This window comes from Diabrotica undecimpunctata, chromosome 4 (genome assembly GCF_040954645.1).
Source record: "Diabrotica undecimpunctata isolate CICGRU chromosome 4, icDiaUnde3, whole genome shotgun sequence".
Taxonomy (NCBI): domain Eukaryota; kingdom Metazoa; phylum Arthropoda; class Insecta; order Coleoptera; family Chrysomelidae; genus Diabrotica; species Diabrotica undecimpunctata.
The window spans coordinates 137,878,257-137,950,345 of record NC_092806.1 but is presented as its reverse complement, the minus strand read 5'-3'; the positions used below and the strand labels follow the sequence as shown (position 1 = coordinate 137,950,345).

General features: G+C 33.5%; 3 protein-coding genes across 3 annotated transcripts; 2 read left to right on the top strand and 1 right to left on the bottom strand.

Moving 5' to 3' along the window:
* Positions 1–1,502: 1,502 nt before the first annotated feature.
* LOC140440105 (protein YIPF1) lies at positions 1,503–5,720 on the top strand. Its single transcript, XM_072530385.1, has 2 exons — positions 1,503–1,855; positions 4,922–5,720. The coding sequence occupies exons 1-2, from the start codon at positions 1,660–1,662 to the stop codon at positions 5,665–5,667; spliced, it is 942 nt and encodes a 313-aa protein (XP_072386486.1). The 5' UTR covers positions 1,503–1,659; the 3' UTR covers positions 5,668–5,720.
* Positions 5,721–11,973: 6,253 nt separating this feature from the next.
* Lamtor1 (Late endosomal/lysosomal adaptor, MAPK and MTOR activator 1) lies at positions 11,974–37,803 on the bottom strand. The gene is made up of 5 exons (XM_072530384.1): positions 37,595–37,803; positions 36,755–36,831; positions 36,602–36,691; positions 33,552–33,762; positions 11,974–18,831 (listed from the first exon to the last, which is right to left on the bottom strand). The coding sequence occupies exons 1-5, from the start codon at positions 37,640–37,642 to the stop codon at positions 18,736–18,738; spliced, it is 522 nt and encodes a 173-aa protein (XP_072386485.1). The 5' UTR covers positions 37,643–37,803; the 3' UTR covers positions 11,974–18,735.
* Positions 37,804–44,384: 6,581 nt separating this feature from the next.
* On the top strand, positions 44,385–70,430 carry LOC140438438 (TBC1 domain family member 19). The gene is made up of 9 exons (XM_072528116.1): positions 44,385–44,659; positions 48,713–48,857; positions 53,059–53,153; positions 58,015–58,075; positions 60,555–60,785; positions 60,866–61,003; positions 65,313–65,481; positions 68,252–68,453; positions 69,357–70,430. Exons 1-9 carry the CDS (start codon positions 44,562–44,564, stop codon positions 69,613–69,615), a joined length of 1,398 nt encoding a protein of 465 aa, XP_072384217.1. The 5' UTR covers positions 44,385–44,561; the 3' UTR covers positions 69,616–70,430.
* The last annotated feature ends 1,659 nt before the right edge of the window (positions 70,431–72,089 follow it).

Here is a 72,089-nt window from a genome sequence, read left to right as displayed (position 1 = left end):
ACGAAAGACGTCTTCAACAAGGTGGATGAGCAACAAGGGAAGTAGGGCTGAAGATTAATGAAGAGAAGACGAAATGTATGTGTCTAAATAGAACGACACGAAGAGACAGAATGGGACAAAATGTGACGGTCAACACCTTCAATTTCGAAAGAGTACAACGTATCTGGGGGCCGTAATCACAGCTGACAACGATGTTACTGAAGAAATAAAAGACAGAATCCAATCTGAAAACCGCAAAAGACAGCGGGTAGATACAGCAACTGTATCTACTTGCTGTATCTACAGGAAGTAGATACAGCAGTATCTATTCGCACTGGATAAGCTCATAAAATGAAAAAATCTTACAAGAAGATGCGAAACGTGGACCATGACCAAAGCAAATGAAGAAAAGCTCGGCCGCTTTAAACGAAAAATACTTAAAAATTTTAGGACCTTACCATGACATCACCCCAAACCAGTATAAGATCAGTACCAATATCGAATTAAAAGCACTCTACAATGACGCCGATATTGTCCAAGAAATTAAATCACAGCGACTAAGATGGACAGGCCACGTGCACGCACTGCATAACGAGAGACTTGTAAAACTGGTATAGGAGGAGATTCCCACAGGCAAAAAACCACTCGGACGTCCCAGAATGCGATGGAGAGAGGAGAGATAACATCCAAGCACATCTTCGGAAAAGGAACATTCCATTTGACCCTAGGTTGATGGAAGACCGAACAAATTAGAAAAAGGTTGTACAGTCAGCCAAGACCCACCCAGGGTTGTAGCGCTACGTGATGATGATAAATTAGGGGTTTTGGTAAGTATCTATTTATTTTTTTGTTTTCTCAAATCAGCGCCCCCTGAACAAAAATTATAACCCTTGATTCCATGAAACTTCGATATGCTTCGATCACTACGAAATTGTAGCTTGCTTGTAGCTCTGTCCCTTTTGTGATGTTTTCGAGGGAAGTACTTCTGGAAATTCCAGTCTGATGAATCTATCTTCTTCTTCTTCAAGTGCCCTGTCCGTTGCGAACGTTGGCTATTAACATGGCAATTCTGATCTTGTTTGCGGCGCTTCTGAATAGTTCGACCGATGTGAGCCCGAACCACTTCCTCAGATTTTGGAGCCACGAGTGTCTTCTCCTGCCTGGCACTCGCTTACTGTCTATTTTTCCCTTGACAATCAATTGCAGTAGACGGGAATCTATCTATTTGCTTGAAATAAAGATTATTTTCCTGTAACTTTGGTTTCTATTCTTATATCATTGTTTACTTTTATTGTTTATTTTGGCCCCTTTCGAAAATTCTTAGAACTTAACAAGCTTATTGCCTCTTGAGATGTTTCCTTTTTATGTTTGCATTTAAAAAAAATTAACTTTTATTTATAAAATATTGAAAGATTTTGTTTAATTTTTATTTTAAAATCAAAATTAGATAGGTATTTGGCACCTATAAGTTATGCAATCTAATATACACGCTTAAATTCTGATTTGACAAATGTCAGCTGTCACTTTACACATCTTGAGAACGTCAAAAATAGTAAATGCTGTCGTGTTCTTGTTTACGTTAAAAAATCGATAAAAACTTAACTAGCTATAGCCAACTACAAAAACTAGAAAATCAAGTAAAATAGATATAATATGTGCGTGTAATAGAAAACAAACAAAATGACAAATCTTCAAGAAGTACCAACAGATGAATTATTGTCATTCCAAGATTTTCCTAGTGTTCACATCTCAGGTGAAGACAACAGAACCATACCAATTTCAGAGGCACAAATAAATGTAAATTATGTAGATGGAAATATAAGCCCAAGTCACAATCTTCCAGGAGCAGGAGATGCTCCAGCCGTTGATGCAACAAGTAAGTAGATTTTCTACATTTATTTTGTATGGGGGACATTAATACTACACTGGTATCCTACAAAGTACTAGTGGATCAAGAGGGTACAACCTCCGGACCTGTTATAACGGAAAAGTTGAAAGGAGTCGACATTGTCAGATTTATCAAAGCATCAAGACTCTCTGGATATCACACCTGGGACATCCAGTAGCAATTATGAAAATCGTCAAATGAAAGACAATTATAGGTCTTCTTCTTCTTCCTATGCCGTCCCTATTAATGGAGGTTGGCGACCACATTTTTAAAAGCTTCTCTGTCTTTTGCAACGTGGAATAATTCGTCTACAGTATAGATAATTATAGGTAGAACAAGGTAAAGAACCAAACTGAGATGGGAATAACATATAATGGAAGAAATTGGGAGGCATGGATTTAGAGGCTGAAGATATATATGCAGAGGCAAGAAAGAATAGAGGAAGATTGTAGATCACACAATTAAGACGATGCCATGATGATGATCCTCAAATAAAATCATCTCAGGAGATTTACATCACAAGAATATAGTGACAATATCATGTTTCATATTTTAAAAAGTATAATGAAATGTCTCGATTTTTGAGTAAGAATTAAAAGTTGCAGATGCTAAGATATAATTATTACACAGTTTTATTTCCAGCTTAGCAAGGGTGGTTCACTATGTACACAATATTTTTAAAACTTGGTTCATACTTTGTAAAAGTTTTACTTGGTGTAAAAGTCTTAATTTTAAAATGCATAATAATACCTACAACAGAAAAATGAATGCAAAAAAGTGTTAATTTAACAGGTTAAGTGCCAAGTGCCTTTTCCATAAACTCAAAACATTGTGTATGTCTACCCAAATGGGTGGACAACAAAACACAAATTTTTGCTTTTGTCCGCCCAACTGGCTATACAACAATGATTTAGTAATTAAATTATTGGGAAGACATATGTGGTTCAAATTGAGAAATATGACCTGTATTTATATTACAGATCCCTATACTACATTTTGACCTAATGTGTAGACAAAAGTAAAATGAAATAACAGAAATCTGAGTTACCAAAAAACAATTAATTGTAAATGGAAGTGTACGTCCAAATGGGCAGACAGTACGAAACTTTATTTCACTGTAGCATGTGTGTTACGATTAGTACCATTTAGCTAAATATTAGTGGTTTATTTAATTATTTATTTATAACTAAATTACAATGGAATGTGAAAGCATAAGTTGTCCTTTACAGGAAGTAGCCATTGGAAAAATAAGATGACTACAAAAGAATTGGAAAAAATAATAGCAATGAGAATAAGAGAGAGTATTTTTCAAGCATTTTAAGAATTCAGCGAGTGAGTTTGTAGCCAATGATTCTGACTAATATTACTCATCAGAAAGTGATAAACACATTGAAGGAATAAATGACAACAACCACAGTGACACTGATCTATCTGAAACTGAGGGTGTTATTGGTAATGCCAGCAATGAACAGTGGAGTGAACTTACATATTCCAATCAAAAAAATGTTATTTAATAAGCAAGGAGTAAATAAATGTTTTGCTTGATGGAAAGACTTGATATTTCCAGTTATTTGGTAACTGATGGTAACAGAAACAAACAAAAATGCTCAAGTGTTTACAAAATAATACTGTAAGAGTAGTAGTTATAAAGAATGTAAAAATATGAATGTCCAAAACATGAAAATATGCTTGGGTCTTAGGATATATGGATGGGACTGGTACATATTATTATGCCCTCGATTCAATCATATTGGTTGAATAATAGAATATATATAAAAATTAAATGTGTTCCGTTTTGACTATAAATTGATTCCAGATTTTGTTTTTTTTTGGTAAATTTTGGTAATTTGGGGGAAGATACCAAAGGGACAGATTATGCAAGTTTCTACCACTACTCCTTTTGATACAAGAAAATTTTCAACACACCAAAACACCTGGTGAAAAGTTAGTAACTGATGAGTCAATGGTACCTTTTACTGGCAGACTAAATTTTTAAACTTTGTTATCAAAGTGGTTATACATATGAAATTAAAAGGACTGTAAATACTGCCATGAGAAAATTTCAGTTGCTTCTGGTAGAACAGTAGCCAACACTAAATCCAATAAAGTCAGCAATTTAGTAATACGAGTACATGCCATTTTTATATTTTGAGTGTTTTGAAAATGTTCATAATTCTTATAGATAAATAATATTTTTGAATCAGCTACATTTTTTGACCACCCACTTGGGTGGACGTTGATTTTGTATTTCACTGAATACATATGATGTCTACCCACGAGAAATGAAATGGTACTTTGATAAAATTGTTCTGTGGTAATAAATAAAGAAAATATAGCTCTGACACTCCTGAGCAGTTCACAAAATTTTGTCTTGGCACCAGTTAGGAGTACTCATGTCCACCCAATTGGTTGTATATGGCACTTAACCTGTTAAAGTATCTTAACATTGAGTATACCCATAAAGAAACAAAGAAAACTTAATCAGTAATTGGGTATTAAAGAGCCATTTTTAAATATACCTAGGAAAAGACAAAAAAAAAATAGTTATGGTTTATTATATCAAACTTAAGGGAACCTGCTGTTTTCCCTAAAGTTAATAATTGTAATTAATTTGATGTTTCTTTGTCTATAAAACTATGTAATTACCATATTTTCTGTGTTTCCTTAATAACATGTTTTATATATTTCTGCCATTTTTGTGCATTTGTTGGAGGACATTGAAGTAACATTTGATTTTGGTGACATATGCAGACTTTCCTATGCTCAGTATGCTAGAATCATAGCATTTATAGCTTGTACAGTTGACATATTTCAGATTTTTTTTAACAGTGTTACTGTCATAGCAGGTTAAATGTTTTAGGAAATGTTATAGAATGAATCTAGCTTTATTTTAAGAAGTATTTAGAACTGTTTAATAATCATCAATAGGTCAATGTATTTGGAAACTACTTATGTTAAATGGCAAAAATGCATTGGCACAATTGCAGTAAATTGAATTTATCTTGATTGTGAATTATATCAAAAATTGCTGTTAAATATTTCATTTTATTTTAGATCCCACAACAGAAAAAGCATTTTGGACTTTAGAATATTACCAAAAGTATTTCGATGTAGATACATCTGATGTTGTGGAGAGGATAATGGCATCCATAACTCCTAAATGGGATAATCGTCTAAAGAATCACTTAAGGACCAAACCGGATCTATATGGTCCATTCTGGATATCAGTTACCCTTATCTTTACCATTGCAATTGGTGGAAATATAGCAAACTATTTACAGAGTTCCAATTCCCAATATCACTGGAGATATGATTTCCATTTAGTATCTTATTCTGCTACAACTATATTTTCATATGTAACAATAATTCCCTTGATATTGTGGGGTTTATTAAAATGGAGTGTTCATATACAAGATGTTGAAGGCTTAGATGAGGAATTATCACCTGGCATTTTGGAGTTAATCTGTATTTATGGTTATTCCTTATTCATATACATTCCAGTATCTGCATTATGGTCAATCCAAATAAACATATTGCAGTGGACTTTGTTAGCATTTGGAACATTCATATCTGGCTCAGTATTATTGCTAACATTAATGCCAGCATTGCGATTTTCACAAAGGAAGTTTTTACTGATGTTTTTTATCATAGGTTTTCATTTAATGTTGTCAGCAGGATTTATGTTATATTTTTTCCATGGACCCAGTGGTTCTGTTAATAACACTATTCCTGCAACCACCTTACCTACAGTAGTAACTACAGTACACATTGGAGGTAATGCAACTAATTCAGGTCATTAGCAGTTTTATCTGTTTTATGTACATATATGTGATTAAATGTATAAATAAGCATACACGGTAGTTTTATTTAATTTGCAATACCAACTTAATATTAATACATTTTAGGGTAATTAACACATTAGGTTAGTAAAAACAAGAATAAAAAATGGTCTGAAGAAGATTGTAAAAATAAACTAGAGAATGGGTAAAATGTGACTGAAGATGTTAAGTGCTAAAGATAAATAATCAGAAGAATAATAACACTATAGAAGCCATAGCTAGAATGCAGTGCGGGTAAGATAGACAATGTATTTCTTACTGGAGAACGGCAGGTAGATTTAAGAATCATAGCATTGGAATATACGAGCACACGACAATTGCCTACAGTTTTATAAAGGCTATCCTTATTGTTTCAACTAAAGCATGATTTAATCATCGATGTATAAATAAGAGAGTTACATTGTCGAACTAAACAATGAAGAAAAATACTATAAAAAAAGTTAAAATATATCAAAAACTCATTGTCAATAGCTTATCTATATTTATCAATTTTCAATAACTTTCATTTTAAACACATTCTTTGGGAAATAAAGATCATTATAACGTCATTAGGAGAAGCGAATCAATTTTAATCCCCATTGCCCTCGCAAAGCAAACATGTTGATTTGGATACTGGCCATTAGACCAAAAACTTGGCAAAAACTATGAAAGCTCAGTTCTATTTAATTTTTGCAAGCAGATGAAAATACCTTCATCATGGAGGCGTTGCCAGTATCTGTCGTGAATTTGAAACAGGGTATGACTCTTAGTGTGCAAGTAAAACGTGTGGTGTTACATGTATTAAACTATCATCTGAACTTAAAATATTGTGACAGCTTGACTATTCATCATCATCACTGGCTCGACAACCCTTTTTGGGTCTTGGTCTGTTCCAGGATTCTTCTCCATTCTGATCTGTTTCGTGCTTTTTTTCTCCAGTTTTTTATTTTTAAGGTTGTTATTTCATTTTCTATTTGTTCTAAGTATCTCAGCTTCAGTCTTCCTCTTGTTCTTTTTCCTACTGGCATCTGTTTGAATATTTTGTTTGGTATTTCGCCTTCTTCCATTCTTTCTACATGTCCTATCCAACGCAGCCGTCCTATTTTAATGAATGTTATAATATCCGGATCCTGGAATATTTTGTATAGTTCAGAGTTGTATCTTCTTCGCCATATTCCGTTTTCTTTTGTGTCCTTATATATGTGTCACCAGATTTTTCTTTCGAAGGTGGCTAACAACGTTTCCTCTCTTTTAGCGAGTGTCCAGGTTTCTGAGCCGTATGTGAGTACCGGTCTTATTAGGGTTTTATATATTTGGCATTTTGTTTTTCTTGCGACGTTATCTGATCTTAGTTGCCTAATTAAGCCATGGTAACATTCATTTGCAATAAATATTTGCCTCTTCACTTACTCCGTAACGTTATTATCAGACGTGACTAGGGATCCCAAGTATATAAAGTTTTTTACCCTATGTTGTATTCTCTTATTGTTATATTTTGAGGCTGCCTTATTTGTGCGTTTTTACTTACCTGCATATATTTTGTTTTGGTCTGATTGATTTTAAGGCCACTATTTTGTGCAGCTCGTTCTATTTGGTTGTATGCCTCTATCATTTCTCTTCTTGATCTTGCGATTATGTCAACATCATCTGCAAATGCTAGTATTTGCATGCTTTTATTAATGATTGTTCAGAAAGAAAAAATATCATCCTGGAGACACAAGTACCTCGAACAAATAAAAACATCGAGAAAGAAGGATAATGTAAACCGTGTTTATAGCGATGAATCTTGGAATACCGTCAGTGCTTCAGTCAAAAATGAATGGAGAGACACAACGATCAAGAATCCACGAGATGCCTTCATAAAAGGGCTCTCTACTGGACTGAAAACTCCAACCCAAAGAGTTTGGGTCCTTGGTTTGTTCTTCTTGCTGGAAGCGAAACTGGTTTTGTGGCACGGGCCGAATTAACTTTCTTGGCCAAGAAGGGAACCACTGATTACCACGACAAAATGAACGGGGATCTATATGAAGAATGGTTTGAGAAGACGTTAATTCCAAACTTGCCGAAAGACAAAGAAAACTTCGTTTTGGTAAACGCGCCATACCTCTCCCGAAAATTTGATTTTCCGAAAAAATTGTGGAACAAAATGCAAATCAAGGATTGGCTAATCGAAATAAACATTTTTTTCGAGAAAGATTACCTAAAAAGTGAGTTACTGGATACTGCGGCCGCTGTTAGAGACGAGTACGGCAAGTACAAAATTGAAATAATTGCGGAAAAATATGACGGTAATATTTTGAGACTGCCGCCTTACCATTGCGAGCTGAACCCGATTGAGATGGTGTGGAGTCCAGTGAAAAGGTATGTGGCTTCAAACAACGTCGATTTTAAAGAAAAACGGTAGAACGGTAGAAGTGGCATAATTATGTGAACCACGTCAAGAAAGTAGAAGAAAAAAATGTTTGCGGTGGACAATTTGCAGGAAGATATTGAACCGGTGATAATTAATATAGGAGATGATTCAGAGGATGAGGACGATTTAGATATGGATTGCGATTAGTATTAATTAACAAAAAATATCTCAGATTTAATGCTCATTTGTTTTTTTAGTACTGTACGTAGAATACATTTCTGTTATGATCTTCTTGTGTATTTTATGTATATATTATTTATTGTGTCGTACAGGGTAAACTATTTGCATTTTTTTGTAGGTATATAAGTATTTACGAGGTATTATATATTTTATGTATGGAGGTATTCTTTATAGAATTAATTTGTTTTTTTTTTTTTGTTTATTCTCTTATTTATCTCTATTTTAACGCTTATTTAAGTAACTATTTAAATTAGTGAGTAGAGATGTTTGAAACGAAGCGTGTACGGTCCTGATTTCTCTGCCTATCGCCAAACTACCACACACCTACCACTGTGCCGACATAGGCGGCATCGCTGCGCGCCGTAAGACCAACACTGCATTCTAACTGTGGCTTCTACTAAGTGTAGGAAAGAAAAAGAACCAATGAAGTTAAACAAAGGGAAAAGTACATTAAATAAATTTTAAAGTATATAGAAAATTACTTTAAAAATACCGATCTTGGATACATGTGTGAAGAGTAAAGCAAGAAGAGAAAACATATCAAATAAGCTCAGTCTACTAGAACAGCAAAGAAAAGTATTGATGACAGAGGAAAGGATTTAAATAAGATAGTAGGAATACTTATTCTAAGAAATTCGTAACTTTGACTATCAGATCAGATAAGAAAAGGAAAGAAGAGAGGAAAATAAAGATAGTTCAAAACCAAAATTTAGAGTATGTAGAAGAGATAATAAGACAATTTAAAATAACAAAAGTTGAGTAACTGATGAGATTATCTTAAAAATATTCAAATATATAGAATTGCTCTCTGCTTTCAATGCTCGGGCATTGTAACATCTTTAATCTGGTTTTGTTGTTAGTATCTTGCGCTAGTTGGCATTCCTTGTCATACCCGTGTTTTGTTTTTATATTTTTTGTCCGCCGCCTTTGTTATCGACAACTTAATCTTATTTTAGCACTCTTCAATCCCTATCTTGTATCTGTGGCACGTTTTACCTAATTGTGCTGGTATTTCTGTTTGTGCGTTTCGTTCCTATCCAATAACTCTAATTTCCAACTATTTTATTCTCACGTCCTTTTATATCCTATATATCCTAGACTGTAATCATTTTAAAGTGGTTTGACTCAGCATCTGCTCTTTGCTTTCTTACGTCTGGTATATTCCTTATATATCTTGCGTTTGCTAATAGATGGTCTATCTGATTTCTCGTTGTTCGTCTCCCATGTTCGGATAAATTTCCGCGGTCAGGTAAAAGAAAATTAGTAAGTTCTTGGGAAAAACCGCGTTGAGAGTTTGAAACTCGACGTTTCGGCGCTCATTTTGGAGCCATTATCAAGAGGAATATGGTTCCGTTTGAGTTCAGAGTCTCAATCTGCCTACTCCCCTCACTAGTAACGCACAGATACTGGTACGTCTCTATTTCCAATTCAAAATAAAAAAAAAAATTTGTAATGTTTTATATTTTGAGAACGATTTCCAAAGTGGAAATCGAAACGTCAAAAATAAACTTATTTTCAACTTAATTTGTGGCTTAATTTATTGTTAAATTATTTATAACTACAATACATAAATATTTAGTTTACAATACATAAAAATTAAAGTTGTTTATTATTTCATAACCTTTTCTACATATTTATATTTTATAAGCCAAAAGTACAGTTTTGCAAAATAAAGATTTATTTTAAATTGTTTAAACAAATTACTCGGTTAAATAAACAATTCACAAATTAACTAAATGCATTTTTATGATCTATGCCACGAGGTGCCCCAAATTAAACAAAAATAACATTAATTTTCGTTGATTAGAATCGGATATATTGTAACTTTTAGAAATTTTAATTTATGAATTCAGCTTTAGAAATAGTAAAATCGCTTGGTTTTTAATCCTTTATCTTTCGCGCATCATGGACGGCCCATTTTTAAAGAAATCGTTTTTATTTTTTTGTCTTTTAACTTTTAATCTTTCAAATCGTTATTTTTTAATTGCCTATAAACAAAACCCCAGTGAATTTTAAAAAAAGGACTGACTCGGGTTTTAAGGGTCGTAGGACATTGTTTTTTTTTAAATTTTTTCTAAGCTTAAAATCACAGTACTTTTGCAAATCTTCTTTTTATATAGACGTGACTCTGTCTGTTTTTCAATGTGCCTCCAGTAAGTTGTCGTTCCATCGTTTTCGTGGTCTTCCTACTGATCGTCTTCCTATTGGGGAACCGTCTCTTGCCGTCTTTACTACTCTATTTGTTGACATTCGGCTTATATGATCGTTCCATTCTACTTTTCTATTTCTTACCCAGTTCTTGATGTTCTCCATCTTGCATCTACGTCGTATATCTGTACTTCTAGCTCTGTCCCATAGTGTCTTACCATCAATTTTTCTAAGAGTTTTCATCTCTGCTGTTTCTAACATCCTTTTTGTCCTCTCTATGCCAGGTCTTGTTTCTGCCGCATATTGGTCTGATGACTGTTTTGTAAATTCTGCCTTTCGTTTGGTTCCCGATATTTTTATTTCTCCATATTGTTCCATTTAGACAGCCTGCGGCTCTGTTTGCTCTATTCACTTGATCTTCCACTTCGGTTTAGAGCTTTCCGTAGCTAGATGTGATGCCTAGATATTTAAACTCCATCACTTGTTCTAATATCTGACCTTCCAGCTCCAATTTACATCTTAGTAAATTTCCTGTTGTAACCATGCATTTTGTCTTTTTTGGGGACATTAACATGTTAAATTTTCTGACGGTTATATTAAATTGGTGCAGCATACGTTGTAAATCATCTTCACTTTGAGTAGTATTGCGTCGTCTGCATAGCAGATTATTTTAAGTTGTTTTTCTTCCATTTGGTATCCTTTTTTAGTTCTTACTTTTTTTATTATTTCATCCATAATCAGGTTGAACAATAGAGGACTCAGGGAATCTCCCTGTTTTATCCCATTGCCAGCTTCAATAGGGTTGGTTAGTTCTTCTTCTACTTTTACTGCATTGTTTTGGTAGATATTTTCGGTCGTTTTGATTATTCCTAGAGGTATCTCTCTTGCATGCAGTAAGTGGATAACGTCTTTTAATTTGACCCGGTCAAATGCCTTTGTAAGGTCCACGAAACATAGATATGCCGGTTTTTTGTATTATTATAATTTCTCTTGCACTTGCCTCATTATAAATATAGCGTCGGTGCATGTTCTTCCCGACGTAAAACCTTGTTGTTCTTCTGCTATTGTTATAATTTTTGCAAATCTATTTTACAATATTCAATATAAACATTTTAATAATTAAATGATTTAATTTCATAAAATAAGCCTTTTTCTTCAATTTGGTGCTTTCAGAATTCATAGGCCTAATAGTTACGCATAATAACGTTGTAGTAAAAGTTTTTTGGGATAAACAATTTCAATTTTGCAATTAAGTGAAACTTCTTTAAAGCTGAATATTTGTGATATTGTCCTTATTCTCAAGCTAAATCAAAGTTTTTTTGTGAATTTTTAGAAGACTTATTAATAATTTTCAAAAAAAAAATCAACTTTTGAAGCTATTTTTGCAATGATTAAGCAACACATTACCAGTATCAATGAATGCCATGGGAAAATCCTTAGTTCTCTGGTTTATTTATTGCTTGCCTTGCCCACACATTACATGTGATATAAAAACAAATAAAATTAAAATATTTTCTTGTGAAGGTTTAACAATAAAAGGATATAAATGAAAAACACTGGTTATTTATTGACAATGAAACCTTATATACACAATCATAATAAAATAGTTCATTTCTAAATAGTGTAACATGAAAATACTTTGATAAAAGCATATTAATAATAACTGTTAACTTAAAGTGTAAGAGATTTAGTCATATTTACTTCGATATTTACAAAATATGTTCCAGCGATATAGCACAACATGTCTTATTAAGTCAATGTATTAAACTATTAAAAAAATATTCTAGTCTGTTCCAAATTATTAATGATCAGTGGTAGCGGAAATTAAAAAGATGTCTAAGCAAATTAAGATTTATAAATAAACCCCAACAAACAATAAAAGAACAAATCAACAATCCATTCCAAATCTAAATAAACTGAATTATATACACAAAGGACGGCCAGTGCCAGTGAATACGTACACACACTGGCCCATAGTTTCACCATCGGGAAATTTCGTTGGGAATTTTCTTGTAGGCGCTGATACTAGCTATAGAAAAAGTTGACTTAATGCTGACAATCGAATATATCAATTTACGTAACCATTATATTGTTCATCCTTTCTGTTGAGTTTGTCTTAAATTTCGTGTTTTAGATTATACTGCCGTCCTGACATGAAAGGTCCTATCTGCAAAATTTGGTAAATTGACTTTATTGGCTTACGGCATGCGTGAACAGATTATCTATGTGTGTTCAAAATGAAATTGTCCTCTAAGCATCTTAAGTGCCTTATTATATACCTAAATGGTTTGTCCTAGCTGACTAAAAAGCCATGTTCACTAACATAAATTGTCCTATCTCACATATACTAAGAAAAATTGTCCGTTTTAACTTTAAAAATGCAGTTAGGACTATTTAAGCGAGCTTTTTATACTGAGCGGCATCAGTTAGGACAATTTTGTGTAGTAGAAGCATGTATGTAACATAACTTCAAATAACTAATTATAAAAGATATTTGTTATTGTCAGACATTGGGTGCATTCTAATGTTTTTTTGTATTTTAAGTAAATATAAATATATTGTGGGAAATGGATGAAGGGTAAGTTAAATAATGTTACCTTAGGTATAAGCCATAAAGCAATAACTGACTGTAATTATTGTTTGTAGTAGTAGCAAAAAATATAGACGCATATGCGTCTATATTCTTTGGTAGTAGCAATGCAGTTAGCCGGACAGCGATAGATGTAAACTTATTGTATATAGCCAAAATTGAGAATGATCCAGATTATGCACCTGTGCCGTCCAATGCATTCGACAATAATATAAATGGAAGTGAGTCAGATTCTAGTTACGAATCTAACAAAAATATTTTCTCTGGTAAAAACATACAGATATTGTCCAACGTATTGCTAGCCTCTGCAAGTGCTAATCAAGTAAACTTAAGTAATTCAAGATATTCAATTATCGAATTAGAAGAACGCAAGACAACCTATCCGATATAGAACCAGAAGAAAACGAATTTAACTTAGTGGAGGATTTCATTCGAGATAATCATTTTACAGCTCACAATTATAAACAAAGCAGTTGATAAAGCTGAAAGTAAACTGTATACAAAAACTGGGGAAATAAGAAAAGGGAAAAAATTGAAGACCCATTTGTCGAAAGGAAGAAACAAAAAAGAAACAGTTATATAAGAACTCATGAAGTTAAAAAGCCATGTAAATACAAATTCAATTGCGCTGAAAAAATTTCGTATACTAGGCAAAAAGACTTTAATACACAATACTGGGTATTGGAAAAAGAACACCAAAAACAGTTTGATTTGAGCTGCGTAAAATAAAAGTGAGAAAAAAAGAAATTCATCACAAAAACAGACATCACCAAGAGTTTATTCCTACAAATACTATCTAACATCAGAGAAAGCCGAAGAGTAGCGTGTTTGTAAGATATTTCTTTTGGCGACATACAGAAGAGAGCACACTACTTATAGATAATACCTTCCCAGTGATGTAAACATTACACTTATGTACAAAGATTTTAGACTATAATATTCAAATACAGATTTTTTTACGAATTATAGAGAAAAAGTGTATTTAATGATCCATATATATCCCTTGCCAATCTAGGAAATGAAGAATGCTGGGATTGCGAAACATTTGAAATACACAAAAAAGCCACATCTCATGAAGCTGATGTAGAAAATCTTGCTAACTGTGATCTGTGTAAAAATGATTTTATTAATTTAAAAGACATTTTTATAATGAGATACGCTAACGAGGCCCCAGATTAGTAATACATGTCGTGGTGTAACAGATAGAAAAAATAATCTTATATCCAAATTAACAGCGCACATTCCTCAAAATCGTATATAATTTTAAGATTGGCCGGTTAACGAACATGCTTTTAAGGACGAAAATGAATAATATTAGTATTATTTGAATATTGTTATCGATATTATATCATTTATGTTACATATATTACGATGTAAATTGAGTATTAAGTTTTAAAACTTATATCTATAATAAAGTTAAAAGTGTTAATTATAATTTTGCTTGCATTTAGGACAGTTTTAGTATGTAATACAAAAAAAGTACTTCATAATATACAAAGCCAAATTGTCCCAAGTGATAATATAATCAAAAATCAAATAATCTGGAAAGAATAAATCAAAATTATGACTGGCAATTAAATTCTATTCTCCGACATAATATATAAAATAAAACATAAAGAGTTTCTTAAATTACCAAGCGTTATACAATGAAAAGAAACAAAAACTGGATTTTCTCAAAACCTAAATTTTGCAGACAGGACCTTTCATGTTAGGACGGCAGTATATTAGTGATTCGATTAATATTTTCGCCATGATCATATCTTAAATGCAGTCACGCTAAACGCCGAAAGATTTCTATTCCTTAGGAGGCATTCAATATATTTTTTAATTGATTATACGGTTTCCTGTAGAAACAATGCTTTGGTTTTTTAAGTGTTGCTGCGTGCCATGCATATCGTTGCTCTAATTGCGATGGATTTGTAATTGAGTCTAGTTTCAAAACCCGACAAATCCACTTTTTATGAATATTGAGTTATTTATGTCAACAGATTTGTAATCTTACCCTCTACAAGTTTATACTGAATTTCCGATGCAAAACCCTCCAAATCTAATCTTAATTTGCATTTCAAATATTGGGTTCGTTTCAAAATCCAGCAAATCCAAGCACTGTTAAAATCAAATGCCAGCAAATCCGACGCAACCAATCACAGCCAGGTAAGAAAGTGACGTCATTGCATGGCTGCTACAAAGAGGGCGCAAGATGTTTGTCAGTGTTGTTAAAACCGTTAAAACGTTTGGTTGTAATAGAAGTTTGCCTTGAAAGATTTGTGTTGTTTTGAATAAAATCAAAATAGTTTTATAGTGTTGTTAAAACATTTTAAAATCGAAATAGTTATGGAAAATTTCATGGGACAGAGTCCAAAACTAGTAACTCCGGATATGAGTCGAAAACGTGTTTCACGGCCAGCTACTTGAAAAAGAACGGCTAAAAAAAATGAAATGTAAACAAACCACTCTTATTTTTAACAAAAAAAAATGCTGAATAGTAAAATTTTTTAGGTACAAAGCACATGATTTGCCATCGTATCCATCTTGTAAACATGCTACCAAATCATATAGATGTTTTACACTTATAATGCGAGATGTTCAACAGTTTCATCAAAATTTTTATTCACATGCAGATAAAATAGGACAAGATAACTATATAATAAAATTTTGCGATACAAAAAATATAAAACAGTCAGGACAAACTGGAAATGCAAAATACAAAAGAAATTCTCAATACAATACTATGTTAACATTTAACAAACATTTAACAAGTCTAACAAAAAAATACCTTTGTTTGTCAACAAACCTTTCTGAATATTCTAAAAGTAAAAAAGACAGAGTGGAGATATCATGATGGACAACAAATGGCTCGTGAAAACAGAGAAAACATCACCCAGCGAACGTACTCCGAAGAAGTCGAAGACTGTCCTATGGACTACTGACTACCTAGAGAAGACGGTCCCATTTGTTGAAGAAAAAGTGTTCTTCAACCATGACAACGCACGGAGTCACATATCCGCCAAGGCCAAACTGGTCGAATTGGGCTACGGATTGCTGAATCATTCACCGTATTCTCCAGATTTGGCCCCATGCGATTTCTTTATATTTCAGAACTTGAAAAAATTAATCGCCAGGCATAAATTTGAGTCGAATGAAGAGGTCATCGCCACCACGGAGACCTGCTTTGCAGGCTTCGGACGGTTGCAGGACGTGCAAAAAATATTCCAGTTGAGGAATAGGAACGACCCAACTAGGACACCCAACGCTTACCAGCAGTTATTGGTGTAAGAAAATCTTCTCTATTTCGCATAAAAATTATCGATCGATCGATTAAATTTTCCACCCATTAGTAGAATCAGAAATAAAATAACAATTTTATGAAACAAATTTTATTTACTGATGAAGCTACTCAATGGAATTGTGATAAAACAATATAAGGTATGCAGATGATAAGGTTATCCTAGCAGAAAATAAAGAACATCTCCAGATACTAATGAATATACTCACAGATTAGAGCAGCAGCGTGGGTTTGGGAAATTAATAGCATAAAAACAAAAACATTAGTTTTCAGCCAAGACTTACAAGCCCATCACAATCTTAATGTTATTGTCAATTTAATCAATTTGCATATCGTTCAAATATAAATATACCTGGGTAGAGAAATAAATTTCCAACTAGATCACTCAAAGGAAATCCAGAGAAGAACTGAAATCGCCAAATCAGGATTCATGAACACGAGTCAACCACGAGAACAACTAGCGTAGAAGTTTGCAAAGGATAAATACTCGGCCACATCTGTTGAAGATTGTCAAAGTTAGGAAAACCTCATATCTCGGACATATAATGCGCTACAAGGAATACCAAAACTATAAAAAATGAAAAATTGAATGAAAACGTGGCTTAGGAATATCACAACTCAAGGAAACGTCCTCATACACCAAGCCTATAATAGAAACGACTTTGTGTTACTGGTCGCAAACCTTAATAGAAATAATACCTAGGAGGAGGGAGGATGAAGCTACCTATCGTAGAGGAGTTATAAATAACACTGTTGGAATATTGAAAATTCACATTTATTCAGAAACACATATCTTTAACAGATTTTTTAAAACGACAAATATAAGTGATAAAGTAGCCTTGCTGTAAAGTTAACTTCCTGACGAATTAGTGATTATAATTGTTATATGGTTCACGCAAAATGGGGTACCTCCCCGTTGTTCTTGATTCGCACGCAAATTTAAATCGGTCGAAGTTGCCGATGGCCACCTCGAAGTCAGGAACTCAATCCCTTAGATTTATCAGTTAATAATCGCCTCGGATTAAAGTGACAGATAATCAATTCTGCTTTAATTACTTCCTTTGACTGCCAAAGCTATTAAAATTAGTTACTCCGTAGTTTATTGCTGTAGAATTAAATTATAGATATCTAAAGTCAAAAAAAATTGTACGTAAAAAAATTAGAATGTTTTGTTTCTTTTTTTACGCCACCCTTCGAATAATCACGTAGTATCTACTTTCAAGGTCAATTTAACACAATTCGTAGTTAATTTATTCCGGTGGATACGTGTGCTATATGTATGTATATTAAAAAAGAGGAAAATTTGTTTCAGATAGAGATATTTTCAAATAGTATAATGCTTCTGCGTACGAGACAGACCGTGGTCTCTATTTTCTGTCATCGACAATAGATGGCGCATCGTAGCATGGCTACTCATTTAAGTAAAAAGCTTTGTTGAAAACCCTACAACTACTCCATGAAGCCTAACTAGGCAGAAACATGTTGTGGTGTGTACGAAAAAATACTTTAACGGAGAAAAAACAAGCATTCAAGATTTCTGGTGCCTAATACACCGCTCTTTATAATGAAAATTACAGTTTGTTTCTGAAAGATAATCTATAGCATATGCGGATGACAAATAGGTAATACGCAGAAAACAGGTCACCTAAAGTAGACATTTTTTCGAATCCCAGTCGACTTAACAATTATCAGAATATACTGGTTGATAAATAGTAGAAATTAGTGTGAACTAAAATAAAGGAAAAATATATAGCTGATACATATGCAAACAACTTTGAAACATCCAATATTATTTACCAAATCGTTAACTTTGTTTTTGTAAACCTGTTTTGTTCTTATCACTGAGCTAATTTCGAGCTAGCCAAAAAGTCATAAAAATTATAAAAAAGTATAAGGGAATCTTAAAAACAAAAAGTATGAAACAAACTGGTGTGGTGATAGTATGATCTAAGAGGTTCGCTTAGAATCAAAAGGAGCATGAAACTTCACAAAAAAAAATGAGAGAGTGGTGTAACTACTTATGTTGTCTATTAGAAATATGCATAATATGTGATAATAAAGTCTTAAATGGCAATCATAACGAAAACTAGTTATGTTTTGTTATGTATATAGTGAAATCTGGAATCTTGCACAATAAATAAATAAGAAAAGCCTTTCAGTGCACTCTATTGTATTTTTAGACTTAATTACATAAGTTTGTATAGCGTTAACCTTTTTAATGTTCTGAGAACTTTAGATTACTTTCCTCAAATTAAAATGTTATTTAAACACATTTTCAAAACGAGCCATGCTGTACTATCCGATTCAGGATATATGTTTAGGAGATAGTGCATTGATATCATAGGCTGATACTGATTTTTTAACTTAAATGTAATAAAAATGTGACAACAGTCTCCTAGCACACAAATCCGTACTTCATATCCCTACATGTTTTCAACAATTCAGTCCAAACGGTACTACTAGGTCCTCTTTGTGGTCTACCTTAATATCGTTAATGCTATTCATTGCAAAATTCACAGATGACGAAATCTGAAAAAAAAATTCTTTAATTAATATGTATTTGTGATATTAATGTTATAATAACAGCTAATAATAACTAATAATATATGCATAACAGGGATTAGTATACAAAGTGTTTCATGGTAAACAACACATTAGAATGTTGTTTGAAAATAACGGGATTTTAAATCTGAAAATTTGTCTGCAGAACCGCCTTGACTTACACGAGTATACGTTTAAAATATATCGATGTTTAAGAAACAATACCTCGTATATCCACTCTTATCAAATAATGAGTTTGTTGCGCCAAACTAATGTACACTTAAATATTTACTGTCTGCAATACCTTTTACGTCTAACATTTATACACAGTCTTAAAAATATTGCTAAAGAATACCTCGTATAACAAAAAAGTAAAGTTTTAACAAGTACGTGTCAAATCTAAGAAAATAATTCTTATAGTGTCATGGACTACACAGCAAAAGGCATTGAATGCAGCAGTACGGCCAGAATTTGGTTTAAAGACTTGTTTAGTCTTCAAAATTCTGGCGTAACTTTCGAGTTTACCACCTTCTACATTACTACTCTACTCTGGATCGTTACCACTTAAGTGCCTTAAATACTTTATGTGAAAGAACTTGCCACAAAATATATCTCTTCTAACTGTATGTGGTGTTAGGAACTGAAATATCAAAGAGAAGCAGAAGATAGCTTTACAGATTACTACAGTATACTCCCTCTATAAGGAACACGGTTATTACGAGGTTTCGCTTATAACGAGGTATATTAGATGTAAATAAGATGGAAAAACGTGTATTTTACGTTTTTGGCCCGGCCGTGGCTATAAATAAATATCCTTTTTAACTGCCGCCCCCAATAAACTTCTTCGGAAATTTACAATTTATGATTCACAAGTGTCAGTGTAAGGGGTTGAACATTCGCACCCAATAATAAGGTCCTAATAGACAAGATGTGGAAAGTGCTTTATACGTTGTAACAAAGAATATAGACGCACGCAAGAATATAATGCGTCTATATTCTTTAGTTGTGAGAAACTTTATCCAAAGACAAAACGCAAATGAGGAAGCATACAACTGTTTCACATCTTTAGAAAATAATAATATGATAGATAGAATGCTGGACAATTTAAAGCAGTCAAAAATGACAGACTTCTCCCAATTGCAGAAGCAATTATTCTTGAAAATACGTTTATACAGATTTACAGAATACAGATTTTTTGTTTTAACGTATATCATTGACAATAAATGTAAACAACTCTTTTTTGTTTTATTGTATTTCATTGGCAATAAAACTTTTTTGCAAAAACGCCATTCAAACAATACTTAGCATCTTATATTGCTCCGAATGGCTTCACTATAGGAAGTAAACATTTTGTTAATAAATTGCTTTGAAATTTGTGTTTTTTTTTGCTCTCACGTGAAAAAAGAGGTGAAAGTGAAAACCAAACTTTTCTTTTTTATATTGATACCCAATCAAATTTCCGCTAAAATCACTTTATATGAGTATATTATGTAGTGAGTACTAGAGTTTAATCCTAGATATGATTAAAATAATGAATTTTAAAGAATTTGTAGTCAAACAGTTTTTTGCTTCTCCTAAAAAATTGCTAAAATGGAACTGCCTCCTTTTTGCACGAGTTTCCTCAATTGTGGGCAGATAAAGGGCACCAAAATAAAAAATTATTATTTTTCAGTTTTTAAGTTTTTTCGGCAATTTTCAAAGAGTTTTAGAACGTTGATATTTCGTCTATTTGGAAACAATCTCTTATAAACATCTTCGGAGTAGGTAATCTCCTTTAAGGAATTCACAACTGAATTAAATTGTAAGGTGTTTAAAAGTGGTACGCCATTTTTTATTTCAAACCAGTTTCCACTTATTATGTTCTTTCTCTTAATCAGCATAATACGTTCAAGCACGGCTCTTATCGATAATAGACAATAACATACACCAAATAAAATGTCAAATGGGATGTTATAGTCAGCGAATATTTTATCACCATCAACAATAATATTAAAGTTAACAATAATATTTTAAAATGTGTGTGGTTTTTATCAAGGAGGCGTTTTATCTGTTTAGTTAAGTACAGGATGATTCCATATCCCAAAATGATATTTAAAAATGAAAAAGTTCTATCTTATATAATTAATCATGACTGCAATCAGATATTCACCTTATAGATTCATGTTTGGACTGCGAGAAAAGTATGATTCGTTTTACAGTGAATTTAGTGAATTTAGCCATGGAATAACTAGTTAGTCACTTCAACGCAAGAAAACCAAAACAGACATGAATAGAACTTAACTTAAAAAAAAGTATACAATAATTTGTTTTGTTTAAAACATAATTTTAGAAAAAATAAAGTAATCTAAAACAGGTTAAGTTCTTTTTGTTAATTTTTTAATATATACAGAGGATCTCTTTGTCAGGAATGTAATAAAATTCATAAACAAGGTCATTTAAAGTTAAAACCTTATTTGTCAGTGTGCTGTCTCATGTAGTCTCCTACGAAGGAACACGAAGTCTCCTATGATTCTTGTTCCCATTTTAATGGACACTTTATTTTCTTTATACAGAGCTTTTGTAGCTTCTATGAGTTCCGTCTGTATACAAATAAAAAAAAAATAATGCAATAAATGATAAAAAAAGATGTCAAAAATTTGAACAAAATATATTTTAACTTAATTTAAAAACTCATAAAAAGACAATCTCAGAACGCCTATGATGTTAAAATAACTGATTGTTTAAACGATAAACTAACATCAATAAACAACATATTAGATTTAAAATACATTTTACATGTAGTGACTTAGTGGGTATGTCCTATGTTTTTAATATTATTTTAATTGTGACGTCTACTTGTTAGTACCGAATTTTTACATGCTTGGTAAGTCAAAAGTTTAACTTTTAAACCGTATTATGTCTGTCATAAAATGTTTTTTTAGTCAATATTACTTCTTGAAAAAGGCATGGATTTCCTGCCGAAACGTCGAAAAAATGAAAATGAAAATGTCTTAGTATCAAATCAAAATTTTTTTATGAACCTAAGCCCAAGAAAATCCACTAAATATATATATTTTCTTCTTCTTAGAGTGCCATATCCCTACGGAACGTCGGCGACTACCATGCTTATAATATTTTTATACTGATCTCGGTCTTGCGCTACGTGTAGCAATTGGTCCGCTGTCAAACCTGTCCACTGCCGCAAATTCCTCAACCAAGAGAGTTTCTTCCGTCCTATCCATTTTTTTCCTTCGATATATATATATATATACACTCGCGATCATAAAATCCGGGTCATCTTGAAAATTTCAAGTTTCTTAAATATTTTTGCCTCTGGTGCAGTAATAACCTTTTTTTTGGCTAATGTATTTTTTATTTGTCATGAATGTTTGTTTTGAAAGAAAAAAAAAATGGTTTTTTATTGTTTTTATTGAAAAAAACAGAAAACAAATCAAATTGTTGATAAAATAGACATACGAAAAAAAAATGGAAAATACAGAACGTGGTAAAAAATCAGTGAAATTTCAATGACCAATATCATGTATTGCCTCATCTTGCTCTAATAACCTCTTGCAGACGACCGGGCATACTCTCAATTTTTCTCCGGATTACATGTTGTGGTATGTTATTCCACTGTCTCGCTAACAGATCCTTAAGCTCCTGTGTGTTGTTAGGAGGAGGTGTATGGGTTTGAATACGTTTTTTTAAATCGTCCCAGAGATGTTCGATGGGATTCAGGTCCGGAGACCTAGCTGGCCAGGTTACCCTCGTAATTCCAACTTCGTTTAAGTATTACATACTGACCCTGGCAACGTGCAGTCGCACGTTGTCCTGCATAAAAACGGCGTTTTCTCCAAGCCCTGCCATATTGGGCATAACATGTTCTTCCGGAATCTCCGTAATGTACCTTCGTGCAGTTAGGGACCCATTTTCGATGAAGAGTAATTCTGTGTGGAAGTCGGAAGATATACCTCCCCAAGCCATGACCGAGCCTCCACCAAATGGCATTCTTGGAGCAATGCAAGCTTGTGAAAATCGTTCACCGGTTCTCCTCCAAACTCTTACACGTCCATCGGATCCAGTTAGGCAGAAACGGGATTAATATGAGAATAACACTTTGCTACAATCGTTAATTCCCCAATGCGCGTATTGTCGAGCAAAAGCTAGTCGTGCAACTCGAGGCACCCGGCGAAGTGGCGGTCATCTAGCCATTACCCGAGAAGATAGTCAAGAAGAATGAAGTCTTCTTCTGACTGTTGCAACACTAAAATTGCGATTTCGTACTTCCTCTAGACGATTTTGATGCATAACCGCAGTTGAGGACCGGTTTCGTAAAGTCTGAAACACAAGGAAACGGTCATCTAGTGCCTTGGTCGTTCTTCTTCGTCCAGAGCTAGGTCGCCTGGTTAGCAAACTTGCCTCCTGAAAGCGTTGAAGCACTCGTTGAACCGTAGAAAGGCTTACGCCAACAATTCTTGCGACTTGCCGTTGAGTGTGACCGTCTTCCACAAGTGCAACAATTTGTGCCGTTTCAACAACAGTCAAAGCCATTTTTGTCAAAAAATAAACACTAATAATGGCACTAATAAACACTAATGGTGGCAATAATAAACGTTTGTCCGTTGCATTTGAACAGAAAGTCGAAGTACAAACGAGACATTTAAAACAAGCGGAGTTACAGGTAGCGTTCATTTTGGGAAGTGTGCACTTTACCGCGAAATCGGCACTATTGGAATTCTTTGTTACAAAGGAAATCGCAACAATTCTGAGAAACATGCATTAGTTTGTATTTGTTTTATTATTATTTACGATAAAGCTCGTTAAAAATGAAATATCTGAGATTTTCAAGGTGACCCGAATTTTATGATCGCGAGTGTATATATATATATATATATATATATATATATATATATATATATATATATATATATATATATATATATATATATATATATATATCCTGTATATTAAATGCATATTTTTTATTGAAGTGAAGCTTCTATAGTGGCGTTGTATTACTTTTTTACAAAATTTTCTGTTTGTACCTTAAAAATTGAGAGAAATGTATAAGTAGATGAAAGAATTAAATTCCTTATACATCATGCAAGATTTGATGATTTTTTTCTGGTAGAGGTGACCAATATCCCTGTATAATTTTTAATTAATGTAACCTCGCAATTGTTATCTGTGTTTGGTTCAAAGGTTTATTATAATTACCGATGCGTACAAGTTCTTGTAAATATTGTAATTACAGCCGATTTTAATAATACCGATTAACTATAAGCTTAGATACAGGTTTTTTTAATTATTCCTACTAAATTTGCTGATTAATTTGATATTTTCTGAACAGTCAAATATATTTGGCTCAAATCTCGCATATTTACTGTAAATAATACCATTTTCAGTTTCGATTTGTTTCACTCTTTCCATGGCAAACATTTTTGTTAAATATTTTTTGGAGAATTGGCACCAACACCAAGGCAGTTGAAGATAAAAAGAGGCATAGAAAGGGGGATAGAAAGTTTATGCTTCATAAGCAATCCTGAGGATGATCTTCGGCTACCAGACGGGTCAGACGCTTTGGGTACATAAAAAGCCCTATTTACCACTTAAATTCTGTTTCAAAAATGCAGAGACGTTAACTGTGATGTCAATATATGTTTTATAGACTGCCAAAGGGCGTTCGACAGAATAAACCATGACAAACTGATGTCGCTGATAAGTTGGTATATATGATAAAGACCTTGGAATTATTAGAAACATATCCTATAATCAAACTGCGAATATATCAATAGATTACCAGTTACAAGTTACAAATCTATGATTGATTTTATAGTCACTAATAGAAAAATCCACCCAAAGCAGATTCTAGATATCCGAACTGTAAACTCAGCAGACGCAGGGAGTGAACACAAACTAGTACTAGCATAAATAAGAATGAAAATAACACCAAAACATTTTCTACAGGAAATCACCGAGGAAAAATTAAATGTAGAATCACTGTGGAACGACTCTACAAAAGAAATGTACCAAAGAAGGCTAGCACAGAAGATACAGCTGAAACAAAGAGACGACATCGAAGATATAAACGGGAGCTGGGAGAAAATTAAAAACAACATTGAAGAAGCAGCAACAGAAGCTCTAGGAAAACGCAAAATCATACTGAACAAAAAGAAACAACAACAATACACCATGGTTCAGGAAAGAAATAAAAGAGAAATGTAAAGAGAAACGAGAGCCCTACACGAAGAATACTAAATGAAACAAAGCAGTTGGTACGAAGAACAACAAATGAACACTGAGAACAGTTTACAAAAAGGATGGGAAGGGAAGTTTACTAAAAGCGACTTCTACGATATACAAAAACAAATATGGAGATTTATAAGAAACCAACGGAAAGAAATGGCAGAATTGAAGGAATACAATAACATACCAGAAAACGAATGGTAAAGATACCTGACGGAACTGTTTAAAGGAAAGGAAAATAATAATCAACACAATAACGTACCGAAATTATGGCACAAAATAGAAATTAGTTTTCAGGAAGTAGAGATAGCCATAAATTCACTCAAAAATAGAAAGTCACCAGGACCAGACGGAATAACCAACGAGCTTCTAAAACACGGAGGCGAAAGTATAACCCTAGAGATGACAAAACTGATACAAAAACTAATATTGCACAGCAAGATACCAGACACATGGAGAAATATCATATCAATGTTCAAGAAAGGAGATAAAGAATACCCCAACAACTATAGAGGTATAAATCTACTGAACACCGCACTTAAGCTTACCACAAAAGTCCTAACCAACAAAAACAGTAAACTAACAACTTTATCAGATGAACAACAAGAATTTAGATCCGGAAGATCCTGCGTAGACGCCGTATTTGTATTAAGACAAATCACAACAGAGCCATCGAGTACAATAAACCAGCATATATATGGTTTATAGACCTGATATTGGCTTTCGATCGCATCCAAGTCGAAGACGTCTCACACCTACTATATAAAAGAAACATACCAATCAATATTATACAAACCATCGAAAACATCTACTTACATAATCGAATAAAGGCAAAGATAAATGGAAAACTAACACAGTGAATACCAGTACAATGAGTACAAAGCGGAGTCAGACAGGGTAACTCGTTAAGCCTACTTCTCTTTAATATAATAATGGACGAAATAATACAAGCAGTACGTAAAGGTCATGGTTTCAAAATGGGGAATAAAGAAATCCAAATATTATATTATGCAGACGACGCCGCATTAATCGCCGAGACAGAAGACGAGCTTCAAAGATTAATACATATCTTCAATACAACAGCCAAGAAATATAATATAAAAATCATCATCATCATCATAAGTGGCTCGACAATCCGTTGTGGATCTTGGCCTGCTCACAAAGAAGTCGCCACTCCTGTCGATTCCTGGCAACTTCCCTCCATCTTCTAACCCCTAGAATCTGTAGGTCTTCTTCCACATCATCAATCCATCTCATTCGTGGTCTTCCTCTGCTTCTTGTGCCCTCTGGTTGTGAAAATGTTAATCTCTTCGTGTATTCGTGATCTGACATCCTAGCAATGTGTCCAGCCCATCTAAGTCTCTGCACTTTAACGAATTTCACAATATCTGGATCGGTGTATAACTGATACAGTTCAAAGTTGTATCTTCGACGCCATAGCCCATTTTCATTTACGGCCCCAAAAATCTTTCTAAGAATTTTTCTCTCAAAAATACCAAGAAGTCTTTTATCATTTTGAGATAAGATCCACGTTTCAGCCCCATATATCAAAACTGGTCTTATTAAGGTCCTGTATATATTAAGCTTTAATGCACGTTTTATATTTTTATTTTTTAAATGTCTCCGGAGGCCGTGAACAGTTCTGTTTGCTATTGCTATGCGTCTTTTTATTTCGTCGCTTGTCGTGTTTGTTGCGTTTACTAGCGATCCAAGATATGTAAATTCTTTGACTTGCTCAAAGGTATGGTTGTTAATTTGAATTATTTCTTGGATATTTCGAGGGTTTTTAGAAACCAACATATATTTGGTTTTTTCCTCGTTTACCACAAGTCCTAATTCACTTGCTGCGTCCGCAAGCCTTGTAAAACACTGCACCATGTCTCTCATACTTCTGCCCACTATAACTATATCGTCAGCGAATGCGAGAATTTGCGTCGATCTATTAAAAATAGTTCCATTCATTCTAATGTTTAATTGTCTGATTGCCTTTTCCAAGGCAATATTAAAGAGCAGACACGCCAACGCGTCCCCCTGTCTTAGACCATTATTAATGTCAAAGAACGTAGAGTTTTCTCCTTCAATTCTAACGCATGAGCTTACGTTTTGCATTGTTAGGTGGGTCAACTTAACTAACTTAGGTGGGATCCCAAAGTCTATCATTGCATTATATAATGCAGTTCTTTTCACACTGTCATAGGCTGCTTTGAAGTCAACCAAGAGATGGTGTGTTTCTATGTTATATTCTAGTGACTTTTCTAGAATCTGCCTATGTGCTTGAATTTGATGTGTAGTTGACTTTCCAGCAGTAAATCCGCATTGATATTGACCAACAATATCCTTTGTAAAATGTTTAAGTCTTTCAGATAATACATTGCCGAAGATCTTATACGCAGATGCTAACAGAGTAATGCCTCTATAGTTCTTACACTCCAGTTGATTCCCCTTTTTATGCAATGGACATATTATTCCCTTCAGCCACTCTTCTGGTACCCGTTCATTCTGCCATATAAGTACTATTAGTTTATGGATTGCTGCAAAAAGTTGATCACCACCTTTTTTATACATTTCAGAACAGATGTCATCGATTCCTGGGGCTTTATTGTCTTTGAGTTTTAGGATCGCATCTGACACTTCTCTTCTTGTTGGGTCTTCACTGTGTAGTTGACGTTGTATATTTTGTTCATTTTCTATATTGTACTCTCCTTCAATATCGTTTATATTTAGATGTTCGCTGAAATGTTGTACCCATCTGTTAAGAACTGAGTTTTTAATATAAAATAATAATATAAAAATATCAGCAGAAAAAACCAAATGTATGACAACATCTAAATACCCACTACGATGTAAAATCGAAATTGAAAATAATAAAGCAGGAAGCAAGGTTTAGATATCTGGGAATAGATATAACTAGTTACGGAGATGTTGAAGAAGAAGTACGACAACAAAGCTTAAAAGAAAGTAAAGCGGCGAGATCTCTTAATGACAAAATCAGGAAGAACAAACACCTAAGACAAGACACAAAAACAAGAATCTATAAAGCAGCCATTAGACCTATATTAACAAACACGGCGGAAACAAGACCTGACACATCTAAAACGAAACGACTACTAGAAACAACAGAAATGAAAGTACTCCGACGAATATCAGGGAAAAGTCTGTTGGATAGGGAGAGAAGCGAAAACATAAGAATAGCATGCAATATAGAAGACATAAATGGATGGGTGACAAAACGGAAGCAGGAGTGGAACGAACACATTCGTAGAATGGCAGAGGATAGGATAGTACGAATAGTACGAGATAAGTCACCAAATGGACGAAGAAGTATTGGCAGACCAAGAAAAGGATGGTGCGATAATTTAAACAATTTATTAGGCTAATATTGAAGAAGAAACTGGCTTTAAAGCCTACATACGAGAAGGAAGAAGAAGAAGATTACCAGTTGACAGATCTCATACCAAGACAAGTATTGGTATGACAGGGATGCATATTGTTAAACATGTCGTAGAAGATGTGTACGAGGGTATTCTAGTGAACGTAGAAAGGCTCAACAACATCAGATACAACGATACAGTTGTGTTTTCAGATAGTATGGAAGGGCTAATATAAGAAGACTAAAGGGCTACAAACATTAATGACTAGCACAACGGAAGTAAATCAATTACACGGGTAGACCTGAATATAAAAAATACCAAATACTGGATCTTCAGTAAACGCCCAATATTAAATACTCGGCTATTGGCATAAGCAATTAACAAATTGAAATGAGAATGAATTGAAATCTTGAGAAATACTCAAGAGCTATACATATTTGGATACCGATGTAAATAGCGGATGGAGTCATTTTTAAGACATATAACAACGGATAGTAAATACCAGATCAGAATTCGTTAATATGAATTATGAATGATTTTTAAAAGTCGAGACCTCGGTCTAAAAACAAAAATAAGTGCCCTAATGAAGTAAAAATGTTCCTGTAGTATAGGCAGGTCGTTACATCTCTGTTGCTATTATCTGGGTTGTACGGGGGTTCGGAAATATATAATAAACTGTCTTACATCGTTTATTTATCTACAATCTTATTAAATGTGATTCTTCTTCTTCTTCAGTGCCTTATCCGGTCCGGATGTTGGCGATCATCAAGGCTATCATGGTTTTGTTGACTGCTCTGCGAAACATCTCCGCTGAGGTCATCCCAAACCATTGTCGGAGATTTTTCAACCACGAGATACGACGGCGTCCCGGTCCTCTTCTGCCAAATACTTTACCCTGCATAACGAGTTGAAGAATTCGATATTTTTCTTCGTTCCGCATCACGTGGCCGAGGTACTCAAGCTTACGTTGTTTAATTAAATTAAGCACTTCTTTTTCTTTTGTCATGCGCTGTAGGACCTCAACGTTGGTGACATGGTCCACATAAGATATTTTTAGTATCCTTCTGTATATCCACATCTCGAAGGCTTCGATTCGTTTTTCAGTGGCTTGCGTCAGTGTCCAGGCTTCAACTCCATATAGTAACACTGGAAGAACGTAGCACCTAACTATCCGCATCTTGGTTCCCAAACTGAGATCACTGCAGCACAGCAAGGATCTCAACTTAATAAATGTAGACCGTGCCATTTCAATTCTGGATCTAATCTCTTGAGCGTAGTCCCATTGTACGTTGAGGGTAGTTCCGAGGTAAGTGAATCTGTCGACTCTCTCTAAATGTGCTTAACTAAGATAAATGACGATTAACGACGATTAACAATGATTGAGCCCATTCACTTGTCTGTCTGACTTTTTTCGTGATATTACAAGGTTACTACTTCACAATATGTACGCAAGCTAGTAAGATCGAGTTTACACTTACTAGACTTCTGGTAAATGTTTTAAATAACATTATTTGTTTATGTAATGCGTTGTTACCGTTCTATTTTGACCGACTTAATATAATTTGGTTAATAATTATTTAAGAGAGAATTAAGAAGACCACGTATTTCTTGTTTCCATAACCGAAGAACTTGGTTCCGTGTGAAGCGCGGACCTGTTTCAAGCAGCTGTAAACAAAGTCGAAATTGGCATGATCATCGCCAACATCCGAAACGAATAGGGATCACAAGAAGAAGTAATCTTGTCAAACTACCTTTCCTTTTGGGAAAGTCAGAAAACGAATAACAAAATCCAGAAGAACGATGTACAGATTAAACGAAATATGATAGAGCTGTTATATTGAAAAACGGAAACTTTTGTCAAAAAAAGCTAATCTACGGTGGATCAAAAGAGACACGGGAAATTAAAAGAAAAAACAGAAAAAAGCTCTAGGCGATATGGATGGATGTGTTTAGACGATCCTAGAGAATATCCAGAAGGTACAGAATTATAACTGATAATAGACTGTACTATAAATGATCCATACTTTATGGTATGAACGATACCGTGTATCGTTCTGCAGAGACCTGGCATGTTCTGGCTACGATTTTTTGATAATTTTAGTGATAAATAATAAATTAATAAAACATTTATTGGTGTATCCTTAATAAGTAAATTTTTGACCTACCATATTTCTCTGAAGAATAAAAAGTCCGGACTGGGAAATTCTCAACTAAAATGTTCATTACACCATAAGAACCAAAATCATAATACAAAAATTTAATCTATAACTAAAAGACAAGTATCTCTATAACTGCTAGATTTAGGTATTATAAGTTGTAGTCTAAGATCCCACTACAAGATCACTATGTTCATAACATAGTTAATCAAACTCACATCTCTACAAACATATAAAATTAGAAGAATACATTGATAATAGGTTGTCAATCAAAAAGTGGCCGCAAATATTTTAAACTGATTTAATAGTAATTAATGTTTGAACAAAAATTTTATTTTGTTCATTTATTTTCAGGGCACTTAAATTTTTAAAATATTGTGTTAATGTCCTTAATATTTGTGTTTGCTAGTCTAAGGCATTTCCTGCAACGACCTATAGTATAATTCCACTATTTGGAAGAGCGATTTCATCGTTTGAAGGCAGAGAAGTGGGGAAAGACGTATGAAAATCCAGTGGCGTACACTCACTTTTATTTTAACGTTAATTATATTATATTTTTTAAATATTATTTGTTCGAAATAGGCCACAATATAAATTTATTTACAGGTTTTTATTGACGTTTCGATGTCTATATCCAAAGACCGTTTTCAAAGATATACACGATAGTTACATTTATTTTATTTGTTTATTATTATATATTTATATATATATATATATATATATATATATATATATATATATATATATATATATATTATTTATTTTCTTTTTTTTTTTCTAACTTTAAAAACGGTTTCTGGAATAGAGATCGAAACGTCAGTAAATTAACCATGTAAATAGATATATTGTGGCTTATTTTCAAAATTCTCCATAAAAATACAGAATTCCACAAGCAAAAAGCTATAAAAAATAAATATATCTATCATTTATATATTTGAAAACATCTCTTTATAGAGATCGAAACGTCAGTAAATTAAACATTTGAATATATTTTGTGGCTTATTCCCTACATTCCCCTAAAAATACAGAATGCCATAAGCAAAAATCTATAATTGATAAATTGGACCGTTACTTGATGGAAATTCATTTTATTGTAACAATAAAACACTGAAAACTTTGTTTTCGAAACTTCCACAAAATTTATTATAAAATCTTATCACTACAGCTGTTTCGGCAGAGTGCCTTTCTCAAGTGATCTATTTTTGGTATGCATTTACACTTTATAGTCTTTAACGAAACCACTTTACAGTCTTTAACCAACTTGAGATTAACAGTTCTCCCCTCCTCAACCTATCTGGTTAAAGGCTATACTGTGTAAATGCATACCAAAAATAGATCACTTGAGAAAGGTACTTTGCCGAAACAGCTGTAGTGATAAGATTTTATAATAAATTTTGTGGAAGTTTCGAAAACAAAGTTTTCAGTGTTTTATTGTTACAAAAAGCTATAAAAAAACAAATAAATTTGCAGAAAGCTTATTGATGCTACCCGGCTGTCGCGGAAATTACGCTAAAACGTCTATTGACAGGTTCTAATTTTGTTAAGATTCTCTTAAACCAGTGCTCAAATATTTCGGAAGTCATTTCTTCATGATAATCTCCTGTTTTTCTTGATTCATATTGAAGCAAACCATCATCAAGGAACCCTGTATCACTTCCTATATGGATAATGATTAAACGTCGTCCCTTTCCTGATGGAGCTTTTAATCCTGTAAAGCAGCCTTCTATAAATGCTTCGCGTTTACCTTTGACATTTAAATCTTGCCAATCTTTTCCAACCGTATGACCTTCGTTAATCCAGGTTTCATCCAAATAATATGTTTTCCGTTCAATGTGTGCGTATTTTTTTTAAATATTTTCTTCTCCAGACAATAATTTCTTTTTTTTTTTTCTAATAACACACTTTTTCTGTTTTTACATATCGAAAGTTCATTTCGCGCATAGTTCGCGAAATTTTTTCAGTGTTGGAATTTTACTCCGAAAATAAAATGTCTCGTCATTCAAAACAATGTTTTTTCTACCTCTAGTTTTACGTTTTACTTGCTTTTTATTTTCGGATGTATTTTTAGGCACATGATAAATACAGCTAATGAATACTCTTGTTAAACTGCTACAAATATCGACCGCTTGGCTAATATTGAATGCCATTTTTCTGCATCATGCATTTCAATTCCTTCATATCGTATCACTACCTTCTCTTCTGACGTTAACATTTTGCTGTCTTCTCTTGGAACAACTCGGTTGTTCGTCCATTATATTTTAATAATCACAGAATATAATTAAAAATTTACTATAAAAGGACAAACTCCAATAACACTAAGATTATCACCACAAACTTCAACCGCAAAAAATATAATCACAAAAGGCAACAGAAGCACTCCCGCAAGCACCGCCTATGTAAATGAACGTTTCTTGCTTCGGCAGGTGCGGTGGTATTACCGCTACGGAATGGGAATGAAATGTAACATATCAATTTTTATTTTATAAACTATGTAACAAAACTGAACATGTAAATAAAATTTATTTCAATACAATTTTGTGCTCAATTTTTACTATTGAAAAAACTCATTTCTTTGGAATTTTCATGTCGGTAATAATCGCTGCATCAAAGAATTCAGGTTTGTATGACCATAACTGCTACTTGTAAACAAGAATCGGCTACACTGTATGGCATCTTGTGGTTACGTCTGCTATAGAGAAGCACAAATAAATGTACTAACTATACATTCTATGATTTCTGATGAGAAAATGCAAATTAAACGGATAGTTTTCGGGGGCCGCTGATTACATTTAAATTTAAGGACATTCGGCGTTTAAACGATGAAATCACTCTTCCAAATAGTGGAATTTTACTATACCTGATTTCCACTAAGCGAAACATACATGGTTATTAGACTTTAAAGTTTTCTAAGGACTTATTGTGGAAAGTATCATTATATAGGAAATATTTAACTTACCATATTTAAATCATCAGCGTTTATTGGTTCTGAGTTTAGCACCTTATCTGGGTTGGGAATATCTTGCAGTATGGAATTTAACTTTTTACTATATTTGTGTTTATTGCTCGCTAACACTTGTTGGACTTTTATATTATAAATTTTCATCCTTTCTACATATTCATGTTGCTGCAAATTATGTGAGTCTAAAGCAGCTACATCAATCACATTTCTACAACAATAAAATTATTATTAACTATTCAATATAAAATTAAGCTAAAATAAATATTATATGCAATTTTAACAATGCTGATTATAATAAATACACTGTACATCTAGAAAAGAAGAAGCAAAGATTACTTTCGTCTTCTGATATTAACAATCTTTGAAAATGTTCATTATGATACTATAGTTTTTAAAAGTGAAGTTTTGAACCATCAGTTTTTTGTTGTAGTTAGTACTATATCTGATGCAGACTTTACTAACCAACTCATCTGACCTACATTGGGCCAAATTTATTTGCAACCCACTTTGACCTTAAATATCTTTTTCAGTTTTGTTCCGATTTTGATGAAATTTGAAGCCTACATTGATAGCACATATTTAAAATAAAATTTACAAGATCACTGGCAAAAGTTAAGGGGGGTCTAAATAAGGATCATTTTTATAAAGGCTTAATTTCAAGGTTGTTGCAAAAGTCACCCTGTTAATATTAAAATTCACAAATTGGTATTACTATTAAATAAGTATCGGGAAAAACTACCCTTAAAATCGAATTAAAATTTTTTAAACTTTTGGAGCAAAAAAAAAGACATTCTGACAGGGCATACCTAGTATTTTTATTAAATTTATTTTTTTATTCAACAGGTAATTCAAATTTTTTAACTAAATAATACAACTTAAAATTAATTAACTAAATTCATTATGGATGTGTCCGCCATGGTTATTTACTACAGCTTCTTTGACGCCACTGTCCAATGGATCAGTTAATAATTTCTTGGTCGAATTTTGGATTTACATTGCTCACAATTGTCAGCAAACATTAATGTGTTTAATTTTGCAACAACCTTGAATGTAAGCCTTTATAAAAATGACCCTTACTTAGACCCCTTTACATTTTGCGTTAGTCTTAAATTTTCGTTTAAATATGCGCTATCAATATAGGTTTTAAACTTCATCACAATTGGAACAAAACTAAAAAAAGTTATTTACTGTCAAAATGGGTGCTAAATAAATTTGTGTGTATATATAGCAAGGTTGACTACACAATGATAGGGCTATATAAATAAAGCAATCATATATTTGTAAAGCTTAAAGAATTATTTCTACTCTATATTCAGATCATTTAGCTTTCCTTTGTCAGTACAAATTGTATTAGCAACTGGTTGTCTGCCTTGGGTGGTAATGAGGCTATGTCTATAGATCTTGCTCCTTGAATCTCTTCATTCAAATAAATTATTAATATTTCCAACAATTTATTTATTTTATAAGATGGGTTAAAATGGGCCCAATTTTCTTGTAATACTTAACTGAATCAAACATCTTGGAACAAAGTAGAGCCCTGTTTATACAACTTTTGATGCTTATGTGTCTACCTATACCTTTACCCTGAGGAAGCACCACCAGTGTACCTAAACAACATATAAATACCACAATAAACAAACAAGAAATATTTAGGAATTCACCTAGACAAAGGACTAACCTGGAAAGAACATAACCAAAAATGCAAACAAATTGATTTAAAAGTAAAAGTTATTTACTGGCAATCAGTAAAACGTCCAAAGTATCATTAGAAAACAAACTTCTTATTTCTAAAACAATCATCAACCCCATATGAACATATGGGGCAGAACCATGAGTATATGCAAGTCAAATATCTATATTATACAAAGAAGTCAATCCAAAATACTCCACATGATAACATATACACCATAGTATGTCTCCAATCAAATACTACAAAATGAAAACTTACCAGTAGATGTTAAAAAAATTGGACACCAGAGCTACAAAATAGTTGAAAAGGATTTAATGCTGGAGAAGGGCCTATCACATCAATCTAAAGTCAAGATTTTAGGATATAGGATAACATTGTATTCTTATGGCTAACTGAAATATAAACTTAAAAAAACCTGTTTTATTTACTCTTATGTTGATTTTTGGTAACTCCTTGAACTTTTACTAACCACAAGTCAACTAATATATAAATTCCTAATATAGAAAATTTAGTGATAAATTCCTCAACAGGTATTTTTATTATCACACTCATCAGTCAGTGATTTATTTTCTGACACAAACCTATCTTGAAACAGCTTGGGATATTAGTGAAGAACATTTTAACTTATGAAATGAGCAGATTGAGGTAGGTAAACCTCAATCAATTTTGTGGGCAAAATTTTTCACTGAATCAGTAATAACCTACAAAAAACTCATGCAAAAACCTAACTTTCCTTTGTTTTCTGGATGACTTCAGTACTTAAAAAGAAATAGATAAGAATAGATATTTTTATTGTTTAGAAAGAAAAATCTAAGCAATTTCTGCTGAATGCATTCCACACTCACACTATGATAGTGGACCACAGGTGATAAAACCACTAATACATACTCTAAAAAGTGCACTATACTCTTTAGGAATATATTGTAGATAAGCTATTCAAGTTGCTGGAGATACAATAACACCAAATTAGACAGACCTTTTTAATCACAAAATCAAATTTAAATTTTAGATTACTTTCCACATATACCCTGTTTTTTATTTCACATTTTCTTTGTAAGATTGTACCAATGATGGGGTATTCAAAGTGTGAATTATGAGTATATTGAGTACCTATGTGTTACTAATTTTTACTTTATATTCACATCCTGAAAGATATGAGATCAAAATAGATAGAGTCCTAATTCCACTAGGTGTTCAATTAGAATTGCATGGTTAACTAAGGTCAAATAATATACTAATCATTAATACTGTGCTATTACAATACTAGAACAATACAGAAGAAAACTACTGCTGAGATGAACAGGAAATGTGCACAGCTATAAAACCATTTATCTATAATTACACAAAGTATGCTTACGTTGCAGTTTCTTGTAAAATTCTGTTCAGTGCAGATTGCTCATCAGTCTTCTTAGGTAAATTATTTGAATTTCGGCTTAAAATATCTTCACTGAAAAAAAAATTCCATGAGAACTCAATAAGAAAGCAGAATATTGTGATAAGGTTTTTTTACCTGTTTGTTATGTGAATATTTGTGCTATTTGATACTGGATCTACTAACAAATGTGTTCGTTCATTAGGCTCTCCTATCTAAAAATAATATACACGGAAAATCATAAAGAAATTCATTACTTGATATATCTCATGTGTATAAGTATTTGATTATATTGTTTATTTAGTCTCTGCAGTGACAGATTGTATAAAAATCATAAAATTTAACCATAGGAGCAACAAGAATAAAAGAACAGAACTCATAAATGAGTTATAAATAATGGGAGCCAAATAAAATGCATATAAATCATAATTATCTTTGCATTTATACCTAAGTGATGCCAGCTTTCCTAATAATATTTCTCCATAAATGCCTATAAATAGCTGGAACAGAAATAAAAAGGTAATATTCCTTCATTGTCAACATTCCAATTTGTCACCAAAGTGAGACAATGTAACTTTTTGTGTGATTATGTCATGGAATCAAAAACATCTGACAGAAAATAAAAACTGAAAAATAAATGTAAGCTAAGGATGGAAACCTGTGCACTAATAAAACAATTTTTTTATTTTGTATTATTAAATATAAATAAAAAATTATATGACAACCGGATTATTAAATAAAAGTCAAAAATTACTGGTGACAACCAACGGGTGTCAAAAAAAGAGAGATCAAGACACCAACATGGAAAATGTTGAAAAATATTTGCAAAAGATTTCAGGATGAAGAACATCTTACAAGGAAAAGATATAACGCAAAGTGATAATTAAACAGCACAAAACATACAGAGAATTGAAATAACTACAAATACAGAAGAATAATTACATTAATTTGCATAAACTATAACACAAAAGAAGATACCTGTGAGGAGGTCTCGTCCTTGCAAAAAAAGCTGTAACAGCACCCCATTGTAGAAAAGCACTTATTATTATCTAACTTTGTTTAACATATAGAAGGCGAATTTTTGTTATTGTAGTTTACTACTCCTTTTTTATCGCATATGAAGTAAAGTTTATTTACTTTACATATCTTAACTTATTCATTCAATCTGTCACTGTCACACTGTCAGCCTTTTTGAAATTTCTGACAAATGACAAGACATTTGTCGAAAATAAACCTTCAGAGAAATAATTCACCATATTCGCCATGGAATAATAATAATTATTATTATATCCAATTTAACAGTAAATTAATAAATAGACTAAACAAAATTTAATAAATTGAATTCAATAATGCAACAGGAAAATTTTCTCAAATACCTCGAAACGCTATTGATGTAACAAACTCAATAATCTAGCTAGAACACAATACAATATTTAAAAATAGTTAAAAAATGAAAAGAAAAACGCGTCAGAGTAAAATAATTATAAATGCTAGATCTTGCAATTTTAATAAAACAAATGATATAATAGCAAGAAAATATAGTAAAATGTGTAGGTATGTAAATCAAATTAGGGGAAAAGTTAAAAAGATGCAGTGACGGGAACAATGGGTGGATTATAAAATAAAAGGATAATGTTCTAAGAAAGTAATATACACATAAGCAGTTAGGTATAAAACAAAATTAACTGTAAAATGTTCTTGTTAAAATACTAAGTTCTTGAAATCTTTTGAACGTAAATTTTGTTTTCCTTATCGTTAACGTCGCAATTCGGATTTTTTTATTGCTATTACTACAACCATTAGCTACCATCACCAGATCGTAGATCGAAAGATTTATATTAAAAATAATTAAAATATGGGGGTTACGGCTGAGCAATAATCATACAAATTTATAAATATCCAAGAGTTTAAAAGCATTCTTCTAGCTTAATAGATTTTCAGAGTTTACCTGCTATTTATCTATGTATTTAATAAAAATAAAAAACAAATGACATTAGAAAGTAGGATTATTATCATGTTTTAAAAAACAAGATCAGTTAGTTGTCTTTTTTGACACAAACTAATTTTCAAAATCAACAACTTTCCTTTCTTTCTATTTCATTCGTACGGCTACTTACCAACAGATGACGACTCACTTTAGAGATTTGTTTTTCGTAAGGAATTTTATCTTTACACCAGCTAGCTCTAGCTGTTGCCAAGCAACGGACAAACAATCTTACCAGATTAAAGTGTTTATAAACTTTTTTGCTATCTATCTCGATACTGATTTTACCTACATATTAGGAAATGGAAGATGTCAAAGAAAAAAGTATTCATCATATGACCGTTAAAATTTGCGAGGAATTGAAGAAATCTCCGTATCATACAAGATTATTTGAAGATATACAGGTTGTACCTACCTATATTTGTTGTATTGAATGTTTTCACTTTCGTTTGTTTTCTAATGCAATAGTATGTGCACAATGCCTTGTATTAAAATATATAACATTTTCATATATTATTATAATTAGGGGAGAGTGGGGCTCATTCAGACATAAAAAATTGAACTGTCATATCACTCTAAATACCTCACCAAATAAAGAAAGAAAATATTCGTAGAATACATTATTCACCCAACTTTCACTGTATATATGCTTTTAATATTAAACCCTATAGTTGATTTAAAAAAAATCAAAACCACTTTTTCAAAAACGGAATGGGGCAGATTCAGACACAATTGGAAAAATTACAATCTCATAAAAATGTTTAAGAAATTATTTATTACAATATTTAACACTATATTATGATACTTAATCAAACCACTAATGCATATTGAAGTTTTCCAATGAAACTGAAAAAGACAATAATGATTTCTGTCGCTTTGTACCCTGCTCAGAAGGAGTTGGCAAATGGGCTACAATTTCTGATAAAGAAGCACTAGAGACATCTGGTACGATGGGGTAGAAAAATTTATAATTTACTTTAGATGCCATTCTCAAAAATGAAATTTTAACATCCCCATCATCACATTTACCAATGATTCTCCCAACATAGTACACATCTTTTTGTTTTACAGTCCCAAATTTAACCAGCACAAAATCTTCAATTTTCAATTCACTCTTGTCAAAATTTTGCTGTGGTTCTTCTAATACTTTATCACGAGAGTTTTTGCCTTTTTCATCATCAGTTGTCTTCTCATTCCTCTCATTTTCAAAACGTAGTTTTCTTTTCGTAGATTTAGTACGTTCAGCATTAGAGTTGGTGGTTTTCTTTGTTTTTTTATTAATCTGTTTTTCTGCCAGAAGAAGCTTTTCTGGGATGTCAGTTATTATTCTGCTTTTTCCCTTTTCTCTTGGTTTCTTGGAGCTAGTATTGAATTTCGATTTTGGATATCCTGTATCTCCTCAGGACCTAAATAACAGCCAGGCTGTTAAGAGCGCATAGGCGTAGAGTTTTGGCAGCTTGATGTTGATGGAGTGTCTATTGGTTGCTGAAAGTTTTCGCTTGAAATTTGGGGAGATGAGGGTGGTTTTTCAGATTCTAAAGTTGGTAGACTTGCAGCTAGTTGGCATGTTAGAGGTTCATCAGGAAGAGTTTCGTCTGGAGGATTAGGTCTCTCACTGACCAAACTGAGAGCAAACATCGGTCGGTGAAAATGTGCGTTCAATTATTTATCTTTCTCATTTTAGCATTAATTGGTGCCACCCCAAGACTTTCCCTAATATACCCGTTCTTAATTTTACCTTTTTTTTGTCACTCCACTCATCCATCTAAGTATTCCCCACATGCATTTGTTGTTCCTCTTTCTTTTTAACTACGCAACATTCAGTTCCCTACCTCATAGCTGGTCTTATGACAGTTCTATTCAGTTTCATTGGATTTTTTCTGTCACACGACAAACCACTCGCCTTCTTTCATTTCATCCAAACTGACTCCATAATATGCATTTCCATCTATTTCCCCATTCATCTGTAATACCGATCCTACATATTTAAATTTATTACTTTTCACAATCATTTGACCATCCAAAGTTATCATCTAACGTGTACCTCCAGCTTCTGAATGAATATCCAAATACTATGTTTTTGTCCCTATTCATGCTTATCCGTTCCGGATATTTGCAATCATCATGGCAATTTTGACTTTGTTTACAGCTGCTCAAAACAGGCGTTGGTCATGGAGCCAGGTAATACGTCGCCTTCCCGGACCTCTCTTACCAAACATTTTTCTTTCAATAACCCATTTTACCATACCTATCATTATTTCTCATAATATGATTAAAGTACTACAATTTCTATTTTTTGTATCGTTATGAACACTTCACATTATTTACTCTTTCTTCAGAGAACTTCATAATTCCTTACTCGATTAACATATGAGATTCGCAGTATCTGTCTGTAGCACCACATTTCGAAAGCCTCCAGCATCTTTATAGATGCCTCCGAAAGCGTCCAAGCTTTCACTCCGTAAAGCAAAAAAATAATTATATAGCACTTAAGTAACCGACATTTTGTTGTAGACGTAGATCTCGTAGCTTATCTGGCCATTGCTCTGCATTGTTTTATCTCTACAGAATGGTCCCATCAGCTCTTTACATGGGTACCGAAATATTTCTTTCTCAATTCACTAGAATACCTTCGTCCACGTCTTCTACAGCATTTTTAAAAATTTGTTAAAAAAATTTTTGAGTATTTATTAAAAAGAATAGGAGATAATATACATCCCTGTCGTACTCCGCGTTGAATTGATACAGAATTAGATATTTATTAGATATACCAACTTGTTTCATTAGAGACATCAGTTTATCATCTTTTATACTGTGGAAAAACTTTTGATAGTCTATATAACATAACGCATCACGGTTAACATCTCTGCATCTTTGAAAGAGAACATAAGTGATAAATGGAGCTTCTCGTGTACCCAAGGCATTGTGACATCCAAATTGTATACGCGATACATCTTTATCACACTTTTTATAAATCCTACTGTGATTTACTTTAAGATATTTCTTAATTAGGTGGCTTATTAGACTTATAATTAATAATTATATAATTAGTTGTCACATTTCTTTGCGTTGGATGTTTTTGGTAACGTTCTAAAGGTTGATTTAACCTAGGTTTGAGGAATTGTACCTGTATTATAGATGTCGTTAAATATCGATGTAAGCCACTTTAGTCATTTATCGTCCATTGGTTTTAGAAATTGTGAGTGAAAATTATGGGATTTTGTTGCTTTACCTCCTTTAGTTTTTGTCCTAAAAAGTTTTAAATCTTTTTCTTTAGGAGGTTGCCTCCACTGTTCCGGATTTTGTTCTAAATCTCTCAGTATTTCCTACTAAGATGACGTCATCACATATACTAAGCACCAGGGAATGTTACCTCATGGTTTCCTCATAAGGACTAAGTGCTGAGACTTAAAACAATCCTCTTAATTTCCACATACTCACAGGGCACTTCTTTGTTACTGAGCGTTTACCTCAACACCTTTGCATCACATATTCTTTCAAGTTAAATAAATGCCATATGAGCGTTTGTTATTTTATTCCTATATTTTTTTTACATCGGCTGCCTTATAATAAACATTGAATATGTCGTAAGCACTGGCGCACCCAGGGGGGGTTTTGGGGGTTAAAACCCCCCCAGGACCCTATTCCGACACTGTTACTCACACATGTTAAGGACTCAAAATGGAGGTAACATCATAAAAAAAATTTCGGTGACTAACCAAAACCCCCCCAGAGGCAAATTCTAGGTGCGCTACTGGTCGTAAGAGATAGAAAGAAGGAACAACAAAAGTTTGTGATGGAAATAATAATGCTTAGATAGATGACTGGAGTGACCAAAAATGATAAAATTAAAATTTTATCTACTAAAGAAAATCTAGGGGTGTCGCCATTTGATGACAAAATAAAAGAGCGTAGTTTAAAATGGTTAGGACATGTTCATTGTTGAGATGCAAATCACACTACAAAGAATTGCAAATGTTGCATGTTTCTAAAAACAGTAGGAGAGGATGACTTAAGAAGACTAGGTGGGAGACGCTTAATAAGGATTTGTTTGTAAAGGAAATTGGTACTGGTATGATCCAAAAAAGAAACTTATGGAAAATTGTAATTAGGGAAGCTGACTCCGTACAGAATCAAAGGCAAAGAGAATAATAAACTGTTTATGAAAAAGGAGAAGTGTCATCAAATATACAGAAAGATATTATCAGATATAACGGAAAATATTACAAATAAAGTTGTATTAAAAACGAAGAGTACAAAGCTGCTGGATTTGCTCATCGAATTACCAAAACTCATTGGTGAAGAATTCGATGTTATGATTGAACTTCCTAATTTAATATATTAGACTAATTTATATGGGATATATACCTATCCGAAAATAAACTCTTTTGTTAAGAATCTACTTACTATATTATTATTATTACTTTCCAATTTTACATCTTACATTTTACATTTTGCAGGGCAAAATTATAGGGCAAAAGAAGTGTGGGAAGAAGAAAAATATCGTGGCTTCGTAATGTACGTGAATGGTTCGGGTGTAGTTCGATTGAACTTTTTAGGCGCGCTGCTAACAAAGTCGCAGTGGCCATGATGATTTCCAATCTCCGCTAGGAGTGGCACGAGAAGAAGAAGAAGAAGAATTTTACATCATCTGCTTCAAACTTTTCAAATCTTTTCTTTCGCATTGTGATTGTAGTGTAAACAACAATAAATCATAGTACCAGATTGTCGGCTCATATACATCATCTGTTCTCATGCCTGTTATTTTGAAATATTGTACCTTGAACATGTAAAACTGTGAACTAAATAACAAAATTATCCATCCATCTTTTTTTAATAACTTCAAACTCTGGTCGGAAAGCTGTTCTCATATTATTAATTTTATTTTTCAAAAACTCCATGCTGGGTTAATTTCTTTGAATTTGTTTTAAATAATTTCGTAACTTATGTTACGTTTGTTTTAAATATTCATTAGTTGTAACATTCCATAAACAAGAATGCTCTGGATACATTTCTATAAATTTCGTAAAAAAATGTCTATTATTGTCCAATCAAAATACAGAGAGGAGTCCGCCAGGGTTGCGGGCTGTCCCCACTACTTTTCAATGTCTACAGTGAAGCGGTATTTCAAAAAGCGCTCTCAACTTCCGTTTTGCAGACGATACAGTAATAATGACGGATAACAACAATGATTTACAGAACGTAATACAACGCCTTAATGAACGCTGTCATGAGTACGGACTGAAGATAAATTTAAAGAAAACTAAATACATGATCATGACTAAATCTGCATGATGATTTCCAACCTTCGATAGAAGATGGAACTTAAAGAAGAAAAAATTGTCCAATATTATTTACTTATAGGTTATAGAATAATCTCACAATACAATGCCACACTACTGACTGCGCTGAAATTGTATCTACAAGTCAACAAAATATAATAAAAGCAACAAAATTATATTTTTACCTACAAACAGTTATATAATTTACTTCTTTGGATTGACGTCATTAAAATCGTTGCTATATTTACGTCTATTTGCTTTTTTTACTTTAAAAATTACTAAAATCATTAAATAATTTTTTTAAAGAAACACCGGTATACACTAATAACGCCCTATAATAACTATTCACTTCTGTCGGCACTCCCCACGTGCCACGTGCTGTTTTCTTACCATTTCATTTATTTTTTAGTATTCTACTGTGCCAGCAGTTTTACTATATTCGAAATATGACAACAAGAGAAATATGACATGCAACGTTTGTTTTACTTTTGTGCAATCATTTGAAAGCTTTGAAAGTAACATGAGTGACTTTTACTGATTCGAGTATCTTATATTAATTTATCATTGTCAATGTCAAACTTTATTGTTTATTTTTTAAGATTTGACAAATGCATTTCAGAAATTGGTTATTACGCCTAGTGTAAAATCGGAAGATTTTAAAAATTCTCTGCTGAAAGCTATGCAAGAAAACGGTTTGGAAGCTGAATTAAAAAATACCATATACAGATTCGTGAAATCCAAAAAACGAGAAAGCAACACGTATGATGCATTTTTCAGGTAATTTTAAAATTTTTATTTAAGTTCATTTTATTTAATTATTATCAACAACTAAATTGTAGTGCAAAGTTATGAAAGTTGTTGGTAAAGCAAAAAAGAACGTTATTGTAAAGAATTAGATTGAGAGTCCAATTTAACTTAATACAATAGTCAAATAATTATCTATGACATATACTCCCTGAGGTTATAAATCAATAATACCAACATGATCCTAAATAATTTAACAAATTTAAAATGTTCCTACCTATTTCTTAATGTTTGACAGGCTAAAGCACAGAATAATAAACAATCAGAATGCCCACTCTGCTTGTAAATATAAGTACGCGCATCTTGTTCGCGCGGACGGAATCTGCCATGTTTTAAACGGAACCAGTGCTGTTCAGTGAAATTTTATCTGATTTGCATAGAAAAATTAACACGGTTTAATTTATTTACGGCAACCATAGACATAATATTTATATTTTTTTAACACCTGTGCGGTGTTTGTATACTGCTATCTGGTTATAAATGACCAATTATTAGTTATTTTCTGACCTAACTTAATAAACAGCAAATACTTAAATCTAAGGGCTTAACCTATGGCTTGCTCTTATTGACCTATATTATAACCTATGGCCTCTGCTCGTGACTTGCTGCTGTTCTCTTGACTATTTTGATCACAGTTTCCATACCCAGGTCCTTGTGGAGGTTGCTGTTACTGATATACCAAGGAGCATCAACAATGTTTCTCAGTACTTTGTTTTGAAATCTCTGGATAATATGTAGGTTACTAGCTTTGGTACAGCCCCAGAGTTGGCACCCATATACCCATACTGGCCTCAGTACTTGCTTGTAGATCGATAATTTATTATGAATTGATAATGTTGAATTTTTTCCAATCAGCCAATACAATTTCTTATATCTAATATCAAGCTCCCCTCTTTTCTTTTTGACATGGACTTTCTAGCGCAGCTTAGCTCTTGGGTGATGCCCAAGTATTTTGCTGATGTTGCATAAGGAACTTGGTATCATTTATTTTAACTGGGAAATTTTCTATTTTTTTATTTGTAAAGTTAATGTGTGCAGATTTAGTCTCATTTAATTTTATTTGTTATTTTCTGGTCCATTTATGTATTTTATTTACTGATAGTTGCAACTTATCAGCCGCTTCTTCACTAGTGTCTCCTATAGCTAGTATGGCTATATCATCGGCGAAGGTGGCAATAGTGTTTTGTTCCAGCTCTGGAATGTCACACGTATACAATCGGTACAGGACCGGACCTAAGACACTCCCTTGTGGTACGCCAGCTTTGATCTCCCTTAAGTCGGTGTACACTTCTTCTTGTTTTACTCTGAAATATCTATTCGTAATGTATGATTTCAAGATTTCTGAGTACGGTTTAGGTATGAACGTTCTTAGTTTATAGTTTAAACTCTCATGCCAGACTTTACCAAACGCCTGTGCTACGTCCAAGAAGGTTGTAGAGCAGACTTTCTTTTCTTCTAATGTTTTTTCTATTATATTCGTTATTCTGTGAACTTGATCTATAGTGGAATGTTGATTTCTGAAACCAAATTGATGATTTGGTATAAGATTTTTTCTTTCTATTATTATTTTACTATATTTTATTCGTACTTTTAGTTCAAGAATAAATTAAATTATTTAAAATTTACTTAATTATTAATCTCTAAAAATTTAAATTACAGTTCTGTCGTAGCTTGTCACAAATTTCTCAATCTGAGTCTATGTTTCCGTTTAAAATTGGCGATCGAGTGCTGACACACTTCAACGGCGGCATCTGAGAGTGAACATTCTGATTGTTATTTATTCTGTGGCTAAAGAGTCAAAAATGGTAATGCCAATGCTAAATGAAAGCAGTATTAGGTATGTATTAAAAAACTGGGAATAGAAATTAGAACTAGTATTAAAACGAGAATAAATACAGTATTCTCTGCCCTTTTATATGGATTTGAAGACTGCATAATTACAGACGCAACTGAAAAAGACCTTTTTTATGGCTTTAGCACTTAGTTATTTAGCCAGATACTTGTTGAGAAATATGGTCTTAAAAAATGCTCTACTTAATAAATTAAATCCAACTGTGATAAAAATATTTAATATTTCAAGTATTTTTAAAATAACAATACTTACCGTAACAGCCGACGAAAGCGATACATCAAATATTTTATAGGTTAAGTTTTAGTGTCAGGTGCGTTAAAATGACAGCTTTGCTGGTAGATGTCACCTAAGTATAGAAGGGAGGTACAATGACAAATTCAACATAGCGTTTTATTAACTATTTTATTTTCGATGTCCTCATTTGCCCCTGTCCATATTTACCCTGATTGACCTGATTGTAAAATATTTTAACAACTTTCATATTTATACAGTCGCAGTGGAAGAGTCCAATTTTTGTGTACCTAAGGAGGGGTTAGCCGTTAGGTAAACAAAATGTAAAAACTGACCATAATTTGTTATTTTGATTTTTGAAATATTTCATAATTTTTTTTAATTTAAAAATACACAAGCTTCGCGATACTCTACAGTACCGCCTACTATACTTTATTTTTGGCATTAGGAGTTGACCCATACTGCACTACACTGTTACTAATATTAATTAGGCTGAATAGTACTGCTATAAAAGATATTTGTAGTATTTAGTTAGCAAATAAACACTGTTCGACACAATTGTCTACTCAGTAATGCTTTCCGTACTAATAATTATAATGATCGATTGACTGATAAAGTCAGGGTATACCGGTAAATATCTTCTTTTTCTTGATGTGCCTCTCCGTTACAAATGTTGGCGATCATCATGGCAACATTTATCTTATCTGCAGCAGCGTGGAATAGCTGCACAGACGTGGTATTGAACCATATTCTGAGTTTCTTTAACCAAGATGTTCTTCTTCTTCCTAGAACTCGTGTTCCAAATATTTTTCCTTGCAGGATGGCTTGAAGGAGAGCATATCTGGATTAATTTCGCATAATATGTCCGAAGAACTGTAACTTTCGAGATTTGATGGTGGTCAGTACCTCTGGGTTCTTATTCATTCTTCTGAGGACGTCCTCATTTGTGACTTAGTCAGTCCACAGGATCTTCAGCATTCTCCGATATAGCCACATCTCAAATGCTTCCAGTTTTCTGCACATATCTTCGTTCTAAGTCCACGATTTAACACCATAAAAAAGGACAGAGAAGACGTAGCATCGCAGCATTCTTACTTTTGTATTAAGAGAGAGATTGTGACTCTTGAAGAAGGCCCCCATCCGATTGAAGGTGGATCTAGCTTTTCCGATGCGTGCTCTAATCTCCTGGTTGTTCTTCCTATCTTCATGTATTATTGTGCCGAGATAGTTGTAGTGCGTCACTTCTTCTACAGGTGATTGGTTGACGAAGAGTTGACCTTCTGTTATACCTTTCTTGCTAATTATCATAAGCTTTGTCTTCTTAACGTTTATATTGAGTCCATATTGTTGACTGTAATACGTGATTTTGTTCATAAGAACTTTTAGGTCTTCTAAGTTGTCCGCAAACACTATGGTGTCATCTGCATATCTGATGTTGTTTAGCCGGTAACCATTTAGTAGAATACCTTTTTCAGGTTCGTATAAAAGTTCGATAAATATTCTTTCAGAGTAGAGATTGAAGATTAGAGGAGACAAAATACAGCCTTGCCTCACTCCACGCATGATTTTCACCTAGTCAGTGTGTTCACCTTCAACCCTGAGTTTGGCTGTCTGATTCCAGTAAAGATTTCTAATTATTTTCAGATCTTGGTTGTTAATTCCGGTTTCTTTTATTATTTGTATCTTGGAGTTCTCGATCAAACGCTTTCTCGTAATCAACCAGACATGCGTATACGTCGCAGTTGACGTCTACGTATGACAGGTAAATAGGTATAGCTTTATGGAATTCCTGCTAATAAAATTAATTAATTTCAGCATGCCGATAGAACCTAAGTATGGCAACAAGTATGACGTCGAACTTAATTTGTTTTACGTTAAATTTTGGTATTTTCTCGTTTATATTATGCTGCGTGTTACTGTTAAATAACAATTTTTATTTCTAGAAAATGTCAAATTCATTGGGATAAAAGAATCCACAAGTCATTAAATTCTATGTGTAATGAGCTAGGAATAAGTCTTGCAAAACCACGAACAACAAACGACAAAGAAGAGATTTTGAGTAAATGGACGGAATTGAGTAACTACGAAGTAAGTTCATTATAAGTTTAATTATGTAAACAATTCTACATTCTATATATTTGGTGATTAAAGAAAGAGACTATAATTTATCCAATAAGGGAGGCTATAATACAGGGTTGGCCACTCAAAAGGGTTGACCTTGATATTTGGCAATTTTCATTGGATTTTGTGAAAATGCTTAAACAGGCTGATTTTTATTCTAAAGAGGACATCGTTTAATGATATTAATAATTAAAAAGATTATTAAATTTTAAATATGAAATATAGATAGTGGAAGTGAGGGCCCATTGATACACTGGGAAAATTGATACAGTGACTGAAAACATAGAAAAGAAAAAGAAAAGGAAACTGAGAAGTTTAGCTTACGAGTATGCCAAACAAGTGAAATACAAAAAAATATCCTAAATGGGACGAAACAAAAGCAGCAGGGCAGGACTGGATTTCAGGTTTCCATAAAAGAAATGTGAACATAATGTTAAGAAAACCTGAAAACACCAGTCTCGCACGGTCAGTAGGATTCAACAAAACCTCAGTTACAGAATTCTTTAAAAATTATGAGTGTGTCCTTACTAAATACTCATTCACACCAGATCGCATAATTAATATTGACGAAACAGGTATTACCACCGTAATGACGACGCCCAAAATTTTAGCCAACAGAACACAAAAACAAGTCGGACAAATCGTTTCTGCTGAGAGGGATGAGCTGGTTACTTTCTGTGGTATAGTATCAGCTATTGGGAATACTGTACCCCCTATATTTATTTTTCCACGAGTTCATTATATACCTCACTTCATAAATGGTGCTTCTAAGGGAAGGTTAGGCCTCGCTACGAAAACTGGTTGGATGAATTGTGAGTTATACCTGGAAGCACTATGACATATCCAAAAACATACTTGCTGCTCAACAGAAAATCCGATATTGCTGCTTTGTGATAACCACGAATCGCATATCATGAATCAATTGAAGCTGTCGATTATTCCAGGGCGAATGGCATAATTTATTTATCGTTTCCTCCACATACCTCGCACAAGTTACAACCACTTGATGTGGGGGTATTTGGTCCCTTTAAAAGCAAGTTAAAAGTTGCCTTTAACGATTGGTATACCTTTTTTTACATTATTAAAGAGAAGAAGGAAAATCTGCATACAGACACCTGTGACTCACATATGTAGTGTTGGGTTCCTAATACCCTAGCGCTAGATGCCCAAGGAATTTGGGCATCACTCCGAGACGGTCGGTGTCCAACTAAAAACCTCTCCTCTGTCACACCAGACATCAGGATGGAAGGGCCGGTTAAGGCAAACATCTCTCCTGATGCCCTGCTATCGCCCGATTCCCATTCTTTCTCCGACACATTCATTGAGGAAACTACACCCACACGAACCACCAAGGACTTTCAACCCCCTGTCTTAGCGAGGCTGCCATCTCTCTCGCGTCGTATGTCTCATTTATTCTTATTTCGGCCTGCGACAGTCCGAACCCCACCAAAGTGCTACTCGCTTGTTTTACAATTCTGTTGCGAGTTCCCTCTCCTCTCGTTCTTTTGAAGAGAGCAGCTCCCTGATAAATTTGTGGATCCGTGTCCACCACCACTCATCCCTCATCATTTTCTCCACCATTTCTCTCACGAAATTAAACATTCTGCAGTTACACTCTCTTACAAACTTCTCTCTTTCATCCGCCCAACGCTCACACTCCAACATCGTGTGTGTCACAGTATCCGAACAGCCACAGTAAAGGCAATGATCGGACTGAGCCCTCCTGAACCTGAAAAGGTAGCTGCGGAAGCAGCCATGGCCTGTGAGCATTTGCGTTAGATAATAATCCAGCTGCCTATGCCCACAGTCCACCCAGCTTCGAAGGTTCGGGATTAGTGACTTCGTCCACTCCGCCACATCACGTGTTGCCACCCACTCCTGTTGCCACTGACCAATTGAAACTATCCTATATAAATATATAGTCGTAGGGGGCGGAAATCCAATGTTCCGCCCCCTACGACTGTGAATCCTTGCCCTTTCACCTGCCAGCACATGTAAAGGAACACAGCCGGTGATAACCCACAAAGTGGCAGCTGACACAGTTCTGTAGGCACATGCTACCCGCAGCAGACTGCGGTTGGCAGTCTGGCCACCCAGGTAAAGCCTTAACCATTTATGAGATACCAAGTCTTGCTAAACTAGCATATTTTGAAGCATTCGCGGAAAAGAACATTACCAGTGGATTTATGAAACCAGGCATTCACCCTTTAAACAAACTTGTTTTTTCTGATGAAAATTTTGCTCCTTGCGACATTTATGCTTCCGATGTAATCTCAACAGACCCAAACGTTTTGGAAAATCCTTCTGTTTCCACAGAGTTCCCAGTTGCTGAACCCGGGCCTAGCACAGCAACGCAATCACTTCCAGAAGATAATCCATCGTCATTTGGCGCTGTTCAACGGCTAGAACTTCGACCGTCAATACCTGCTTCTTTAATTATAAGTCCTAAGAGTGTAAGACATTAGCAAAAATAAACAAAATAGCAAAACAACGAAAAGGAAAGGAACGTGGTAAATCACGTATTTACACTGACACTCTCGAGAAGGAACGACTTTTAGAAGTACACAATACCCAACACAGACAGATGCAGATTAAAGGACAAAGACGCCGTGCCAAAGAATTAAGAACTGCTAGGAATATTGTAGCTCTTGCTGATTCGAGTAACATCCCAAAGAAAATTGCTAAAATAAAAAAATTGAAAGTGATAGTTCTACAAGTTGTTTTGAAGAAGAGGCGATGGATTTATCATCGAATATTACAGGGTTACCAAATGATGATAGCCCTGCTGATTTGCTCCAACCATTCCCAGAAAATATAAATGAAGGTGACTTTTTAGTAATAAAATTTGAAAAAAAGAAATCAGTTGTGCACTATGTGGGCAAAGTCTTGGCCAAACATGATAGCTTGGAGTATCATATATCTTATCTAAGGAAGAAACCGGGATCGTCGACTTTTATTATTCCTGATGTGAAAGATGAAGCTTTAGTCAATTTTTCAGACGTTTGTCTAAAATTACCAATGCCTAATGTTACTGCAGGGACGAATTGAACAGCTTTACTCTGCAGATTTCCTATAACTCTCGCTTCGTACAACATTCAGTAAAATAGTATGTTACTACTTTATTAACATTTGTTTCATTAACATTATCTTTGATTTGCTAATAAATTGCATTGAAATATTTTTTTATTCATTTTTAACAGTGTGTTAATGTACCCCTAGTTGTACAAAACTGCCTCAGGAGTTGAATCATTGTACCCCGTATGTGGGGCACTTTGATGCATTGACTACGTTTAAGAATTACACAAATATATTTTTTTTTGTTAACCGTTCTCTATTTTAGAGATGTTTTATTAAAAATAGGTTAGTTATTCTGCATTCCACAAAAAATTACATTTTATATCCATTAAATTCAGGAAAAATTAGTAGTAGAAAAAAACTGTATCAATAGGCCCCCACTTCCCCTACTGTGTGTGGCACATCATTAGACAGGTAGGTATTTTTCTTCTCCTACTGTGTGTGGCACATCATTAGACAGGTAGGTATTTTTCTGGAGAATTCAGGCATCTATGCCGTTTTTTTATATTACCTCTGTTCTTCTGGGAAAAGTATCAATTTATTAAACACCTAAAATCTAAAACATTTACTAGGACTACGTCCGGTTCGGAGACTTGGTGCTCAAGAGTTTGGGCCCTACATGTCCGGGTTTTTTATTTTTGTTTATTTTTTTTGTTGGCTTTCGCCGGTTTTTGTTAGTGTTTTGTTAATTTTTTTTGTTGGCCGAAGTCGTTTTTTTTATCTTTTTTGTTGGTTTTTTTGTGTAGGATATCTATAGAAAAATTCTGTTATGGTTTAGTTGGTCCTTGTAGTTTAGTTTACTTTGTCGGCTATTTAGACCTACGCACCATCCTCTGTTGAGTTATTTATTTAATTTTTTCTCTCTGTAGTTTTTGTTTTCTCTCTGGTGATAAGCTGACACTATTTTTTGATGAAAAGTCCTAACTTTCATATAATTGTATGGTTGGTATTATAGATCTACACATATTGTATTTGTTGCATATAAATTCCAGCTTCAAATACTATCTCAAAAATACCTAGCTTCGACTTTGTTAGTTTTTTTTAATTCTACTTGAATTATTATATCCATTGCAACACTGTTATTTTATTTTAGGTTAATATACAAAAATACAGGCCTGTATATGCCCCAAAAGATTTCCTAGAAGTTTTGTTAAATTTAAAAGGACCTATTGATGAGAAAAGTTCGGAGTAAGTTAATAATAAAATAACATTCAGACTAAATTAAAATCAATGCAACAAATATTGCTATCTTATATTGTTATTTAGAAATGCAACTAATACTTAACACATTCTTTATTATTAGACAGTTTATCCACAATTAATTTCTGTCCAGAATCAGTTAAAGAAGCACTTAGGTACTTTAAATACTAGGTGCTCTTTCTCGGGAATAGAAAAAAAAATCATCGTTAGTGTATTTACCTCTCTTTAATGTCTAAATCATTTTAAATGAATATAATTCCAACGTGATGGAAATCTGGTAAGTAAACACGATATTTAAAATTGGAAATAAAATACTACCAACTAATTATCGACCGATAATAATTCCACCAACATCAGGTAAAAATAAGTGGAAAAATTAATTGTAATAGAGTATCGTTTTGGGTAGAGCACAATGTTATTCCAGTCTCACAGCATGGATTAATACTTAATCGTTCTGTAATTGTATGAACCTCTCGACATCATTTGAATCGATTATTTCTAAAAGGGCTCAAGTACTATTTCGGCCATTTTTCTTTTAATATGCGAAACTAATTATTCACCCAAAAACCTACTGTTTGGTGCAGAAATTAACTAAATTCGTTTATTCCTTACTTGCATTTTTGTGTGAGAAAATACTGGTTTAGCGCAGAAAGGGCGTAAGTAAATTAACTTAGTTCCTTTAAAAATAAATATTTAAATTTGTGTCATGCTGTATTTGACCTTGTGCTATGTTTTGGTTTAAAATGCAAACCTCGTGTCGCGAAATATTTTCAGTGATTTAATAGATGATAAGCCCCCCTTAACGGTTTCGATACTGTGTGTAGTTAAGAGTAATATAATCACATTTGCTGGCAATATGTCTAGTCCGGACGAAAATAGAAGCACTGAAAGTGAAGGGGAGCCGCCTCAATCAGATAATCTTAGAAAAAGACGGCGAGGTGTGAGAAATGATAAAAATTACCAAAGAAATTTAATCAAAAAAGCTAAGAGTTAGTGGTACTGCGTATACAGATTAAAAGGCAAGATGGTTGCTGCCAGGCAAATCGAAGGTACTTGCAAGTAAGTTAAATAAAGTTAATATTAAATATATATTCAATATATAAAGTTATATATTGAATAGCTTAAGTATATCGATGTGTTATTTTTTAGATATAAAATTTGTTTAGCAGTAAATGGTTGATTTCAATTAGTATGGAACAGAAACATCCTGGGTTAACCGATAATAGTATAAAAGGTCCGGTTTCAGGTAACAATAGTTTACCTGAGGTAAAAGGTCTTAATAATGAGCCAAGTCAGATAAATTTAGTAATATTTATGACCGCACTAATTGAAGTCAACCATTTTCTGCTAAACAAACTTTAAAATGCAGTGTTTTACTAAGCTAAACGATGAGCAAAAGCAAGTAGTATTTGAGAATTTCTACAAAATGCAAAACAAGGATGAACAGGATATATATCTTCAAGGCCTGATACATCAGAAAAATGTACCAAAACGAAGAAGCCAGAAAAATGAAAACAATAAATTAAGGGAAGTATCTTTTGATCATTTTATTCGCGTTGGAGATCTGAAAGTAAAAGTGTGTTGTAGGGCTTTTTTAAATTTGCATTCTGTATCTGAAAAAAGAATAAAGCGAATAAAATAATTGATTAAAAATAATCTGACTCCTAGAGATAAACGTGGCAAAAATATTAAAAGGGCAATGCCAGAAGATCCAAACATATTAATTCGTCAGCACATTCAAAGCTATCCAGTAAAAGAAAGTCACTATTCGGGAAAAGAATATAAATATCTAGATAGTAGGCTTAATATAAAAATTATGTACGAAATGTTTAGATCCAAGTATCCTGAAACGAAAATTAAATACAGCTATTATACATTTTTTGGCGAAAACTTTACTTTGAAATTTGGCCGTCCTCAAATAGACAAATGCGTAAAATGTGTAGAGTTAAATTTAAAAATCAAAAGTCCCTCTCTGGGAGATGCCTCAAAAAAGTGGCTGTTGTAGAATTGTTGGTACACAAAAAAGCGCCTACAAGTTTTATACGAATTTATAGGATACTGTTAAAGAGTGTCACGATAGGAATGGCGTGGTAGGGCTCGCATTTGACTACGTATATGCAAAATGTTCATCTACCACATATTATTATACCGTACAAGAAGTCGTCTATAAGAACCAACTAACGGTCAATGTATTTTGCATACATCTTAAAACAGAAAAAATATTTTTTCTATATTTATCACGAATGACAGGCCAATAAGGCCCTAATGAAGCATGCACCTTTTTGCTTGATTATATAAAAAATTACATACCACCCAACATAAAAGAGTTGAAACTTTTTTGTGACAACTGCCCTGGGCAAAATAAGAACCATACTATTATAAGATTATGTTTGGCCCTTACAAATATGAGGTGCTCCGATAAAATTGAACATTATTTTTCCATTAGAGGGCACTCCTTCTTGCCCTGTGTCAGGGATTTCGGTGTCATAAAAGGGTACTTAAAAAAAATTTGACAGAATATTTGAAATTTATAAGTACATAGAAATTGTATGTTAATTCAAAAGCCAAAAGCAAGTTTACTGTAAAAGAAGTTCAAACTAGGTAGTGAGATTCTTGATTTTAAGCAATGGTGGCCTAAGTATTATAAAAAGACAAGCCTGTCCACTGAATCTCAACAAATAAATGTTCCTCGATCTCAAAAAAATCATTTTGCAATTTCGACCTTTAACCATTTATGTATATAGCTCCGAAACTCCAGGTTATGTAAGGGCATCGGAATATATTAATAGCATTTTTGGTGTTAATCAATTCCATTTGGCTCTACCGAAACACAACAGCCAATTTAATATCGAATGGTCCAAAATACCAGCATATCCTGAAGATATGGTGCCAATTTTGGAAACAAAAATAAACCCTTTGCAAAGCCTTAACCCGTGGGTACCAGAAGATAAGCAAGAGTTTTACGTCAACATAATAAATTCCTGGAAGACTAAGAAATCCAAAACCAAAGCAACTTAATAGAACTGAAAACCATATTTTTTTTTTCGATTTTGTTTTAAACTTTGTAAGAATAGTATTTTATTTCTATGTTTTATATTATATATTATTTCTTTAATTTTGGTTAAATGTATTTTTGTGGCTGTTTTTCACAATAAAATTACCATATTAGAGGATTATAAAAAACCTAAAAAATTAAATTTGAGTTTTTAAAATGTTTATTTCTAAACGGACCTAAGTTAACTTTTTTGAAAAATCTGTCCAATAAAGAAAATCCAGAATTCTAGATTCATTTGATTAATACACACCTTCAACCGCACCATACTAATGAGAAAAAGGAATAAAAAGTTTAAAATATCAAGAGGTTAAAAAATAAACAACATTTTGCTGTTTTTCTCAAAACTTGAAAATATCACTTAGTCCCTTTAAGAAATAATTGATTCATTTATATTGACTTTTCACGTACATTTGAAAATTTATTTATAAGAAAGTTATTGCTGAGGATAGAACATTACGGCGTTCGTTATTCTTGTGGTTAGAAAACTTTCTCCACCAACAAAATACGACTGCACTGTTTCACGTATAGTAGCCAGTGTTGTCCCTAGGGGGTTAATATGAGGTCCTATTTTGTTTTTGCTACATGTATCAGACTTAATTTGTGGATGTCAGTAAAAATCAGTTTCCTATGCCAATGATTTGAAATTGTATTACTATCCAGATATGGTTAATACTCTACTAATCTTTAATAGTTGTATCAAAAGTATACTACCTGACGAAGCAGAAACATGAAAACATGATTAAGTAGATGACGTATTGGAAAAAAGAAATCGACAAGATACTGATTTGCAGATAGAAAATGTTAAGAAAAATCCAATTATCATCATCATATAAGGAGATGGCTAGTTGGATATCACTTTCTTCACTGGAGTCAGACTGTTTTTTGTCGTTTAGTTAATTTGGTTGTTGTAGGGAATTCCGTTAAACGATCTTTAACCTTTTTGATAATTAGTACTTGTCCTTTTCCTCTTTCCCTCTATATCAACGCATCTTTCTCGGGTGTGTCAGTTATTATTGTGCTTTTACTTCGCTTTCTAGGTTTCCTGTTGGTTTTATGGGGTGGTGCATTTGGATACCCTCTGAAGTCTTCTGGACTAACAAATGTGGGAAGTTTATTATCCATAGTTGTTTCTAGCTGAAATCCTATTTTAGATGGTCCAGGTTCACTTTTTCTAGAGTTATCTCGTTCTGAAGTTGTAGGCCAGATGGTCCAGCACATTCAGTGTCTGGTGTAGTCTCTTTACGAAATTGTAAGATGGCAGGTCCAGGTAATTCATAATCCAGGACATCTTCCCGTGGTAGCCTGTCAGATACATCTGTCAAAATTTCTGAAAAAGCTGAATAACTAAAAAAATATGAAGTTTTGACCTATGGTACCTAATAAAAATGTTGTATAAAATTTACGCAGACTCCAGAAACACAATAATATACAGGGTGTTCCATTTAAAATTAAAAAGTTGCTGTTCACTTCCGGTATAACCGGAAGTAGCATATCTGTCAAATTTTATTGTAATCCCCATAAACCAATTTTCATAAATATCGTGTTAGTAGTTTCCGATAGAGAGAGAGAGAGATAGTGTAAGATCGTCGTGAAACGCGCTGTATTTATCAAAAAATTATAGCTTATCAAAGTATTAATTGTGTGTAGCACTGTATAACAAACAGGGTGATTTACACATATTCCATGAGTAATAATATGGTGGCAATAAGTATTTTGATTAATATTCATTAAGTTTGTTAAGAAAATTCCCGTAATAACATCTAATTACTTATAAAGAAAATATTAATTTTTTAGGGGAAGTACCGGTTGGCAGTTTAGTCAAATACCTCTTAAAGTAAAAAATTTGGGTGATCTGGTAAGTAAAAGTTAGGCTTCACATATGTTTTAAATAATAGTAGGGGAGACTGGTCTACAATGATTAGTGAGTAGGTACGTAATGGGACATCTTCTTCGCGTGCCATATCAGAATTATCCGATGTTAGCGATTACCATTGCGAAGGCTTCTACATCTTCTGCAATATGGAATAATCATTGTCCCGCATTTGATATCTGAGTCCATTCTCGAATGTTCCTCAACCAAGAAACCCGTTTCCTTCCTACACCTCTACGGCCCTCTATTTTACCTTTAAGGATCAGTTGTAATATTTTATATCGACTTTCCCTTACTATATGTCCCAGATAAGACATAATTCGATGTTTAACAGTCTTTAGCAGTTCTCTATCTTTGTTGACGATCCTTAGTACTTCTTCATTAGTTTTCCTTGCTGTCCAAGGTATCTTCAGCATTCGTCTATGAACCCACATTTCCAATGCTTCAATTTTGTTCATAATCGATACTTTTAGCGTCCACACTTCTGCACTATACAAAAGTACGGTCAAACATAGCACTTAACGATTCTTTGTCTTAGTTCTAAACTGAGATGATTATTGCAAAGATATGACTTTATTTTCATAAAAGTAGTTTTAGTCATTGCTAATCTACGTTTTATTTCTGTGTCTATATCTAGTTGGTCCGTTATCACAGTTCCTAAATATATCATTTTGTGGACTTTCTTAACTTGGACTCCGTTTAATTGAAGCTTTTGCATCGGGATGTGAGTCACGACTAAACACACATCTTATCTCCTCACTTTATTTGAAAACTGTGAACAGTTGCAGTATAACAAATTGTTAAGTGTATCATTGTGTTTTATGTTGTAGAATTTTTGGTGTTTAAAACCTGAAATTGTCCCTATTTAACTCCTAACTATGCCTTGACAAGCCGAATGAATAATCAAGAAGCTTACTTTTGGATACAACTTGTCAAAATATCCAATATATTAACCATTATTTGATTTTTTCTGTTTTTTTTTCCCTAAAAATTTAGTTTTTAATTATGACAATTTTATTAAGCCTTCTCTACCACTTGCTAACTATATTTTTACTGCGAAACGGGTTATGGTTCATTACGAAACAATGGTCTATACCTAGAGAGTTACAAGGTGTAAAAATATGTAATGTTATTTGACAGTATAGCCTATTTCTTTGTAAGACATTCCAAAAATCAAAGTATTTGCATAACTTCATTTTATTTATAAAAAAAATCATATACCCACATAATTTTACATAAATAAATCGGGTCCAATCCGGGTCTTATATTACATAAAAAAGTGTGGTAAATTTAAAAAGTTAAAATCACGAAAATGTTTGAGGTCCTCGAAAGGTCCGGATTGGATTCGACGTATATCCGAGGGATATATAAATTGTACGAAAATGCAGTTAGTTGTGTAAAAATTGGAACCAGAACCTCAAATGAATTTAAAGTCACTAAAGGGCCTAAAGCAAGGATGCTGTTTGTCACCGACACTCTTTAAAATATACGTCCAAGAAGCATTGAGGAATTGGAGAAATAAATGTGATAAATATGAGCATCGAAGTGGGACAAGAAACTCTGTATACATTGTTGTTTGCAGATGATCAGGTGGTGGTTGCAACCGATGAGGAAGATATAAATTATATGAATCGAAAATTATTTGAGGAATATGCCAAATGGGGGCTTACTGTAAACATAAGCAAAACAGAATATTTAAAAATTGGAGGAAATACCACAGATCTGAGGCTTGAAAACGCAGTCATAAAAGGCTGCAACCAGTATAAATATCTAGGAAGCATCATATTAGCAGATGGCAGAGTTAAGATAGATGTACAAAACCGAATAACCCAAGGGAAAAAATGCATCCGAATACTGAATTCATTACTGTGGTCTAATAAAATAAAGATGTATACCAAACTTCGCGTATACAGAGCAATTGTAGAACCAATTACCACATATGGTGCCGAATGTTGGACAATGACAAAGAATAAACGAGATAAAGTAGACGTTGTGGAAATAGATTATCTTAGAAGGTCATGTCGAGTATCGAGAATGGAAAGAATCAGGAATGAGGAAATACGAAACCGTACAGGAATTAGAGATACTCTTTCAGATAGAATACAAGGAAGGCAATTACAATGGTATGGTCACGTGATGAGAATGGAGGAGGAGCGGTGGCCAAAGAAAGCCTTAATGTATGTTCCGCCAGAAAGAAGGAAAAGGGGAAGACCACCAAATTCCTGGAGAAGAAAAATTACAAAAACAATGCAATCTAGAGGCTTAGAAGAGGGAGATTGGAGAGATAGGAAAAGATGGAGGCTGAAATGCGGGAAGCGGCAATCGCCGTAGGACCCCCGTTATATGATGATGATGAAAATCACGACATGAAATTTAAACTAGTATTATACCTAATTAAAATAACCATCTATTTTATTAGTCCTTGTTCTTTAAAAAATAAAAGTAACAGTGTGTATTGTTTTAGAGAAGTTTTTATTCGGAGCTTTCACGAGGGGAACAAATATTAACAGCTACTAATTCGCTAGTAATAACCCACAGTTTTGCACAATTCGAAGAAGAAAGAATACACTTAGGAGAAAAAGTGTTACTTAAAAATTATGCCCCAATAGCACAAGAGTTCTTAAAAAAGGGATGTCCGAGATGCTTACGAGCCAGAATATGGAGTTTACTGTTAGGATCCGAGGTTAAGGAATATGTAAGAAATATTTTTATATAATGCAAATACTTTCAATAATATTCATAACACATAACTATAAGTAATATTTTCTTTTTTAGGAATACGCGTATTTCCAATCCCTAAAAGAGCACGTACTACAGTATGATTTGATGATCGATAAACTCATCATTAAGGATATAACTTTAACAGCCTCTAACGATGATCAATATTTTGTATTTGAAGATGTACTCTATCAGGTTTGTTTATTATGCATGTGGATAAGTATTTTTGAAAGTATTTAATAATTTGAATAAAACAAACAGCGTACACTTCGATTGAAACATATCTCAAAGCACATCATGAATTTTATGACGTCAATAATCGATGGTATACTCGGTTCATTGATCACAGTCCCAACTGTTTAGAAATAATTATATTTTTCTACGTTGTTACTTTAATGTACAAAACAGACAATTGTAAACTAAATAACCAAACTCATAATAGATTTTAGTAAAAAATACGTTTATTTGATATATAAAAAAAATTATAAAATACATTAGAAGTACATAAACGATTTAAAAAAGTAATACAATTCTTGATATTCCAAGTTAGAAAATGGAACAAAAAAACAACAAAAACGATTAAACAAAATAAAAAATTACAAAAATTTTATTAATTAATTATAATGCTGGGGGCAAACAATTCGTTTGTGCTCACCACACACACTTTTATTACAATGGGCACAACTGTAATTTCCTCTCCTTCTCTTTCTCCGATCACAGAAGGCACACAATCCTGGTCTTTTTGAGCTTCCTTGTTGAGCGACAGCAGCTATATTTGTAGCAGAAGGGACATCTTTATCTAGCAATATAGATATTTGCGTCTTTAGGGCAACTGCAATTCTCAAATTTTGAATTCTTCGCTTCATGTGAGTAGCCGATAAGGTGAGCGATAAGTTTTTTAAAAATCGAGATCTCGAAACAGGTGTATCTACATTCAGTTTATAAATTACAAAAGCATTCACAGTAGCAGCGTCAAGAACTCCAAAAAAGTACCTCATAGGCCATCGGTTGGATTTTCTTTTGGTGGTCTTTGAATGACAGAGCTTGTAGAATTCTATAATATCAGGTTTATTGGAAATTTGATTTACGTCTCCAGTAGAACGCATTGACGAGATCAGAACTACATTTTTAATTTTCTTAGGTACATAGGATACCAACATTTTATCTGGACTGTACAAAAATCGTGATGACTCAGTAGGAATCCCTTTTGTGTCAATAAAGGATTTAGGAATCTCCCTCTTATTTTTTCGAAGGGTGCCTACTAAAGTTAGATTATCCTTCCTAAGTTCCTCAGACAGTTGACAAGACGAAAACCAGTTGTCGGTGGTAACGTTTCTGTTTGAGTTCTTGATGGGTTCTACCAGCTTTAGAACATATTGAGTTGGTAACAGCAGGTCACTTTGTGGTCTGTTCTCTTTGCCAACGTAAGGAATTCCTCCATAGAAATAGAATGTTCTTGCATCACAAAGAGAAATAATTTTGAGTCCATACTTATCTGGTTTACTTGGTATATACATTTTAAACGGGCATCTCCCCCTAAAGCTTAACAAAGTCTCGTCCACGGTTATATACTCCGATGGAGTGTAATTTTTTCTGCAATTACTCTCGAATAAACTCCAGAATTCTCTGAATGGAGCAGATTTATCTGTTCTCCTTCGTTGTTCCCTCGTGATCTTAGAATCAAAGCGGAGCACTCTCAACAAAAACTCAAAACGATTTTTGTTCATGGCGCAACGAAATAATCTGGGACCAAAAACTGGAGAAAACACATACAGTAATGTTACGCCTGAATTTTTTAGTGCACCAAGCAAATATAGCAAGTCAATAATCGACTTTATTTCTGTAACATCTGTTGAAGATATGTAAGACTGTTCTGAATTATATGACGATGATTTTCTCTCAATTTCTTCATTAGTATATTGGACAATCAGTTCAATCATCTCATATGTTATAAAAAGATTAAAAATATTTATTTCGTCAGTAAGACCTTTGGCTTTACCCTTTGCTCCTGGAAGGTGGGTAATAATATTTCTCGAAAGAGTTCGAGAGTGTATACTACTTAATGGAATGTCAGTCCAAATTGTTTCATTGTCTGTACCCAAAAAAAGTTTCTCTCATCTAGTGGTTCATTTGCTAAAGGTACGTCCATATCTTCGTCATTTTGGTCACAGTCAGAGGGTACATACTCGATATCCTCAGTCATGATCCGATAAAATATTGTCCTCAATTTCACTTACACTGCCATCTATGGATGAATCGCTTTCTTCATCTTCCATTTTAGAAATCTCTTCCAAAATCTCCTTTTTAGATAAATATCTTTGATTAAATTCCATTTTCTAAAAAAAAATATTACGTAAACCACACGGTAACGTTTTTATCCGACATCAACGCGTAATAAAATCCGAACGAAAAACGTTTGACTCACCTTAATTCGTGGGCATCAAGAGAACGACTACTTAGGAGGGTACTTGGGTACTAGACGGCAGTAGACGCCTACCATACGCATAAAATGTCAGACTCGATGTCGGATCTGACGTAACCGTGTGGTTCTAGGGTTAAAAAACGGCTTCGGTCACAAAAAAATTACAAAACTACTAACAAAAATTAACAAAAAACCCTAAACCCGGACACGAGCGTCCATCCTCGAGCGCCAAGTCGCCGAACACGGTGCGGAGACTTGGGGCCCGAGCAAGTAGGCAAGCAAGCATTTCAGATTCGATGATAAGTCACCAGAGATAGCAGGAAAAGAGCGCCTTACGCTAACCTGCTTTGATCGGGATAGGATATCGTGTTGGGAGTTCTTGTGCCTCTATCGCGCATCAGAGTACTATAGGGGGGGAAAGGGATGGTCTAGAGCAGTGGTTCCCAACCTTTTTCCCATGATCGCCCCCTTAGACAGGTTTCACCAGTTATGAATACTACAATCCTTCTGGAGACAGTATTATTGCTGAGAGGAACTGCATCTGTTACTTGGCTGGCCTGACTGGGTCCCAACATAGTATCAACTATCTCGTTGACAGCTGGAAGGATGAGTTCTTCTCCAATTGTGTGCGGCTTGCCACTTTTTGCTATTAAGAATGATACCTTGTAGGAAGCAAGTAAACCCTTGTCGTTTTTCTTGGTAGCTTTTGCAATCAATGGCCCAACAGTAACTCGCCTTTCATACTTTTGCCTTGAGCTCCTGTAAACGAAAGAAATACACATTCACTTTAATTATTATAAGTAATGGTAATAAAGTTTAAAAAAGGTTTTCTTTCAGTCTGACTTTTGGTAATAGAAAGTAAAAATAATTATAATATGTTGATAGGTACAGTTACGGTCACTAAATAGTTTACACTTTAATTTTTACATTGCAATACTTTTGACGTAAAAGGTGCGTTTAAACGGGGTAAAAATTTAAAAAATAGGCTCCTAGATACGTAAGTCTGTAAACTATTCAATGATTGTAACTGTACATGGAAAAAATAGATCCTACAAACAAAAGACTTTTACTCACCGCAAAATATTGGACGGGTCTGTCTGACTTATCTGAATGAATCCTCTTCAAGTGATCCATAAGACGAGGCGGCTTCATGGATTCGTTTGACAAAGATTTTGCACAAATGAGACACAATGGTAGATTCTTATTCCCTGGCAATTCAATGAATCCATATTTCAAATACTCCGTTGGGTACTGCCGGCACTTTTTTTAGGTGCTGACATTTTGAGAGCAAAACAAAAGAGTAATTAATTACAACTTATTGAGAAGGCAAAGAATAAAAACACTATCCCGCAATTCTCAATAAATAATTATATTGCCACGCGTCGACGTCTCTGTCCAAATTCTAACATTGTGACTAATAATGATTCTAATATTGTGACGCCTCGTGTTCGATAAGATCTGTGACTAGACGAGATGTTTGTGTTATTATTACCTGCATTGGTATACATATATTTACTTTTTATTATGCTATGGATATCCGATCGAAAGTATTGTATTTTTTCTCTATTCTTATTTTTCTCAATTACCAATTTCTCGTTTTCCGGATGCTAAACGCCCCCCTTATCGCCCCCTTTTCTCTGTCGCCCCCCATATGGCCCCCTTCGCTCTATCGCCCCCCTGAATATCTCAAATCGCCCCCCGGGGGGCGATCGCCCCCAGGTTGGGAATCACTGGTCTAGAGCATTGGGGCGCGGTGGAGTGATGAATTATAACACCCGAGTGTTATTCTTAAGGGGTGTATAAGTCTCACAGGCTGGATTAAATTAACTTGCTTGCTTGCTTGACTTATTTTAAAACCCGAATCTGTACAGAATCTTTTCGAAATATATAACAGTTGCTCCTTTTCAAATGTTATTATTAATAACAATTGAAACATAATTATTACCTCCTTCATATTTAAGTTCTTCAGGTTAAGGATTTCTATAAACACGTTGCAAATTTAATTGTTTGAATGTTTTCTAGGAGATTTAGTGTATTTTAATTTTTCAAGCCCTTGCCTTATATTTTAAATTACATTTTTAGGTAATGCTATGTTTTTCAAGAGATTCAGAAATTTTAAAGAACCTTCCTACACAACCCGCTTTTATGCAAGTAGTCATAAAGGGAAAAACAGGCACACCGGAAAGCACTAATACTACTATAGTTTTTCCTCCAAGTGGAGTTATTCCTTTTCATGGATTTTCCATGTATGGTAAGTAAACAAAGTTTAAATTTACTTCTTTGAGAAAAGCAACTTTACTTAAAATGTTTACTCTATTTGTAGCTAGTATACGTTTTTATGGTAGAAACTGGTGGCGAGACGAAAACGAAAAGAGGCATTATCAGGAACTGCGACAACGATTTTGGAAAATGCAGGAACACTTCGATTTTTGGTTAAAGGGAAACATACCTGTTTTTTAATGTCAATGGGGTCAAATAAGACATCATTTGCAATTCCCTATACATTAGTCACAAATTTTTAAATTCGGTACAATAGTTTGATTTATTTAAAAAAAAAATACATTTTAAGATCAATGTTTTTAGCTGATTCTCTCACATTCCGAAGCATTTGCGGAGGGATTCGTCGGCATTTGTTGACGTAAATCTTCTAAAGATGCTGGTGGTGTTATGTAGATTTTACTTTTTAGGTGCCTCCATAAAAAGAAATCCAGGGGAGAAATCTGGTGACCTAGGAGGCCAGTAGTTTCTGCCTTTTCTCCTAATCTAATGCCGTGGAAAATGCTGGTCTAAGTAAAGCATAATGCGGCGGGCACCGTCTTGTTGAAAAGTCAAATGCTGTTTATCATATTGTTAATCATTTTCAATAATATCAGTCACAGTAAAATTAATGTTAAAAAATGGTCCCACCAATCGATCAGCGAAAATTCCAGTTTATACATTTAATTTTTGTGGCTGCTGCGTATGTACTTCGTGGAAAGCGCTGGGGTTTGAACCAGATTAATAACAGCAGTTGTGACGATTTACAGTTTCGTTTACGAAAAAAGTGCATTCATCGGAAAAACAGATATTAAAGAGAAACTGTGGTGCGATCACTGCTCTCTCACTCATTATTTCACAAAAGTGTAAACCATCATCATATAACGGGGGTCCTACGGCGATTGCCACTTCCCGCATTTCAGCCTCCATCTTTTCCTATCTCTCCAATCTCCCTCTTCTAAGCCTCTAGATTGCATTGTTTTTGTAATTTATCTTCTCCAGGAATTTGGTGGTCTTACCCTTTTCCTTCTATCTGGCGGAACATACATTAAGGCTTTCTTTGGCCACCGCTCCTCCTCCATTCTCATCACGTGACCATACCATTGTAATTGCCTTCCTTGTATTCTATCTGAAAGAGTATCTCTAATTCCTGTACGGTTTCGTATTTCCTCATTCCTGATTCTTTCCATTCTCGATACTCGACATGATCTTCTAAGATAATCCATTTCCACAACGTCTACTTTATCTCGTTCATTCTTTGTCATCGTCCAACATTCGGCACCATATGTGGTAATTGGTTCTACAATTGCTCTGTATATGCGAAGTTTGGTATGCATCTTTATTTTATTAGACCACAATAATGAATTCAGTATTCGGATGCATTTTTTCCCTTGGGTTATTCGGTTTTGTACATCTATCTTAACTCTGCCATCTGCTCATATGATGCTTCCTAGATATTTATACTGGTTGCAGCCTTTTATGACTGCGTTTTCAAGCCTCAGATCTGTGGTATTTTTTCCAATTTTTAAATATTCTGTTTTGCTTATGTTTACAGTAAGCCCCCATTTGGCATATTCCTCAAATAATTTTCGATTCATATAATTTATATCTTCCTCATCGGTTGCAAACAAAAGTGTAAACGACGGTCATAATTATGCACATTAAGTATCTGCGCTAAATGTATTTTAAATGGATGGAATTTGTTTAATTCAAAATGGCTTTGACGCTCTTGTTAAGGTTGATTCGAGATACAGCTGCTAATTGCCTTATATTTAACATAGGATATAGGTGAACAGGTTTTAACATTGCAACTTCACTAGCGCTATTAACTGCAGGCCCTTTAGTTAATATAGTACCGTTCTTTATTACCTACATTCCTAGTTTGCTGATGTTTTTAACAACTCCAAAACATAATTCCTACTGACATGTGTATTCTACAATCCTCTAATTTCACTATATTTATGTGTTCGTATCATAATATTTGCTTAGTGTGACAAATTTGACAAAAAAAAACTATGAGTAGAATGAAATTAAAAGCTAAACCATTTTCCTACTTAATCAACTAATTAAGCTGGTAAATACAATCTAAAAAGTTAGATTAAAAAGTTAAATTAAGAAAAACTAATGTATTGGGAAATGTAAGTGCTTTAAAACCATATCTTATTAGACCCTACTGCTATTTAAAAAATCAGAGAGTTTCTTACGGCAGAGTACCTTCTAGTACCAATGAATGCCCAATTATTTCAAATTTTATGAAATTTGATCCGCCATATTGGATTCGCCATTTTGAATTTTTCAATTATGACATTAAATTCGTAATCAGCGACCTTAAAAACTTTACAGTAAGATACCTATACCTTATACCTATTTATGTCCAAATAATCAGAAATATATTAAATTTGGTCCACCATATTGGATTAGCCATTTTGAATTTTTTAATTTTGACGTCAAATTTGTAATTCGCAAGGTTAAAAATCGTATAGTACACACTCATAGTCAAATTGATATACTTACATTTAGAATTTTGGCCAGGTTTTCAGCAATTCGTAATAATGTGCCATGGTTTAGTGGTCAAAGGAAAATAATCGAAAATACTAGAAAAATGTGTACCCCTTTAACCAAAAACCAACGTGCTGCAATCAAAAATTTTGTCGCAGTTCCGGATAATACCTCTGTTTCATTTTCGTTTGGCCACCCTGAATGTTCAATATTTATGTTTTTTTGTAAGTAGGTAAGTTTTTAAATACGTATTACCTTATTTTTAGCTGCTCCATTTTGTTACATTTACGACGATCCCGTTCATTTGTACTTTTCGTTTAGAGCATTCTACCTGAGATATTGGCATAGATTGCACAGAGTTTGTGGAAATTCTCAAGGTGTGGTGGCTCTTTGCCTGCTATTCGAGAAACTGCTTCAGTGTTTCGATCCACTGCTGTGGAATCATTTCAGGAAATACCACGTTCCTCCGTAAGTTATCTAATTATTATTTCTTCTTTAATATAACTACTTTTAGTTCCAAATGTTTATTAAAATTGTTAGTAAAGCAAAGATAATATAAATGTATGAATAAAAGAATTATTTAAGATAAGAGAGAAAAGAGAAAATTACTTATAAAAAAAGACGGCATAAGAACGTCTTTTGCAATGGTATATTTAAATTTTAAAATTATCCAAAAAGATTAGTTGAAATATCAATACGTTTTCAGTCTTATCAGACCGTCATCAGTGAATCCTGAAAAATAAGTAATTCCACTTTAATTTATTACAACAGGGTGACGTTTTGACTGTTAATAAAAAAAATAATGTAAAATTACTTAAATATTTGATTACCACGTGTTAAGAACCATGGGAAAAGAGGTTTAGAAACATTTGTTGAACATAATAAAAGTTATTTAAAATTAAAAAGTGATGTCATATGTCTGTGGAGAAGGCGATATAACTTTGAACTTGGTCATGCAGATATTGTGAAGACCATCAAAATAAACCGCCCAAGGTGGGTGGGCCACGTTATGCGGATGGATGAGAGTGATCCCACTAAAATAACTATGCTAAACAGGCCGGTCGGAAGAAGAAGAAGGGGGCGACCTAAACTCAGATATCTGGACGATGTACAGGCAGATCTGAGGGAGATTGGAGTGAGGGGCTGGAGAAGACAGACACTCGATAGGGAAGGATGGAAGAATGTTTTGAAGCAGGTCAAGGCTCACGAAGGGCTGTAGCGCCAACTGATGATGATGATGTCATATTGTCGATGATTAAAGATTTAACTAAAAAGGAACATTTTGAATCATATGCGATATTGTAATCAAAATTTTTATTAGCATAAATGATGTTTAACTATTCTTTTATTTATATTTTATTTTTTTTCTAGCTTGAGACTCGTAATAAAATGGATAATGCGTGCTTTCAGCGGTCATCTTCCTCCAGAACAGCTACTCTCCTTATGGGATCTAGTGTTGGCATACGACTCTTTGGAAATCATCTCGTTGTTGGCTGTAGTCATACTTATTTTTAGAAGAGATAATCTACTTAAAGTTACTACATTACAAAATATAGAGGCAGTTCTAGCTGATCTCTCTAGTATAGCTGTTATACCTTTACTACAAATGGCACTAATGAAAGACCTATGATCTAGAATAGTTTAAAAACGATACTCTATTTCTGGGAAAAGCTGATACAATTACAAAATCGATAAGTTTACAGTATGGGCATTTTAGAATTGATGGTTCTGGATTTTTGCATCAGTAATGATATATTTTATTATTATTATGGAAATTTCTACAATGTTTCCTCATTTCAAGCTTCTATTTTTTTCAATTAAAGCTTATTTTAATTTAATAGCCTCGCTCTTGCCATTTCGTGAATATCTCTCTCTTACTGAATTTATTATCTATTTCCTTGATTATCCCCTCTTTGGTCTAATTTTCTTTTTGGTCGCTTGTTCTTCTAATTGTCTCGTTTTCATTGTTAAAATTGATTTTCTAATCTAAGTCCCACCAACGCTACTTATAACTGCAATGTGTCTAATTCTAAGGACCTTTTTTAAAAGTAGAAATATTTTATAATGTTGCCTACTTATCTGATACTTTTTTTTCGTTTAAACATCTGCTACACAATCTACTAAGCATTTTTGATATTTTTGAAAGTCCATATTTTACTTATTCAGATTATATTCCCGATATATATGCTTTTTTTTATTTTCGTAGCTATAAGGGATTTGAATATTTTCTGTATACCTACCTATCTAAATATACTTCAGATTCTTCTTGTAGAAATGAATCCAATTTTTTTCGCTGCTTCGTGTGGTCTTCTTGTAAAAGTTCAGTAAAATCAAGCATGTATTAAATTTAGTTGCAGTTTAAAACGATAAGAAATTATAATTTTATTAAAGCAGATCATAGGTTTATACTAAAGTGCGTCCTACTAAAAGATTTTTTGAGAAATAAATGTTTTAGAAAGCTTATAAAAGACCTTTAATTACAAATTTCCAATACATTTCCCCTTCTTCGAAATAAATTTTAGTTCACTGATGAGCTCTTATTGGAATTGCATTTATTTGTCATCCTACTGGATATATACAAACTTTACAAACATACGTTTTTGTACAATTGTTTTGCGCTCTTAGCGTTACGTGACAAATAGACCTCGGACCTCGTCCTAACGGTTATCTGCGTCGGTAATATGTAGAAATTTATCTCATCTTGCGAAAAGTGTATTTTTCTCATCGATCAAGATAGTTTATGAATTCTTATAGGGATGGATATAATTCTGTTGTGGCAGATTTTTACTTTTATTTATTTATTTCACAACAAACACAATTTACAGAATAAAATGTAATTACAAGTAGGAATTTTACATAGACACATATTATAAATATATTTTATATACAGACAGACAAGATTTATAGTGGTAGAAGCGGTAGAATGCTAGATTTAACGGCTTTGGTGTTGGTGCTGAACATATTCATTATAGAACTTTGCCGTAATCTCCACCAATTGTTGGGGGAAAGCTTATTAAATTCCGTTCCCTAACGGGTACAGTACCAAATATTTTAGGACCGTGGACTGCTAAAGTTATTCCTTCGATATACGTAGGCAGACTTCACGGCGATGATTCCTTATGTGTTCGATTTTATCGAGTTGTACTTAGAGAAAAATAAGGCGTAATCGATCTATACTACACATTTAATAACAAGAGAATATTTACAAAACAACTATTACTATTTAAGGAGTTTACTATACCACATTGTTCATTATTTATACCGGTGTTTTCGGGGCGTGCGAATATAGCGAAAACTAATGCACTTTTTGCTGCATTTTTGAGACGAAGAGATAGCGTACCGAGTACCGCACACAACCGCTCATTCGGCTAGCGACTTGAGAACACAATTACATCTGCGATTCTTTCTTTTTTTTTTTTTTTTTTTTTTTTTTGAACCAATATTTACCTAAAAAGGGCCGTCAGTGGGTATAACCCACCGCATTTAACAAGTTCTAGATGAGAACTCGTTCTAGATGGAAAGTTGCCATCTAGAACCTATTTAGATATCGTCAGAGGGTCAGCAGCAACCCTTAGTGGGAGTCTTACGTTGCCAGATAGGTTATCTGAGAAATACTCAAACATCACAACATATTTTAGATCTTTTAGTCCGAAAACGTTCTATGATGTAACCCGAAAGGGATTTTAAGTTATATCCCTTGTATAAAGGATTTTAAATAAACTTTGGGTAAGAGTTATATTTTCTATATAGGACTTTTATTCTGTATAAAATGATTTTTATTCTGTATAAAATGATGTATGTTCGTTGGAGAATTAATTAACGAAACTCTGAATGGAATGCACAAGTTTATTTAGTTGTTAACAGCTTAGGGTATAAAAGTATACTAACTTAATGAATACAAACTATATCCTAAAACCTGTCATAGTTCTTGATCATATCGTAAACACCTCGAGATTCTCAGCGGGGGTGTTTATCATCTTCTAAGTACTCTGAATATTGAGATAAAACACACACACATAGTGGCGTGCTCGCCATAACACCTCCCTCCTGAAGAAGTAAGCTGGGGTGTCTAAGAAGGGCTTCTTTTGCAGCTTTGAAGTTTTG

Coding starts and splice junctions, on each gene's coding strand:
- Lamtor1 (XM_072530384.1), bottom strand. CDS start 37,642: ATGGGGTGCTGTTACAGCTTTTTTTGCAAGGACGAGACCTCCTCACAG. Junction 36,692..36,754: donor AATATTCACATAACAAACAG/GTAAAAAAACCT, acceptor TTTTTTTTTCAG/TGAAGATATTTTAAGCCGAA. Junction 33,763..36,601: donor ATTTTACAAGAAACTGCAAC/GTAAGCATACTT, acceptor TTATTGTTGTAG/AAATGTGATTGATGTAGCTG.
- LOC140440105 (XM_072530385.1), top strand. CDS start 1,660: ATGACAAATCTTCAAGAAGTACCAACAGATGAATTATTGTCATTCCAA. Junction 1,856..4,921: donor TCCAGCCGTTGATGCAACAA/GTAAGTAGATTT, acceptor ATTTTATTTTAG/ATCCCACAACAGAAAAAGCA.
- LOC140438438 (XM_072528116.1), top strand. CDS start 44,562: ATGCAAGAAAACGGTTTGGAAGCTGAATTAAAAAATACCATATACAGA. Junction 60,786..60,865: donor GATCCGAGGTTAAGGAATAT/GTAAGAAATATT, acceptor TTTCTTTTTTAG/GAATACGCGTATTTCCAATC. Junction 68,454..69,356: donor AGGAAATACCACGTTCCTCC/GTAAGTTATCTA, acceptor TTTTTTTTCTAG/CTTGAGACTCGTAATAAAAT.